Source organism: Thermobia domestica, chromosome 7, assembly GCF_964235325.1.
Source record: "Thermobia domestica chromosome 7, izTheDome1.hap1.1, whole genome shotgun sequence".
NCBI classification, from domain to species: domain Eukaryota; kingdom Metazoa; phylum Arthropoda; class Insecta; order Zygentoma; family Lepismatidae; genus Thermobia; species Thermobia domestica.
The window spans coordinates 38,145,754-38,217,842 of NC_137460.1; the positions used below are offsets into that span (position 1 = coordinate 38,145,754).

Below are 72,089 nucleotides of genomic sequence, written 5' to 3' on the forward strand. Positions count from 1 at the left end.
TGGCCCATACATGTAAGTGCATTCTTGAATTCTGGTTTCTAGAATAAATAGCTAGAGCGAATATCTCGGTTGATTTCGTTAATGGAGTCAATTCGGTAATGAATTAACGGATAACGGTGGCTATCTATGGCCCATACATGTAAGTGCATTTTTGAATTCCTGTTTCTGGAATAAATAGCTAGAGCGAATATCTCGGTTGATTTCGTTAATGGAGTCAATTCGGTAATGGATTAACGGTTAATGGTGGCTATATATGGCCCATACATGTAAGTGCATTTTTGAAGTCTGGTTTCTAGAATAAATAGCTAGAGCGAATATCTCGGTTGATTTCGTTAATGGAGTCAATTCGGTAATGGATTAACGGATAACGGTGGCTATCTATGACCCATACATGTAAGTGCATTTTTGAATTCCTGTTTCTGGAATAAATAGCTAGAGCGAATATCTCGGTTGATTTCGTTAATGGAGTCAATTCGGTAATGGATTAACGGTTAATGGTGGCTATATATGGCCCATACATGTAAGTGCATTTTTGAAGTCTGGTTTCTAGAATAAATAGCTAGAGCGAATATCTCGGTTGATTTCGTTAATGGAGTCAATTCGGTAATGGATTAACGGATAACGGTGGCTATCTATAGCCCATACATGTAAGTGCATTTTTGAATTCCTTTTTCTAGAATAAATAGCTAGAGCAATTATCTCGGTCGATTTCGTCAATGGGGTCAATTCGGTAATGGATTAACGGATAACGGTGGCTATCTATGGTCCATAAATGTAAGTGCATTTTTGAATTCCTGTTTCTGGAATAAATAGCTAGAGCAATTATCTCGGTCGATTTCGTCAATGGGGTCAATTCGGTAATGGATTAACGGATAACGGTGGCTATCTATGGTCCATAAATGTAAGTGCATTTTTGAATTCCTGTTTCTGGAATAAATAGCTAGAGCGATTGTGTCGTCGAAATTGGTTATTGGATTAGCAGCTTCGCATCACATTCATATTAGTGGTTTAATTTAAGCTGAAGCTACCAAGATCCGCATGGTTTCAGTAATTACTTGTTTACATCAGGAATGAAGTATAAAACATATGGGAAATTAATTTTACACAATAAACATAAAGTTGTTGCAGCTAGTGTTAAAAATTGAAGGCAAGCAACTGAGTAGGATGGACAACCAATAGCAAGCTGTTAATAAAGTAAAGCAGAGAGGAGCAATATCTAGAAATAATTTAAAAATACAGAAAATAAAGACAAACAAACTATTTGCTGAGCAAAACAATATATTCACTCAAAAACTACATACGTGTTACAGTTTCGCCACCTAACACTTTGGCTTCATCAGACACTATCGTCACAGAATATATCGAATATATTGTTTTGCTCAGCAAATAGTTGTTTGTGTTTAAGTATATACAAAGCAAAGCTTCTACTTATGGAAAATATTACAGAAAATAAAGCTAGTGAGAATATGTTTGAGGAGAAATCGTATATTTACCAATATGCTAGAATATAAGGTAAATGTGGAAAGAGAGAAAGAAAGAGACTCTAAATGAGGAATATTATATTGAATAATCTCTATTTCAAGATGAAGAGGTTAATGGATTATCCGTAATGCAGGAACACTTCTTATTTTGTAGCAACAGACCTTTCTCAGATGACTGAAAGACTATGTGTAGACTGATGATGACAATGCTTAGCAATAGACAGGAATCAAATCCATAGGCCATACACAGAGAAAAAATTATTTTCCGGACAGCGGGATATTGTACAAATATACGGTATCCTCTTGCTTACTATAGAAATCAGTACGGAGCATACGTTATCCGTATGCTACATAGGCACTGCCCTTAGATGTTACATCATGCCGTTGCAGGATGTCTGACGTCTAACAGTTTTCCGTATATCATATACATATACTCAGTGGCGGTCGGTGAATTGTGGTTTCGGGTGTTGCAAACAGAAGATGTAAAGTTGACTCATTCACTAATCAGCATAACTTTAGATGCAAATGCTATGTGACATGTTAAATCAAATAAAATTCTGTTTTAAAAAAACAAAAAATGGAGAACTTTTTATCCGAATAATCACCTTAATTAATTAGTAAGTTTATTATCCTCTCTTTGATTGGAGCAGATCTGTCTAATACAAGCTGGTTGAACTCTGGTATTCTTATTGTCAGGTCTTTTTCGATGGAAAGCATAACCAAAGGGTATAACCTTTCTTGGGACATTCAATTCCCTGAAAGTGTCAAGTCTTTTTCATGTGGAAAAAAACTTGCTGGGACATTCAATTCCTTGAAAGTGTCAATTCTTTCTCATGTGTGGTTTGCTGACGCCATAGGTACAGTTAATATTAATTTCAGAAGCTTTGTAGATTCACTAAATATTTTTTTCTAGATTACTGCGAACGATTCATTCTAGCAAACTCAGTCCCTGACAGAGAACCGAATTCCTCTTCAGCGTTGACTGAAGAGAGTTCGCAGCAGAGATTAGTGTTATAAAAAAATGTACATTAAACACACTTTATTCACAGTTTATCCAGGAAAATTTAAAATAAATTGAGGAAATGTATCTGGTGCAAACAACACTACCCATAAGATATCCTGTAAATTTAAACTGGATCTTTTTTTTCGGACACTCTACTGAATTGCCCTTTGCTTGTTTTGTCTAAGCCTTAATTACAAATTTTTCCTCAGTTGAAAGCTGGTCAATGTTTTTGGTAAGTTATTTACAGAAGTCATGGTATACAATTCATTCAGAATTTGTAGGTTATTTACAGAATTAAAGCACACACAATAAAATTAAACCTAATAATTAAAAACCAAAACAGCTGATACAAAAGATTTATTGGTATATGAATTCCGAATGTCACATATTCATACATCAACACACACACATATGCGTAAAAGAAAAAAAAAAAACTACATTCCAAACCATAGGTCTTGGTTGTTACGCAATGCACGATGAACACAATATACTTCCACATGAGGCGAAACAACGCTTACCAATGTGATATATTCTGGAAAGGAAACCTCGAAACCCGCCAGATGAAGGATCAGCATGTAACAGAAGCCAGAAATCAAAGAACATCAAAACAAACAGCACTGCCAGTTCTACACCCAGAAATGTTAACTGGGAGGGGTCCAAAGTATTTGAGGGAGGTCCAATACGTCTACATAATATGGAACCTGTCTTATACTGAACCCGAAAAGACGATAAGTAATTCTTACTTACTGTCATCATATTTTTAGAAAACATGATAGAACAATTATTTCTATAAGGAAAGAAAGAGTACATGATGAGGCATAAAATAAAATATTTAGCGTACATCAATCGCTTCTCTGTTAAACAAGTGTATTTCGTTAAGAAAGTCTACAAATGTTAGTCAAGTTTCGAAAATTTTGGAAGGTCTGGACCCGGTGGACCACCTCGTGGCTACGCCCCTGAGCATTGCTAACAAGTCCCAAATTCAATGTGGTGTTCCCCATCATACAGTTTTATGTGGAAATTATCAAGAGTATAAAATATACTTACGTATTTTATAAACAAAATATGTTTATACTAAAATACTATACCCAGAAGGGGGGGGGGAGCGATTCTGCATACTGACTTATTAATATTTGATTCACAAATTACTGTAGAAGAAGCCTTCATTATCAATATAAGCTAAGAATTAACTTGTAAATGCGGGTCTACTTTCATTTGTTTTCTCTACTAGATATTTTCTTTCTTATTTTGTAATTCTGCTATCACTTTTTTAAAATTGTCATTATATTGATTTCCTTCAGTATGGTCCCGTAATTTAAAAATATGAATGCATAAAAACAAATTCCACTTGTTAATTGCTAGTGAAAGAAAATTCAGAAATCTTATTCAGCGCGAAAAACCTTCTCGTTCACTGGAAACCGTGCTGTGTTGCAGAAGCACTGCAACGACCAGTCCCTTTAACTTCTGAGATAGGGGAAAGGAGACTTAACATTTGCTCCAATTGCCGCGCTGAAGGAATCTGGTCGTTGTATGCTCGCTGCAACACAATATAAATTAGAGACTCTGTGACGGATTATTTTTCGTTTTTCAAAACGGATTAACGGAACATGGAGTTACAGAAGTAAAAATATGTTATTTAAAGTGTGTATATGCGAGTATTAAAATGTATTTTTTCTGTTCTTTACTACTATTGATAATAATATTTTTTTCTTGAAATACTTTGGTCGTTGCGCAACGCTGTAACACTAACATTAGCCGCCACTGCATATACTTATGTTACCTTCGTCAGCTATATGTTATATACGTCCAGTTATATGTGAGATCCTGACCGTCTACATTGTTTCATACAGAAAGTACATATAGATGGAACACTTATACAGAAAGTATAATGAAACATGCGTTTTCAGCTATACGTCTGCTGTACGTTAAGTCCTAAAACTATAGGAATTACGCATGTAACCTATCTTTTTCAGTACGCCACCTACATTTTTTTTCTCAGTGTAGATATGCAGAGTTCATAGGTTGCAGAAGGTCTGTAGATGTGGTGGATGATTATATCGTAGCAATGTTCTGCTTACTACATACTGTACTATGTTTTAGTATGTTTACCGAATTGTAGTATTTTCTATTCAACTCCTTTTTTTTCAAAATGCAGTTTCATTCCCATCAATAGATGGGCGGGCCAGTAGGTTCTCACCTTCTCTTGGTCCAGTGACATCAATTTAAGTGTGGTAAGAAGGTATTAGGAGTGGGTATCAGAATTTTTTTATTTATTGATTTATTGTCATTAATACATACCGTAGGAATGTAGTGAGAGATGAGATGACGGTAGCAATGAAATGCTGTTCACACAACACAAGGTCATATGATGTTAGCTGAGACAAGTATGTTAATCTTGTGCTCTGGGAATACTCAGAGCGGGTTGAGACAATGGGAGCCCTGTTAGTGAGAACAAAGGGGTGCAATGATGAAATTATGCGCGATAGATGTGCAGATGGTGATGGTAAATGCGACGATGTTGGTTGTAGAGAGGAGTGACATGATCACGTTCATGGAGTGCAAGAAAATGATCGACTGGTGAATATACGTGAATATATATTCGAGGCTTCTGATCTAATAGCTCATGAAGTATCGGGTTAGCGGCATTCCCGGCGTAATTAAAATACCGCTAATTTTACAGTAATTGTGTGATATCTTCAAATAGATAAAAGATAATCGAAATGTGGAACAAGTGTGCCCTAGACAATATTATTTTACATGAGAAACCGTTATCACGACTCACTTACCTGCTTTCGATTTCGAGCCATTTTGAAAATCGGCGTTTATTTTCGCGTTTCTAAACAGCTGAAAACGGAAAGCCACAAGGTGACTTGTGATAACGGTACCTCACGCAAAATAATATTGTCTAGGGCGCTCTTGTTCCATATTTCAATTATCTTTTATCTATTTGAAGATATCACATAATTACTGTAAAATTAGCGGTATTTTAATTTCGCCGGGATGAAGACTCTTAATACGGTGTAGAATGTAGCGACAGAGTAGGCGGTAGAGATGCTGTAAAAGAGTAGGGATAGTTGTACGGCGATAGACTCCTTGTGTTGGAGTTCGTTCAAGTAGTGAGTAGGTAAGGCGCAATACATCTGTTATCTATCATACAACTTTGGCTGAGCAGTGACACGTCCTTAAGTAAGAGCAGGACGAAGAAAGACCTTGTACTATAAAGTATGAGTCTTGTACTAGGTCCCAGTTGCTTCCTCGTAAACCAAGCAACAAGTTGATTCTTCGGCATGCAGAGAGTGTCCAATATACAATGCAACCCGGAGTTTGGTATAGTAGAACTTTTGAACCTCAAGCGATACACAATTAATGGTTATACCAAAATAAAGCTTTGTTCATGCGTATATTTTTAAACTAGGAAGCAACGATTGAAACACACTAGGAACCACACAGTGTTGCCAGATGTAACCGAAGGTGTAAATCTTTTTTTTTTTTTTTTTTGGCAAAACATGTAAATTGACTCATAACTCATACGTATGGATGTACTGTCGTTAATTTTCATTTTGTTTAGTTGGAGTAGCCTAGAAAATATGAAGCAGAAAAAAGAATTTTTCATTTCCATCGATAACGAATCGAATGAGGCCTCTGCAAGGAGGAACTAGGGAAATCGTAGTTTTCATAAATTAACACTCTGAATTGGCAACATTGCTGATGTTTCAGTGCATCAAAAAGTGTGTTAAGGATCTGTGTACATTATGCAATTTCTGAAAACAATGAAAAGGAAACTTTGAAATTATCAGGATAAAACTTGTACTTACATGACATGGAAATGACACATTCTTTTTTCTGCCCCAACCCCATAGTTTCCAAGCTACTCCAACTAAACAAACTGAAAATTAACGACAGAATATCCATACGTATAAGTTGTGAGTCAATTTACATGTTTTTGCAAAATAAATACTATATATATATATATATATATATATATATATATATATATATATATATATATATATATATATATATATAAAATTTACACCATCAGCTACATATGGCAACACTGTGTGGTTCCTAGTGTACTTCAATCGTTGCTTCCTAGTTTAAAAATATGTGCATGAGCAAAGCTTCATTTTGGTATAACCATTAATTGTGTATCGCTTCAGGTTCAAAAGTTCTACTATCCCAAACTCCGGGTTGCATTGTATATTGAACACCCTGTATTAGCTTCTGCATTGAAGAAATGAGCTTTTCAACTGAAGTGTTTATCGAAGGTGACGCCAATATATTTAACAGGAGTGAGAGATGTAATCACTCAGAATTATGTGTTGGACAATATGTGGTGCGTTTGAGACCAAAGTCATTTGAGTTTTCTTTCAATCAAACCCTTGTAAATAAATATATTTATGTATTTCGTTTGTACAAAATTTCAGAGACTATTTAGTGGTTTCCGTGCAGATGGAGGAGGTAATACGGCTTTAAAAACTTTTTCTTCTGTAAGCTCGGAAAAGAATTCGAAAAATTTGAATTTATCACTTAACACAGCAGTAAATGTATCCCTATCTGCTTTTTCTTTTTTTTTTTTTTAAATAAAAAGCTGTTTTAATGTTCTCTCTGACTCATATATGAGTAAGAGGCACACTTGTCGCTGACTCAATACATTTTTGTCTGGCACTGCACATCGTCTGAACAACCAGTTACATCTGGAGCATTTTCATAACCATGAATAAGGACAGGATAGTTGGGTAGGACAGTTTTCTGTCCCATATAATATTCTTTTTTTTTTTTTAAGTTTTAAATTGGAGTCTACTGTAGACAGACTGACAGCACAAAGATTATTATAGAGATTTCGTGTTTGATGGACAGGAGAATGTGTGTGTGTTGTGTTGAAAGAAAGACGGAAGAAAAATCTCTCTTTTGAAATTCTTTTATGTAGACAGGCAACAGACACCATCTAATGGAATACTGTAGAGAGGTTTTAAAAGAAAAAAAATCTGGCTCTTCTGTCTCATTTCACAATCTTCTCTTTCTGGAACTTTTGATCCGTTAACTCCGCGATGAATGTAGAAGTAGGGGGGCCGCGGTGGCTCAGTGGTAGAGCGTTCACCTCTGGTGCTTGGGGTCCCGGGTTCGATCCCAGCCCCCGCCAAGTGAACTTTGTGGTGGACAAACACCGTGTGCGTGGGTTTTCTCGGGGTTCTCCCACTTTCTTCATTCCACCATTTCATTCATTACTCATCATCACCGTCTCCTTTAGCCTAACCGGCATAAACGTGGGACGTAAAACTCAAAGAATGTAGAAGTATTGGTAAAGAATACTGCATAAGGTATTATGACCTTAAGCATAGCATTGAAACAGACTGGAAAAGTCATATTATTCACTCAAGCAAACAAATATAATTATTATTACATAGGTTATCAAATTGCACTATTAAAATTCAAAAAATAAATTATTCGATTAATTTGTAGCATACCTATTGCTTTATTTTAAAATATTTTACTGTACTTTCCCTTTCCTATACTTATTCAGACAATTTTCGTAAATTTTCCTGTTATTACTTTAGAATGACGATAGAAGGAAAGTATGGTGATCGTGAAAGGAAATGGAATTCAAAATTTCAACGGATTTACATGTTTCATAGTTCAATATACATACACTGAATAAATTATTTCGTTTGTTCATCCTAATGTACACTTGACTAGAGGCCATACCAGTCAACGGATCTCAACCAAATTTTTAACTTAAGATTTTTCTCTCCCAAAATAGGGATATTTAATGAAGGTTGAAACTTCACGTTTTTAAAGATTTTTTTAAACTGGCTCTAACAATTTTTTTTTAAGGTTTCATACATCAATATTTTATTAACAACCTTATAGTGCTATAAGTCATTTCTTGGGGAAAATCCAGAAGGGACAGTTTATTCCAAGTGGGGTGAGATCTATCCGGAGGATTTTTTTTTTAAGAAACCGCACAGACAATTTTGTTCGTATCTCATAAATAAATGTTCCATTAACATAATCTGACACTATGGCATTATTCATTTGTCCTTTAAAAGATCCACAAGGGGTAGTTTATTTTGGAGCAAAGTTTTTTTCGGGCAATTTTCTCAAAAAACACTCAAGCTCCTTTCATCAGAATTTATTTCTTCCATTTGCAGTAAACCAGGCGAACAGATAAAAGAACAGACCGAGTAAACTTAAGGAATGACAAAAGTGCTGGTGTCAAGCAAAAACTAAAAACTAACATTGATTTTGTATGTATATCACTCACGGAAAAGAAACTTTTCGTGTTCTATCAACACTTCTTCTATACACCCTTCTCCCCCTTTTATACACCTTCTTTTAACATATGAAGGTATTGCTTTGATATTGGCCAGTTTGAAGTGACTTGTTTTAGGTACAGGATGAAAGAAATAGATTTTACTTTTTTATTTTTTTTATTTTTTTACAAGTAAGCTGCATCAGGTTCAGGTTGGTGTCTAGTCCATATAGTACGACAGTTTAATTTTTGTAATTGTCTGTCAGAACATGTTTCCGATAATACGCACCATCGATTTTCACTCGGCACAGCTTTAATATTTCTATGTAACAAAATCTAGCCGTATTCTTGAAAGCGTGTGGATAATGTTCGGTTCACTGAGAAACAATTACCCTTTTGCATCGACACTTCTTTACGGAGTTGCTCGGACTTTTCAACAATCAGTCCATATATCCACATCTTGTTTATGTTGACTACAAATTGCCACTGATCTTCCGCCAGGTAACGTTTAGAACTTCCACAGCGTTGGTTCGGAAGTTGGGACAGCATCGAATGGCCTCCACGTAACCTGATTTAACGCCAAGGCAAGGGCGCCCATCAGGGGGGCAAGATGGGGCACTCGCTTCCCCCCTAAGAGGTAATTGTACTTGGGAATATCGAAAACCCAATAGATTTTTTACGTCAGTTACAGCAAAATTTGAAACTATATTTGAAACGTCACTTGCACTTGGCCCCCGTTGGAAACCACAACATGGGCGTCCTTGCACCAAGGGACTTATTTTTCTTTTTGATGAAGTTAGGAACAAGGCTTACGAGAGACAATGAATTAAAAGTACATATCGCAGAAGCATTTATTTAAATTGACGCAGATAATGTTTTTTGTGTCGTTCTATGTCATAGATTATGGAAAAGTTTGAGGCATGTTGCAGTGTTGGAGGTTAATTTGTGTTGAGATCAAACTATGTTCAAAAGAAGTTAACTATTTAATAAATGTACATTATCCGGCAAAAATGTTACTACTGATAGGAAAGAGTTTGAAATAGATACACCTCCGACCTAGAAGTTTTAATACATATAAGCATTCTGTCATCCATTGAGTCCATGACCTTTGAACACACATTTTGCTGTATAAAGAGTTTCACCGCAGAAGTTCTTTGTTAAAGATCATGTATGACTCGCTATTTTGTTACATACACACCAGTGGTCGAAGTGGAAAAAAAGCATAGGCTTCCATGTTATTATTTCGATGTTGAATCCACATACCGGCTACCTAAATGTTGGAATACAGTGAGGGTATGTTGCCTGAAAGATTGCATTTTTATTTTCAATGACTGAAAACCACTGGAGAGTTTCTCTTTAGTTACAGGGGAGGGAACATAGAAAGACTTTGATTCCTCGCCGACAACTTTCTGAAGAAATATAGAAAATATCCCCTTATGTTGTATTATAGAGAATCAGGGGTGTAGCCAGCAGGTTTGTGTAGGAGGGGCCCGTCGTTTTTAGGGGGGGGGGCAGCTACAATATACAAAGCCAAAAACTGTTGCTGCTAGTGTTTTTGAGGCCCGAAAGAAAAGAAAATTTTGGTTTCCTTCTGGAAAACTAAAAACACTATTTTAGCTTATTATTATTATTATTATTATTATTATTATTATTATTATTATTATTATTATTATTATTATTATTATTATTATCCATAAATTATATTCAAGATAGTTTTTATTATGCTTAATCAAGAACTACTGCCCGGGACCAAACGCTATACTTTTGTGCATAACTATAAAGGTAACGAAGAAAGTTCTGTCCCTTTTCGTGGAATTCTGTGTTCAATTGGACCTCACACCGTGAGTTGAATGCGAGTGGACCTAAGGTAAACGTCAGTTGGTGTGTGTATATCCAACATACTACCTGGTTGTGGCAATTCAGATACACCGTTAACTTGCGTAAAGACAGAGGGAACATGGGACATCCACAGAGCGTCATAAGAGCATGCACGCTGAACGAGTTCAAATGGAGGTTAAACCCCGCTGTAGCGGGACAGCAGAAATGCCAGGCCTTTGGTGAGGGTGTCGTGACGACGCGGACAGTGCAGCGATGGTTAACAAGTTTAAGGACGATGACGAAACACCCGAAAACACCACGTGCCAGAAGACCAACACATGTACAAAGAGGAACTGGGACTACAATTCAGTGTGTGGAGAAACCATTCGGCAGCACATCCATCAACTTGGAAAGCACTACAATTTGGGTCGATGGGTGTCAGATGTTTTGACTCCGGTCCAGAAGGCAATGCGGCAGTCGACTGTGTTTATTTACTGTTTCAGAGCCATTTCTGGACAGGGCGTTGACATGTGATAAAAAGTGGGTCCTATACGAAGCTCCACGGCGCCGTCATCATGGTTAGCATCCCATGAACCGATTTCAAAACAGCCGAAATAAGTACTGTACCAGAAGAAGGTTTTTCTGTGTGTTTGGTGCATCGTGCATCGGGAACTGCTACCAGCTGGTCAGAGTATCAATGCAGCTGTGTACTGTCAGCAGTTGAGCTGTACTCAACAAAAACTCAAAACTCTGGAGCTATTACTTCTGAATTGCAAATGGGTCCTCGTTTACAGGACAACACTAAGTCCCATGTGGCTAGGATGACTCAGGACACCATTTTCAGACTTGGATGGGAAACAATATTGCAACCACTATATTCCCCGGGTATTGCACCGTCCGATTATCACCTGTTCTACTCTTTGGACAATCACCTTATAGGACGCCAGTTCAAATCCCTAGTAAAAGTCCAAAATGAACCTGATACCTTCTTCGTTTCACGGCCCACCGAGTTCTACCGCGATGGATTTCATGGCCTTCCAGAACGTTTTCAGAAGGTCATCGATGCTGATGGGGACTATTTTTGATCTTCCAGGTTAGGTGACATATCGATGTTCGAAGGTGGTGGGTGAAAAAGCAACAAAACTTTTCTTGGTTACCTTTATATTTAAATTTAAGACCTTGTATACAGAACCTATCTACACAAGATTGATTTTCTTTGAAATTTCACTTAATTTCTTTACAGTTTCCTGACAAAAATATGTATTCATTATTCGTGACTTAAAAGAAAACATAATTATTTTATTACACTGAGTAGAAATAAAAGAGAGGGCGAGTGAAATCCAAATTGAATAAAAACATTGTTTCTCACCAAATTTTCCATCCTCTATGTCTTTTATAACACTTGTTAAAGCATACAAAAATATACTGTACTTACAAATCAGTTTAGTACCTTTGTTTTATGCCTGTATTTATAGTACCTTGTTAAAACGTTTGTCTTCAAACTGTCAAATATAAATTGCAGTAGATTGTGTAATCTGCTGTCACAAAAAAGTATCCTATTTTTCGATTGGTATAAGGAAGAGATACTATACTATTTTTCGATCGGTATGGTAAAACAATATTTCTCCATACTATTTTACCATAAATTATTAATTGTCAATAAACATTGTTACTTTTAAATGAATGAAGCGAGATAATTTTACTATGATGTTTTAAAAGCTGGTCAGTTGGGGGGGCAGGAAACCATTTGGGGGGCCTGGCCCCGATGCCCCCCCCCCTTGGCTACACCCCTGTAGAGAATTATATACGAAAATGCTCAAAAATCGAAAACTCTCGGAACCCCACTCGACTAAGGGGTATTCCAAATTCCCGAAAGATCTGTCCCAACAGCAGACAACCCCTAAATTCTCCCATGCTCGAAACACGACATTTATATGAATTAAGACAAGACGACTCACACACATATAAACAATTCAATATGGCACACCAAAATATAAACTAGATTAACTTCTTTGAAGACAACTCATTTCAAAAACAAAACCTAGGAAAAATATAACAAAAATGTCGGTGTTGTCAACTTAGAAATTATTTCTACTTAAGAAATAAAAATTGTTTACGTGCAAATCTATTCGTCAATTACTGTGTATAAAATGGATTTAATAAAGGTATTTAGCGTCTACTCTCCATTGACGGTATGTCTTGATCACTGAAAAACCAGAGGCGGTATGCCTTCATAACTGAAGAGCCAGAGGCGGTATGGCATACCACCACATACCGCCTCACTTCGATCACACACACACGCTTCTTTACCATCCTCCATAACCAAAAATCCCATGGTCTGAGTTCTGATGATCTTGACGCCAATGATAGTAGACTACGCCGATCAATCTATAGACGGCCAAATGTCCTGTTCAGGTAACTATAAATATCCGCGTGGTAATGTGCGAGTGCATCGCCTTGTTAAAAGTAACCGCGTACGAGAATGGCTATTGCAAGGTTGTTTTCTATAGTAAGTTATATTAACTGCTAGTTAACAGAGTAGATTTTTTATCTGTACTACATAAGTAAACAAAGAATCTGTACCATTAAAATAAAAATTAAATCAACAAGAATCTATACCAGTAAAATAAAAACTAAATAAAAGAATCTGTACTAGAAAAATAAAAACTAAATCAACAAAGAATCTGTGCCAGTAAAATAAAAACTAAATAAACAAAGAATCTGTACCAGCAAAATAAAAACTAAATAAACAAAGAATCTGTACCAGCAAAATAAAAGCTAAATCAACAAAGAATCTGTACCAGCAAAACAAAAACTAAATAAACAAAGAATCTGTGCCAGCAAAATAAAAATTATCTCAATTATTATTGACGACGAACATCAATGTTTTTTCTCGAAAACTTTTCACGAGAATTTACCCTTGGCTGTAGCATTTTGTTCGGCTCGATGTGATTTATCTATTAATATATGTCTCATCTTTGTCGAATATTATAGTTAAAAACAAAAATTGGAATTTGAAAGTAAACCATGGATTTTGGGCCTTACTTCATTAACTATGCTGTGTATTTATGTCTTATCAGGCCCGTAGCCAGCCCAAAAATGTAGGGGGGGCGGCAGAATTTAGGGGGGGCCGACCCAACCATATTATAGTTCATCACCATATTATAGTTCATTTGCAAGCCTACCATGAAAATTTTGGGGGGCAATTGAAAATTTAGGGGAGGCCCGGCCCACCCTAGCCCCCCGTGGATACGGGCCTGTGTCTTATTGATGTCTTTTAAAAAAAACTTTGATGAGAGTCCGCTTCAGCATTACTTTTATCTTAATAAGTAGATGGTTATCTTATATCACCAACTTTTAGGTTTTTCTCCAAAACTCAGTTTTTCTCCAAAAAATCGCATGAGAATTTTACAGTTTTCTTTAGAGACAATAGCCATGGTGAATGGAACGAAGTGGTCGGTGTCAAATATAGAGGTAGGAGGGGAGGGAAAAAAAGGACAGGTGTCAAATATAGAGGTAGGAGTGGGGGAAAGGACAGATGACTAGCTTTCGATACCTGTGTATTATTATTAGAGATGATATGAAGTGTGAACGTAAAATAAAAGCAAGAATAGGAATGGCGAAAGAAGCCTTTAGGAGCAAGAAAGTACTATTTTGTGAGATGTTGAATAAAGAATTGATAAAAAGGCTTATGAAATGCTTCGTGCGGAGTATGGGTCAGAAACATGAACATTACACAAAAATGATGAAAAAACAACTGGAAGTTTTCTTAAGGTGGATCCCTAGGTGTTCTCGGTGCTATGCTAAACGTAACTTGAATAGTGCGGCGTTGCCAGATAATGCCAAGTGTAATACTGATGCCAGATAATAAAGGAAGTAATCATGAAATTCTGCTTGGATACTTACTGGAGAAATTAGTTTTCGACCCTTAGCACAATTCACAACTAAGTTCCGCTTCTCGAACTGTAATGCTACGATCCAGGAATTTTGGTATTGCGACAACCACAGTAAACGTACAAATTTGGCAACAACGCATTATGGCGTTCTGCGCAAATTTCTTCTCGAAACCTATTTCCTTAAATGTAAATTAATATTTAAATAAAATGTGAAACATAACACGAATAACGGTCAAACAAATTATCTATTTCATAATAAGATCGTTACTTTAAAGAACTTTTCACATACAAATAAACATTTCATGAAACTGAGCAGTTCTACTAAGATCTAACAGTAAGCGCGATCTTGTGTGCTCGTTGTAAAACCAATCAAATATTTTCTTTTATTTCTTATCTTTCTCGATATCAGGCGACACATCCAAATGAATTAGTGTCTTGTGGTGTAGCTGAAACATAACTCTATCTTACAGTACAATATTTATAATATGTAACGTTTCATTGCGCAGTAGTTAAGGGAACGAGCTAAAATATGTACTGGCCTCCGGGTGGTGATCCACCTTAATGTGGATGTGGAGAAGAATGGAGAGAATTAGCTGAGGCCAGCAGAAAACGAATGAGAGGGTGTAAGAAATGGTGGGGCAGAAAAGAAACAAGTTTAGATATTAATTTGAAGAGGACGAGAAACTGGTTGGAACTGACTAAGAAGGAACTGTGTCATGAGGGACGTGCTAGAGAGTATGGTGGCAGGAAAGAGAGGGAGGGCAAAGGAGACTACAATTAATGGGCGATATCGAAACAGAAAAATCGTACGTGAAAACGAAGAGGTTAGCGAAAGACCGTGTAGCATGGAAGTTTCTCAATTGCGGCTAGTGACCTGCTAATAATGGCAGAATACCTATGATGATGTTGATTGTTATCATTTTGTTTATTCTATGGATCTATAGATGGAAATCTATTTGTTTTATCTTTGAAATCCCCCCTTTTTAATCATAATATAGTGGGATAAATATCTCTAGTCATTTAAAACTGTTTCCAACTACTAAAAAATTGTACAACAAATTATAAATCTAGATCAGCGTTTCCCAACCGGTGTGCCGTGAATGGGCCGCTGGTGTGCAGCGAGGAATCGAAACAAAATTATTAATTTTATAAGAATCAAATTGCAAAACGTAGCGAAAAATGTATATTTATATTTCACATTACTATGAACCTCCACTATGAATCTACAATTTTAAGTTCGATACCGGTTTACTGTTCTGTACATTTCAAATGTTGAAAAAAGGATTTGTTATAATTGTTATGACCATTATAGCTTCTTTATTATTGCAGACTATTTCGTAACTTGAAAATTTAAAATATCATTCAATCCTTTTGACAGATTAACTACATTTGTGTTTTAAAAGTAAAAGAGATTTGTTTGTTCGTTCGTTATTTAGTGATCTTCCTTCTTAGTAAAAGGTTGGATACAGTTTTTAAAAAGAAAGCGTATTAAAAAAAAAACTGAGTCCAATATTTCATTGCAATTGTTTTCTATTTCTAATGAGAATGAAAAATAAGCATAATGATTTACCACGGGGAAAAAACAGTGATAGAGCTTTCTTCTCTGTGAGGAGATCAATAATCACAGAAAAAATACCACTGTGTTTTATATTTACAAATAATAATGTCTATAACTGTGCCGCGAGAATCCAAGTAACACCCGTAGTGTGCCGCAAGTTGAAAAAGGTTCGGAAACGCTGATCTAGATAAATCAAACGTAATAATATTAGCATATATTGACAGACATTTTTTTTTTTAAAAAAAAGATGTAAATTGAGTAACGTATTGCCAACTACAGGCGTCATTTCCAACGCGGGACACGGTTGTTAACAAGGATGTTATAAAATAGAGGATCTGCCCATACGTATCTTCGTAATATGAACTCAATGAAGCCAAAAAACAACCGAGCATCGTCTTAGCCGGCACGTCTGATTGGCTACTCTCGTTTCCGCCATGATTGTTGGCTCGAAACAGTGCAATCTTAGTGGCGCGGAGTGGGTAGAGTAGATGTGGCGAAACTGTGACGTATGGCTTCACGATTTGATTGTATGGACAGATCCTCTAATTTAAAACATCCTTGGTTGTTAAGAGTCTTAATCCCGGCGAAATTAAAATACCGCTAATTTTACAGTAATTATGTGATATCTTCAAATAGATAAAAGATAATTGAAATGTGGAACAAGAGCGCCCTAGACAATATTATTTTACATGAGAAACCGTTATCACGACTCACTTATCTGCTTTCGATTTCGAGCCATTTTGAAAATCGGCATTTATTTTCGCGTTTCTAAACATCTGAAAACGGAAAGCCACTAGGTGACTTGTGATAACGGTACCTCACGCAAAATAATATTGTCTAGGGCGCTCTTGTTCCATATTTCAATTATCTTTTATCTATTTGAAGATATCACATAATTACTGTAAAATTAGCGGTATTTTAATTTCGCCGGGATGAAGACTCTTAAACTGTTTTCATTCCTCCCCCCAAAATTTCCAAGTATCTTAGGTCAACTATGATCCAAAAGAGATTTAACGATGTGGCAGTTTGCTACGTTGACAAAACAATGCTAGACAAAGTAGATAGGAAAAAAGTAGCACAAAAATTTGTTTCCAATTGTTTAAAAAAAAGGAAGTTCGTTTTTGGCCCTATGATGAAGGTGGATAAGGTAAATAATAATAATAATAATAATAATAATAATAATAATAATAATAATAATAATAATAATAATAATAATAATAATAATAATAATAATAATAGGTTTCAATTAATTTTTAAACTGTACACCGTTGAGCTTCATTTACAATAGTTGTAGGCTTATAGGCCTAAAACCTGTTTTCAAAACTTCATAGTTTCTGAGTATTCACTTCACACTACCTTTTCTTATTATTTTATTCTTGACATACACTTGGTATCATTTACGTGTAACTAAAATTGTAAAACAAGGTTGAGTTTTATCGTTTGAATAAAGAAACTGTAAAGTGTGTATGCTTTTTAGTACCACATTTTAAAAAAAAATGGATTATCAAAGGTAAAAATAAAAGGTAAATGTTTTTTGCTTTTAAAGTGAAAATGTTTTAAAATGCAATATACGAAGATTATCTTTTAAAATTTTCCGAGGGAGGACACCACTCTTTTCTGGGAGTATTCCATACACCCCAGTCCCCCCCCCCCCGGTAGTCTGTTCTTCCAATGTGCTACTGACGCCAATGCTGTCAACGGTGTAATGGCACATCTTGATTTATTTTTGTAAGATCATTTTGTCTATACATAGTCAATCAAAGGAATGTATTTTATATGATACTAGCAGCGTTCACCCCACTTCGCTGCGGTCACCCCGGAACGCAATAAACTTTGTTACTTAGATAATTTTTACTTTTTCGCTTTCAAGTGATATGATAAAAACCATAGAAGATTGCAGTAAATGTTAACATTATATCGCCTGTCATTTATGTTAACCCGCCCCGCTTCGCTGCGGTCACCCCGGAACGCAATAAACTTTGTTACTTAGATAATTTTTACTTTTTCGCTTTCAAGTGATATGATAAAAACCATAGTAGATTCCAGTAAATGTTAACATTATATCGCCTGTCATTTATGTTAACCCGCCGAGTGACACGGTCATGCGGGTTGCATATAAATACGTTTATTTTTATACCTATGATGAACTAACAAAGGATTTGTACGTTATGGACACTTGAATGGTCAATTATCTCAAGACACTGGTAATTAAAAATTAAAGTGATATGATAAAAACCATCTAGGGTCCAAATCCTAATAACCCCCCAAAAATGAAAGAAATTGGTTCAGCCGTATTAGCGTGATGAGCTAACAAAGGATTTGTGCGTTCTCTTTTATATAATAGATATATATATAATCAAGATTGATTTCTTTGTTTCTCTCTTCTTGTATAATTTAACATGTCTTCAACATTGTCGCTTCTTTATTTTAGTATTTATTTTATATGTAATAAGTTTCATTTTCACTTTTCATGTTTTATTTTCTGTGTATTGTTCTGTATGTCTGTAACTCTTTAACGTTGCCTAAGTGTGTATATCCTTTTCATTCTTGTTGTAAAAAAAAAAATTAAAAAACTCTATTATGAGATCCAATTGTAAAAGAAAAAATGTAAATGGTTGAGTAGAAGAAAAAGTTCTGCGTTAACTCCGCCATTTTAAATAATAAATAAATAAATAAATAAAATTATGGAAGGAATATCATGTATTGACAAATTTATGTATTGAAACAACAATTTTTCATAGCTTCTCGTTTTTGACTCATTTATTATTTAAATATTAAGAGAATGAACCATTTGACTGAAGAATAGGTTCCAAACAAACAGATTGGCAAACAACTTGGCAACACTGCATCACAATAGAGCTAGCGAAAACTCCTGAACGCGTGCCTGAGATAAAAGACAGTCTGTGATGTGGACCATCGGCGAGGCGGAGAGGGTGAAACAAAATAAAACAAAAAAATATATATCACAGGTTTAAAAAATAGAGTAAAGAAAAAGAAGTAGGATAAAATAGCAAAGCTCCACAAACGAAAGACAAAACAAAACAACAAAAAAGAAGAGTTGTAAAAAAAAAGGCAAACAAGAGGACGTGAGGGGAGTTACGGAGGGGGCGGGATTCCAACTTTGGTGGTGTTAAGGGGGCTCAGTCACAAGGTGCTCAGTTGGGAATTAACATCTCTTCTCTTCTCAACCGGTGGCCAAGCAAGCAGCTAGGATAGCAGGTAGGCTCTCCATAATACGATAAAAAATAGCACATTACGCACGAGGACGCGGTATATGAAAAATACACAACACATTTTCGTTTTTTTTTTTCATCTCCCACACACAAAATGTTGTGGCAAAAAATGTAATCGTGTACGTTTACCTTTAAAATGACGAGTGTGGATTTTATCACAGAGGGCGCGCAAAAATAAAAAGCGCATGATCATTAATGATTTATATTCTCGACAGTGTGTTTATAAGTGTATATTACGCAAAAAGTGCAAATAACATTACTCAGTGAAAATTATTGTGATTTCGTTTCTCTACAGTGGCATTTCCAGAATTTTAGCTTTCGGTTGGAAATTTCGACCACAAATTATTCAATTGTGTTTCGATAGCCTTTTAAGGTCTTCGTACAGTCGGGTTAAAAAAAAAATAAAAAAACTAGAATTTTCTACAACAGATGAAGCTAGTGTAGTTGGTTCAATAAAAAATGTTTATGCTTCAGTTACTTTAAGTAAGGTTCTATTAGTTTAGATTAGTTCAGGATTACTTAGTTTAAGTTAGAAAAAAAAAGTGAACTACACTGGCCTCCAACTATAACACTAAACTCAAAAACTGATCATTACGTTTCTCTGAAAAGGTTTGTTCGTCTATTCACGTTTAAAAATTAAAACAAACAGATTAATCTTTTATTCCTTATAAAGATTATAATGACCCTAAAAATAAGTAGGTGGTCACTTAAAATAATAATAATAATAATAATAATAATAATAATAATAATAATAATAATGATAAATCCAACTGTATTTTAATTTACTTGTATCACTTTAACCTCGTTTTCCAGATTGAGGTTACATGACACGTGGACACGAACAGGGATGCATCCACGGGGTCCATCGGGTCCGGATCAGGCCGGTAGCCTGCCCAAAAATGTAGGGGAGGCCCGGCTGAAGTTAGGGTGGCACGATCCAACCACATTATAGTTCATCACCATATTATAGTTCATTTGCAACCCTACCGTGAAAATTTTAGGGGGGCCAGCAAAAATTTAGGCGGGGCTCGGCCCCCCTAGACCCCCATGGATACGGGCCTGGTCCGGATCCCCCCTAAACTTCCTAACTCAACATATATTTGTACACTTTCTTAATAAAACTATAATTCTTTAACAGAGAAATGATTGTCGTAGCATAAAAAAATGATCTTACACTTCATCTGTATACTGTTTCTCATATAAAAACAATATAGTTATATTATTTTTTTTTTCCTGAAAATATAGATGGAAGTATTTTACAATTACTTATTGTCTTTTCGGGTGCAGAATAATACCCTTCAATACTACATAGACGTAGTGGGTTGTAATATTGGACCCTTCGCCCCAAAGCTTGGACCCCCCCCCCAACAAAAATTTCTGGGTAGGCGCCTGGACCCGAGCTTCAACGTGAGATCCCAACTATCTAATATGCTCATCACAGCTAGAATCGAACACAGATTATCCGTAGCAAAGATGAAAATGGAAACTCCTCTTGCCCACGATAAAGCTCGTACATTACATTATTGTGTTTAGAGGAGTATTTTAAACATAATTTTCTTTTACAATGTTTTAAACAAACTAACTAACGAAATTTTATTATCATTAGCAGAAAAAACTTTAGATTTGATTATTTTTTTAACAGAAACTTTTTTATATAATATAAGAAAATATGTGTTATCATGTGGCTAAACAGTGTGCATGCTTCTAGATTCCTTTTTTTTAGTTTAACACTAGCAGCGTTCACCCCGCTTCGCTGGGGTCACCCCGGAACGCAATAAACTTTGTTACTTAGATAATTTTTACTTTTTCGCTTTCAAGTGATATGATAAAAACCATAGAAGATTGCAGTAAATGTTAACATTATATCGCCTGTCATTTATGTTAACCCGCCGAGTGACACGGTCATGTGGGTTGCATATAAATACGGTTAGATTTAGCTATGATGAGCTAACAAAGGATTTGTACGTTATGGACACTTGAATGGTCAATTATCTCAAGACACTGGTAATTGAAAATTAAAGTGATATGATAAAAACCATCTAGGGTCCAAATCTTAATAACCCCCCAAAAATGAAAGAAATTGGTTCAGCCGTATTAGCGTGATGAGCTAACAAAGGATTTGTACGTTCTCTTTTATATATATAGATAATACGACTATGGTCCAAGGCTCAGGGAAATAATAATGAAAATAATGAACGAAGTGGTCGAATGAGGAAAGTGGGGGAAATGGGAAAACTCCCGAGAAAACCCACACACATGATATTTGTCCACCACAAAGCCTACTTGGCGCAAACTATGATGGAACCGGGGACCCCTCTCACTCACCAGAAGTGGGAGCTCTGCCACTGAGTTACCATGATCTCTGGTCCTGGATTTGGTTCCCTGTGTAGGTACATCGCCCTTAACAAACCAAAATGTGCAGTGTTACTTGAATATAAAGGTTAAGAATTCCTTTGTTGAAGAGGGCCGCGGTGGCTCCGTGGTAGAGTGTTCACCTCTGGTGCTTGGGGTCCCGGGTTCGATCCCAGCCCCCGCCAAGTGAAATTTGTGGTGGACAAAAACCGTGTATGTGGGTTTTCTCGGGGTTCTCCCGCTTCCTCCCACTTTCTTCATTCCACCATTTCATTCATTACTCATCATCACCGTCCCCTTTAGCCTAACCGGCATAATAGTGGGACGTAAAACTCAAAGATTTAATTTCCTTTGTTGAATGCAAGAATAATGGCGTTGGATACGGATCTGCTGATGACGCATTACCCAGTGGAAGATACGTCAGTCATATTCCTTCATGGGTTATAGTATCAGGGGCGTACCCACGGGGATCCGAGGGTCCGGATTTTCTCCAAACTTCCTAACTTTGTACACCTTCTTAATAAAACTTCTACTTGTTTAAGATGGAAATGATTGAAATGATAGCTGTAGCATGAAAATTTGATCTAACAGTTCATCTATACTCTTTCTCTTATAAGGCAGACCCGCGTTTGATTCCTGACAGGAGCTCATGTGGTTCAGATTCCACGTTAATTAGTAAGTCCCGTCTCATATACCTTCGTTGCTGAGAAGAGTGTTAAAATCAAACAAATCATCTTTCTCTTATAACACTAAGAAAATAAATTGTAGGTGGCGTACTTAAAAAGATAGGTTACATGCGTAATTCCTGTAGTTTTTGGACTTAACGTACAGCAGACGTATAACTGAAAACGCATGTTTTATAATACTTTCTGTATAAGTGTTCCATCTATACGTACTTTCCGCATCACCGTGCTCGTGGGTTTTCTCGGGGTTCTCCCGTTTCCTCCCACTTTCTTCATTCCACCATTTCACTCATCTCTCATCATCACCGTCTCCTTTAGCTTAACCGGCATAACCGTGGGACGTAAAACTCAAAGATTTCATTTCATTTTTTTACTTTCCGCATGAAACAATGTAGGCGGTCAGGATCTCACATACAAATGGACGTATATAACATATTGCTGACGAAGGTAACATAGCCTAAGTATATGCATGTGATATACGGAAAACTGTTAGATGTCATGCATCCTGCAACGGTATCATGTAACATCTAAGGGCAGTGCCTATGTAGCATACGGACAACGTATGCTCCGTACTGATTTCTATAGTAAGCAAGAGAATACCTTATATTTGTACAATATTCCGCTGTCCGGAGAACGCATTTTTCTCTGTGTAGTTCTACTTTTTTCTGGAAATATAAGTGGAAATATTTTACAGTTACTTATCGTCCCTTTGGTTGCAGAATAATACCCGTTAACTGCTACGTGCGTACTGGATTCCCACCCATTCTCAAAGCTTGGACACCCCAGCAAAAATTTCTGGGTTCGTGCTTGCATAGTACCAAGAGGTGTATAAAGAGTATGATCTAGTTGATATAGTAATTGATATAATCTACCTTGCAAACCAAATTCTGTTGATTTTTTTTTTAATTAATAGTAACAAGTTAATAAGTATAATAAAGCACCTGCATATCGGTCTTAGCTGATGAGACCTGGAGGTTATGGACCGCAATATCATTAAGCAGTTATAATTTCAGAGGATAATCTGAGGAGAAATTCCTCTCCTTCCCCAGATAAACGAAATTCTCACGGGGCAAGAACTTTCGCAATATTATAATACTTTTCGTGTATTGAAAGTCCCCCTGGGGAAAATCTTCTAAAATCACCACTGCGATTAGATGCGGGAAGGCCCCGGCCTATAAATGTCCTATAAATTTTACGTTCTTTATTAAATAATAATGTGGCCGCGGTGGCTCAGTGGTAGAGCGTTCACCTCTGGTGCTTGGGGTCCCGGGTTCGATCCCAGCCTCCGCCAAGTGAGCTTTGTGGTGAACAAACACCGTATGTGGGGGTTTCCTCGGGGTTCTCCCGTTTCCTCCCACTTTCCTCATTCCACCATTTCATTCATTATTCATCATCACCGTCTCCTTTAGCCTCACCGGCTTAAGCGTGGGACGTAAAACTGAAATATTTCATTTCATTAAATAATAATATTTTATATGCTAGCAATTAGCATTAATAATAGGTTACAGAATTCAATTCTCGGAATGAAGCTGATGGGATTATAGTAAAGATCCCATCCCAGTATTTACCTTACACAACAATGAGAGGAGAAAAGAAAATAAGCATCATTGTTCTCTGTGGTATTTAAACCTATGACTTTCCGATTCCAGGACATCGTTTGGGAAGAACAGGGGAGCAATTGTCCCCTCTGAATTTGAGGTTCGTATATTTTAATATAATAATAAAAATAGGAAACTCTATGGATATCGGTGGATAATCTTGACTCCCTGCTTCCAGCAAAATCTGAAATGATGCTGTTCCGATTAGATTTCCCATCCAGCTATATTTGCTCAGAATCTGATGAATGTATATGAATGTCATCTTATCTTTGACCAGGAGGCAGGACTATGTATCTAGAGTCAAGAAGCACACTGAGAATGATTGATTGATTGGAAATGATTGATTTTTTAGACTGGAGACGCCGGTAAAAGTGAGGGGAACTCGGGGATGCCGTTCCCCTACTTCCAAAAAATATCTATACCGTCCCTCCACTTCCTAAAAAAATTACAATGGGCAAAGATAGGCACGAGAGACGTCGTGACCTCATATTTCTCCATACTTTTTCAGATCCATTTTTATTCCTGACTGGAGAGTCCTTTTTCTACATAGAGACTATGCGATGTATTGCTTAAAGTAGGGCCTCAAATGCCCTTCCCTTCAGTCGGAAGACCAGGGTTCGATTCCGGGCAGCAATGTTAAGCAGTAGGACCACCTCTCATATAGTTTCGATTCTGAGAGAGACACTAAACTCTTATCCAACCAAGCAATCCTTTCCCACTAGTCCAGTGGCTAGCGAGCTCTCCTGTGGTGCACAGGATCTGAGGTTTGCTGGAAGAACCTTGAAATTTGAACGCATTACAGTGGCTCGGATTCTGTAGGTCCACGTTTCATTGTAGCCTCGGTGCTGAAAAGAATGCTAACTCCAACCAACGTACCAACTACTTGAGGTTTTAAATCTGAGTTTGAGTAGCAGCACCGGGGATCGAACTTGGAACCACGTATACAGAAAGCATACATGTTTGCCATTTCATCACAAAGTGGTACAAATTAAGAATAATGTTGAGGATACTATGCATACTATAAAGAGGGGCCGCGGTGGCTCAGTAGTAGAGCGTTCACCTTTGGTGCATTGGCTCCCTGGATCGATCCCAGCTCGCGCCAAGTGAACTTTCTGGTGGACGAACACCGTGTGCGTGGGTCTTCTCGGGGTTCTCCTGTTTCCCCTTCCTTTATTAATTCCACTATTTCATTCACTTCTCATCATCACCGTCTCCTTTAGCCTAGCCGGCATAATCGTGGGACGTAAAACTGAAAGATTTCATTCTTGTCTTACAGTACAGAAATTTACTAATTTTGGCTTCATTACATATATATTCACTTACAAACATAAATTAATACTTTCCCACCAACCAACTCTGAACTCTTACTGTGTCAGATCCTTGGCAAAGGTAATATGTGAACCACAAAAGCGAAATATAAGTGTATGTTTATCGAATAACTGATAGAAGAGAATGACGAAGGAAAAATGAGAAGTAACCACAGACAACATATAAAGTCCGTTTGTCCTGGAATAGAAAAAATGAGCTTCTAAGCCAGATGTGAGAGCTTCATTACTGTGTCATTATGGAATTCGATATATAAAGCTGCAGATATGATCGGTAATAAAGCTATTTTAGTCTTAAGAGGCTTCATCCCGGCGAAATTAAAACACCGCTAATTTTACAGTAATTATGTGATAATCTTCAAATAGATAAAAGATAATCGAAATGTGGAACAAGAGCGCCCTAGACAATATTATTTTACATGAGATATCGTTATCACGACCCACTTATCTGCTTTCGATTTCTGGCCATTTTGAAAATCGGCATTTATTTTCGCGTTTCTAAACGGCTGGAAACGGAAAGCCACTAGGTGACTTGTGATAACGGTACCTCACGCAAAATAATATTGTCTAGGGGGCTCTTGTTCCATATTTCAATTATATTTTATCTATTTGAAGATATCACATAATTACTGTAAAATTAGCGGTATTTTAATTTCGCCGAGATGAAGACTCTTAAGACGTTAAAAAAAATATTTAGGATTAAGCTCCTACGTTATGTTTCAAGGCTAAGGAATATGATAATGATGTCAACGAACGAAAGGTGGAATGAAAATCTAGGCAGAAAACGAAAGAACCTTGAAAAAAAAACCCACGCATATGGTGTTTGCTCTCCAAAAAGCCAACTTTGCGGCACCACATTAGAGGTCAAGGGCGTCGATTTCTCTGTAAATTTGGGGGACCCCATTCAGATGCAGAAGATATATATATATATAGGTCTATGAGGTTTTTTGACAAATTACATTCAAATTATGCCAAATATTGTATGTTTATAGATACAATAGGGGCCCACATGACCTTTGGGGGGCCCGGGCCCCCCGGCCACCCAGGATCGGCGCCTTTGCTAGAGGTAAGTGCCGTATCACTGAGTCCAGGCGACTTTGCTTAGAAAAGAGTTCTCGAAAGAGTCTAAGAGGCATTATGTAAGGATACTTTTGAAAAGCTCTGAAGAACTCTCAGAAAATCCAGCGTTTAATTCAGAGCTCTTTCTCAGTAGAAATTTATTGAGTTGAACGACATTAGGAGGACGGCCATCTCTGGTTCTGAGATAGACCGAATAAACTTCAATTTTCTTAAACTAATTTAAAATAATAGGATTTTAAAAGAAATTGTAGATTTTTCACTTACAAAGTCGTTAGCGCGTGCTGGTGTCTATGGATGCGCACGAGACAAGATTTTTGGCTGTCTCGTCTCGAAAATGTGCTGTAAAAGTGATGTCTTGACTCGAAAAATGTATATTTTTCTATTGGAAGAGCCGTGTCTCGACTCGAATTTTGTCAGGAAAATCCTGTCTCGACTCGTCTCGTGCGCATCCCTACTGGTATCCTAATTACGTTTGATTTGGAATGAATCAGGCTTTCGAATGATACAATACAAGTGTGTCACGAGCCACACATTCGGAGTATTTTCCGGAGTTTTCCCTTTTTTGTTAAATTTGGGCACTCTTATCGGGACCCCCAGATTCAAATAGCTCCACGTAGAATTACGCACGAGACAAGACAACTCTCCTAATAGAAAAAAGATTCATTTTTTCGTGACAAAAACTACTTTCAAAACACATTTTTCAGGAGAAGACAGCCTCAATTCTCGTTTCGTACGCATCTATAACTGCAAGAACGGTACTCGAACAGTAAACTACATAAACTATGCCATATACAGGGTGTTACAAAAAAATTGTCACAATAATTTGGGAATGGGTTTCTCTCATCAAAATTTAGAAAAAAAAAGCTAATGTGGCCCTGTGGTCAGAAGTACATAGTTTTGTAGTTACAGGGTGCCGAAAGCGTGAAACAATGAACTGTAAAGGTCCATAGTTCCACTACTATAGGACCGATCGTAGTCGGGTCAAGGCATCACTGAGGAACTAGTATGTGAGCTATCCAAATATCCATCTTTTAGAACTTCCGGTACTTGCACAATCATTTTTAGAGAGGCTATTTGGGAGTACTTGATCACTCTCCACCTACCTCTCTAAAAATTGGTGTGCAAGTACTGGAGCACTCTTAAACATGGATATTTAGATAGTTGAATTTATTTTTTAAAAAAGTGTATTTCTCATACTCTGAGAGGGGGAATTGCCCCTGAGTTCCCAAAATGACGCCCGTGTATAGTTAAATGATAAAACCTGGTCATGTGCCGTCTATTGATACAAGGATTTTGAAGAAATTAAAAATCTATTTCTTCAGGGTATTCCAAGAAGACGTGTTTATAATTTTGAATAATTATAAATTATAAGTTTACTGTAAGATACGTCCGTCGAGCTCAACAAAATGAGATTTTGAAAGTAAATTCTAACGGAGTAGATCGAGAAGTCGAGAAAACGAATTCTTGTGCCGCTAAAAGGAATGTCGTTCGTTAGTGTCCAATGATAATTCTTCCTATTCTGCTGGAGCAAATGGTTTACTTATTTATAGAGTGTGTATGTAAAAAAATAATAAAAAACACAGTTAAGCATCAAACTGTATCTATTGTTTTCTTTTTATTTTCTAGTAACGGTAACACAGATACCTCTAAGTGACACATACTCCTAACAGTGACACACATTCCTCTAACAGTGACACATGTACTTCTAACAGTAACACATGCTTTTCTAAAGTGATACATATACTTCAAACAGTGACACATGCACTTATAACAGTGACACAAATATTCCTATCAGTGACACATATAATCCTAATAATGACACATATACTCTTAACAGTGATACACTTACTTCTAACAGTGACACTATACTCCTAACAGCGACACACGTTCTCCCGACAGTGACACAAATAGCCCTAACAGTGACACATATGCATCTAACAGTGACACATGTACTTCTCACAATGGCACTATACTCCTAACAGTGACGGATATAATTCTAACAATTACACTTATAATCTTAACAGTGATACACTTACTTCTAACAGTGACACTATACTCCTAACAGCGACACACGTTCTCCCGACAGTGACACAAATAGCCCTAACAGTGACACATATACACCTAACAGTGACACATGTACTTCTCACAATGGCACTATACTCCTAACAATGACATGTTCTCCTAACAGCACATGTACACCTAACAGTGACACAAATATTCCTAACAGTGACGGATATAATCCTAACAATGACACATATAATCTTAACAGTGATACATGTACTCCTAACAGTGACGCTATACACCTAACAGTGGCACATCCTGGCAGTGACGCTTATACTCTTAACAGTGACGAATGTACTCCAAATAGTGACACATATATCCTTAACAGTGACGCACATACTGCTTGTAAAGCATCGAAAGAGAGGTAGCTTCACATATTAGGGGTATAGAAGCAAAACCTGCTAAATCCATTTTTCAACTTTGTCATTTTTTTTAAGTGGCCACCACTTAATACAAATGAGTGAAATCTGCCACTAAAGAAAGACAATTGTTCCACAATTCTGAAACATAAGGGAGTCACTTTTGTTTCGTCTCCTGACAAAATTGAAAAATGGATTTAGCAGGTTTTGCTTCTATAGGCCTAACCCTGATATGTTGATATCTGTTCATAGCTATTTACGTGACATTTTGTGTTTAAATAAAAGTCTCAAAACAGCCAAATAATATAAACTTTTGATTTAATTTTACGTATGACTAAGATGTACGAGTTCAGAATTTTCCGAAGAGAAACTGATTGTCAGTTTCTTCTCAAACAGACTCTACGTTCCTCAATAATAAGGTTCATTATGTATTTCTATACGAGAATAACTAAACATGATATATAAAAATTTACAGTTATGCATATTACAATCTTTTGAATTAAATTTAATGTAATAGAATTGTTTTCTCCCTTTGATAATTATAAATCCCTTTTAAAAACAAGTTACTTATTTTAGGACACTTTATATACGTATGCACTTGCAACAACGTTATTTCTAAAAACAACTAAACACGATTACAAGCTAAAGAACGTATTCTTCTCTACAATTGCAAAATGAAAATACCATCAGCTGACTGTTACGCCCTCGACATAAATACACTCATAGCTTATACATATGATACGTGCCATGACCAAAACAAACTAAATAGCAATGAATATGTGCCAAAAGCCATATTTCACGTGTGGTTGAACCTTGGAATAGTTAACGAGCGAAGCGACATCAGCTGTTGGAATGTGAGTTCCCCGCAGGTTGCATACAACCCACCTCTTCTTCCCTTGGTTCTCCCACTTTCGTGTTTGTTTTGTATGATGATAAGTGTGTAATCTAGTGGAATGACTCAGAAAATTAAAATGTAAGATAGCAGTACAACCACAAAGATTGCAGTTAGATAGAATGTACTAGCATTGTTTTCTCATATTTTCAACAAAATGCTCTTCCCTTAAAATCTTAACGTCTGGTTACTCACTAAGACGTAAATGAGATTTCTGCCAATAGATATACTATTCATTTCACGTAAGTTGCTAGGCTATCAAAACAAACTCTCCTACGGTACCCTTCTTTGCCACTGTGGACGAGAAGAACAAGCTGCTGATCGTAGGAGAAAATTTTAAAGACATAGTATCGCGTCAATCTAAATTTCCTTGCAGCTAAATAAAAGAAATGTAAGTTTATTAGAGGTTAAATAAGACACAATCTGTTTTTCTTTCAATCATTTGAAGTTCGGCCGTTATCGTGTTGGCACTTAGATATTACCCATGCAGATTGTATTTGATTTGGAGTTGCAAAGTAAGATGAAATTATCGTGTGAATATAGAAAGTACGTTGTTAATTCACAATTCTGTCATCCTTCGCCAATTCAATATTATCTCATAATCCCCGACCACTAAATAAATGACAAATTAAATATATAATTACCTTGTAAGTGATGATTACTTATCTCTCTAATACAGATTTTTAAAATGTTAGGACGACTAATTCATTCTTTAGCAGACTTATTTAGATACATTCTATACCTCTGGGTTCGGGAGTTTGATGCAGGGCGTCTCTGGCGGGGGGGACGCGTCCCCTCAATATTTTGAAGTACAAAATATTCAATATTTTATTCTAATTTAATTTATTTACTAACAACAAAATATCATATAAATAATAATAATAATTATATTTATTTGGAATATAATATTCAGGCTGTGAAACGATTGTATTCAAGTTCTTGATACACCTTAGGGGGTCCGTGAAGGTAAGCAGAAAGGTAAGAAATGGAATCGAAGTTAATAAACAGGTTGGGCTAGGTAATACCATTTAAATAACTTTCTTTGATACCCCCCCCCCAAATTTTACATGCCAGAGACGCCAGTGGTTTGGTGGTAATAAAAGGAATACCAAGATTCATGTTTATCAATCCACTTGCGTGAGCGTGGTGGAGAGAACTTGTTTTGATCTCTAGTAAGGTTATCTGAAATGAATATTAGATTCAATGAAATATTTGATACACACAAAATTATATAACAACAAAAAATAAGTGAATGTGTTACTTATAATATTGCGTTGCTTATATTATTGCAAACAAATTCTATCCTATATAAAAGAGTGTAGAAATCCTCATTCTTGATCTTGTGTCTACGCTTGGGCTTTTAGTGTACGAGGAACTAGGTTCGATTCTTGGTGGCGAACTTCAAATGAATAATGTATCACAATTAGGATATCGGTCTCGTCTGGAGTCGAAAATTTGCCGACGTGGTCTTCGTTTCGTCTCGATAATCTCAAAATAAATTGTGTGGAATCTAAAAATGTGTAAGAAGCATTATCTTGCAGCCTGTTCTTTCCTCTTTTTATTCTTCACTGAAGAATTACTGTAGGCCCAGTACCCATACAGAGCTAGTGCTTTCTATGCGTGTATTCACCCATCCAATCTTCAGTGAGTATATCTACGCCTTGGATAAAACTCGAATAGTGGCTCAGATCCTACTTTAGGCAACAAATATTGTCTCACACAGCCTCAGCACCGGATGTACAATTAAATTCTAACCAATCAACTCTAGTGCTGTAGTCCATTTCGTTCCTGTTCAGTCCCGCAAACCAGATAAGGCACTCAATCTCTCACTTCACTACAAATATTGGAAATACATCTCAAACTACACTCCGCGTCGAAATAAGGAAAAAAAAAAGAAAGAAAACGTTTATAGCACTTTTATTGGTTAGTGGAACGATTTAAAAAGGGAAAAAATGTTACACATTTTAAATGTAAAGTGCTTCTTAATAGTTCTCACTAATTCTCTGGTTTATTTTGACGCTCTTTCTCTTTGAACTATAGTACAACCCCTCAAATCCGAACCCCGGAAATCCGAAAACCCGGCAAATCCGAACACGTTCTCAGGAGAAAAAAAAATAACTACAGCTGGAAAATGAAAAAAAAAAATAGATTTAATCACACAAATTTATTTTTAAGGTTTTAACATTTTTAGACTTAATGCATATTCAAAATCATTTTCTAATTATATTCTTAGAAGAAGACAGTTATAGATATGCGACAATCATTTTGGACATGAGTGTACACCCGCCAGTCAAGGTCACTGCCCTTTCGACCACTGGGTCACCCTGTATAACCTCAGTCGTTGTCTTACCGCCAATTCAGTGACGAAATAAGTGCGTAATATTATTTCACGGGTAGTCCGAACACCCCCGAAATCCGAACAGGCTTCAGCCCCAATTAGTTCGGATTTGAGGGGTTGTACTGTATCATATTTCGAAATTTCTGCTCCTATTCCAATCTTTAGTTGGTAAGCTAGAGTCTTGTTCGTTACCAGAATTAACCAGACAAATCGCCCCACCAACTAAGAACGGCCATGCACCACCTGCCACTGAATCAAGAAAGAGCTTTCAATCTGTCAATCCTTCCGGTGTCCGGGCCTGGTGAGGTTTCACGTATTGGGTCAAATGAAGCCGCAGGTTCCACTCCTAGTAGTGACCTTCCATCAATTATTTTAAAATATAAAATTGACAATCCTAGTTTTGAGAATCCTAAATTAAAATTGACAAAATCCTAATTTAAAAAAAATGAAGAGAATATAAGGCTTTTTTCAGCCTAGGGAGGGCGGTGAATGTGTCAGTTTAGGACTAAAGCCCTTTACGTTTATGATCTCATTATGAGGTCAAGCCGTCTAATCCCTCACATACAGCAGAGCCCCACCTGGACTGATGTGGGGGATTCTAAGTCCATTGAAAGGGTAGAAGACTATAGGTGTGCGACCGCGGATTCTCGGGCGGGGCCGACAATCTTTGGACGTTTCCCTACATCCTTCTAGCCTCGGACGGTAGCCTGCGCGGGTGTTGTGGGTTTTTCACCTGAGTCTTCACCGGTTGGTGGCTTCTTCTTCGCCATTTTGACCTGGTATTTTCACCTGCATGACAATCTCCTCTGAAAATCTCCCCAGACAGAGAGCTGGAACCTGGAAAATATGAAAAACATCCTACCTAACAGTGTGGGTGTGAAACTAACAATTGAGGGTTACCTAAGGAACTTAAAGTGACCAGTAACTTTAAAAAAAAACTAAAAACAATGGGTGCAAAAGGTATGATTGTATTAGTGCTAAGGTGAACTACAGTGCGTCCCACTAGCTTTCGAACCCGAAAAAAACTTATAATTTCCGAATAAATGTACATAAGAAAATGAAATTCACAATACACGTACCTTGTTTCATGCTAAACACGAGAAAGGGTTGAACAGAAGCGCACACGTCAAAACAAAGACGATAGGCAGCGCCAGGGGAAGTGCTGCTTGGCGTGGTGCGCGTGCGTTAGTGTGACTCGAGTCGCTGCATCGCGAGGATGGTTCTGTACACCGTACAGGAACGCGTGTTCATTGTTAAAAAATATTGGATATTGGGATTGTATCAGACCGTTCAACGTGAATTTTGCCGTGAACTTGGATGCCGTAAAGGACCATTGAAATCATCAATACATAATTTGGTGAACAAGTTCGAAACAACAGGAACGTTGCTTATGGGACATGGAGGCGCGCGTCCATGGATGTCCGAAGAGACAGTACAGAATGTGCGGCAACGTCTTTTGCAGTCCCCTAAGAAGAGCCTGCGTCGATTATCACAAGAAGTAGGGATGTCAAAGTCAACTGTGCAAAGAGCCGCCAAAAGAGCCAAGCTGTTTCCATATCGCGTTACAGTCGTCCAGGAGTTGAAGACTACAATTTGGGAAAAGCGTGTGATGCATTGTCGTTGGTTGCAAGCTTTGTTGCATGACAATCCAGGAATCCTAGACTATACTTGGTTCACAGATGAAGCTTGATTCCATCTCTCCGGTTATGTGAACTCGCAGAATACTCGGGTGTGGGCCGCCGAAAATCCGCATGTGTACCATGAGATTCCACTTCATCCCTTGAAGGAGGGAGTTTGGTGTGCAATTTCCCGACAGCGTATCATTGGACTCATCTTCTTTGAAGATACAGTAAACACACAAGTTTACTTACACATCTTCAGTGAATTTGTGAATCAGCTGGACGATCAAGAACTGCGTCGCGGTTATTTCCAACAAGACGGAGGAACATGCCATACTTTCAACGTGGCCATTGCAGAAATTGAGTCCTTTTTTGGTGACAGGATAATCTCCAAAGGATTGTGGCCGCCAGGATCCCTGGATCTGACACCACCTGATTTCTTCTTATGGAGTTTTCTTAAAGGTTGTGTCTACAGAAACAACCCACGATCACTGCAAGAGTTGCGAAACAACATTGAGAATGTGAATCATGATATCACACCGGAGACTCTACATCGGACTTTTCACAATATGGAACGCCGTGTACAAACATGTCTTGACGTCCAGGGAGGACACTTTCAGCACCTGCTGTGACAGTCATGTATTCAGCATGAAACAAGGTACGTGTATTGTGAATTTCATTTTCCTATGTATATTTATTCGGAAATTATAACGTTTTTTTCGGGTTCGAAAGCTAGTGGGATGCACTGTACGTTAGTCTATGAACTTAAGGGTAAGCCTCAACTAAGGGAAAATAACAAAATGAGTGCACCTAATTAATTATAAAAAATCGACCCCTGTTGATAGCAAGCATGTTAGGCACCCTATCACCAGGGGTTGCTACAAATTTTGTTAATCCCGTCTCAAAGGCGACACTTGGCAGAAGCCTATAGCCAGTGCTGTAGTCCTAATATTTTCAGAAGGTACACGCTGTTTTGTGATAATCTATGATTATCATAAAATCATAGAATAAATTTTTAATGAACAATTTAAAACGAATGTATTAATTAATTCAATTAAAATATAAAGGATACATTACTATTATATAGTCTAAAACAATTTCATGTATTTTCTCATGACATATAATTGTATACCCGGTAAGAATATTAAAAAAAGGTAATATAGTGCTGACTTTGTCACTGGAGTCATGGCCCGATTAAATAAATAAATAAACGAAATAAAAGTAGAAAGTATTGTACGTTTTGAAACAGAAGGTACACTCTAATGCCTAAGATTAAGCAGAGGGTATGCGGCGTGTACCGCCGTGCACCCTCGACTACAGTCCTGCCTATAGCACCCCTTGAGGTGGGTCCCAGCTCCGACGACGAGGACTTGGGGTATCACCGGAGCCACCGTGTTCATATCCAGGCAGGGTATTATTATGTAACGTTTACAGTGCATGTATAGGATTAATAAAAGTGTATAACATGATGTGTTCAGCTTTAATGATTAACAAAGCAAACAGGTTTTGGTTGTTCGAGAACGGTCAAATGGTTTTAAGCTTTTCAGATGAATTTTAAATCATTACCCTCTCAGGGGAATGCCGTTTTACTTGAAGATTCCCCATACTACCATACTTCCCCAAGCTTTGGTTTCCTGCAAGCCGCCCACCGAGTCATTCGAGGAACTTCGCCGAGGAGAGTTATTTTTCCTAATCTGATTATATTACCCTCAGTTTAATGGGATAGTTGGTACCATTACTTATACGAGCGGTTGTACTAAATTAACAAAAAATAAATAAATAAAATAAAATAAATAAATAAAAATAAATACATTTTTCCCTGGATAATTCCTTAACTGCGTTCAAAGGTATTGTTGAGGGATTCAAATCTTACGACTTTGGTTTTCAAAATTATTATTTTTTTTTCTAAATACGTCCTTACATGCTATTTGAGTAATTAAAATGACTCGAAATAGAATAAAATATATTGAAATCCAAGTCAAAATGGCGTGACTGTTCAAAAAGCTTTCGATATAGCACGTTATCACAGGTGTTTTGACTGTTTCTCCCGTCTATACATCTATGACTGTGGTCACTCAAGGGCAGTTGTTCCAGGATCGTACATGTAACCTAAAAACGTAGAAATTCTGGGTAAAAATAATAATTTTGGTAATTTTTTTGTCAATATTCAGGACGAGACGGAGACTTTCGGGACTGAGCGTAGTTTCGTCTCAGTATCGTCTCGAATTACAAATATCTGTCTCAGTCCTGGTCTTGTTTCAGTTTATAGAAGTCCGTCTCGATCTCGGTTTGATATCGAAATTTCGAGACGAGACAAGACAAGTCCATCTCAGTATTATCTCTAAATCATATACATTAGGCTACTGAATCTCTAAAATCATAAATGGTTATTTTTCCGTAAAACGGCGCACTCATCCATATAATTGAGTGGCTCGGTGAAAGACAATGATAACCACCACCTCCTGTGGAATTGAGTTATTGGGTGGAATGAGTTGGGATTGAACCACAGAACGCTATGTAGGTAGTTTAATTTCAGAAATATGCCTTCAGATGGCAGGGAAAGCTCTTTTTGGTATGTCATTGCATTCCATGAGAATGTTGAACTCTATTTTCCAGTTTACTCGAAAATTAGAAAAATGTAATTTATTGTTGTCTTGCCCCGAGCTGATCATTTAGTTATTACCAAAAAATAAGAATAGCAAGCCAGTTAAATATCATACATGAAGCTTGAAATGAGACAACAGCTAAATTTGTCTGCTATATTTTCAATATTCTCTGCACTTACATAAGTTGGACACATGCCTCTCTATTTCACAATACAGTACTGTCTAGAAGTATGTAAAATATGTGCTTCGCAAATGTTTATTAGAAATATCACATGTGCGTTTAATGCTATAAAGAATAATTTATGAACAGCTAAAAAGAAAGAATCTGCTTTAACAGCGATGCACCAGAATTTTAAGAGTGAACTGTTTCCTTTAAGTACGACGTCAGACATGCTAATAAGTTTATGAAAAAAAAAAAATAGAAAAACCGTAGTAGAGAAAGAAGATGAAGTTAGTATATATGTTATGGCATCATGAATGTGTGTAGAGGATGTGGTTCCGGTATTTTTAAAATAGACAGGTGACGACTCAGCAGCAAACTGAACCAGCCAATAATTTTAATTTATGTTGCACCCACTTTCCAAAGCAGGTGTGTGAGAAAAATGCCTTACTGTGTACCTCTCTGCCATCGAACTGGATTAACTTCAGAAAGTTTGTCTCTATGAATGACAGTCAAAACCTTTGATGTCCCCGCCCATTTCCCCGGCGTCATATCCCACCTACGCATCGTACTTATCACCCTTTACTAGAACGACGTCAGCATGTGACAACATAACATGTTCTTTTATAATTTAACATGAGATTGCAATTTGCTCGTTGTCTTATCTCAATTTATTTCAGTTTGAGGTAATTTGGTGTCTTACTTAATGGCTTCATTAGCGAAATATTTGTCTTATCTTGTGTTCTTACCGTCTTCCAAGGACAGAGCGGTATGCATTGTATGATCTGAAATACGAATGGACCTGATTCGATTCCCGAAAAAAAGTAATAACTGTAAGATATTTAGGGATGCGCACGAGACGAGTCGAGACAGGATTTTCCTGACAAAATTCGAGTCGAGACACGGCTCTTCCAATAGAGAAATATACATTTTTCGAGTCGATACATCACTTTTACAGGACATTTTCGATACGAGACAGCCACAAATCTTGTCTCGTGCGCATTCCTAAAGATATTCATATTTCAGCAAATTCAACAAAATGGAATATTGTGGTGCTACTTTCACAAGGGCACCTCAAAGATTTTTGTTTGCACAAACCCTGGCACTATTGTATCCAATTGTATCTTCTTGATGACTCAATTGACAAACTGAGCTCGGGGAACACGGTAGCTTAGTGGTAGAGTGCTTACCTCTCGTGCGTGGGGTCCTTGGTTCTATCTTCGGCAAAGTAAACTTGTGGTGGACAACATCGTGTCCGTGGATTTTCTCGGGATACTCCCGTTTCCTCCCACTTTCTCATTCCACCAATTCTTCAATTATCATTCACTTACTTTAATCATCGTCTCCCTTAGTCTAAAGAGCATAAGCGTGGGACGTTAAACTGAAATATTTCATTTTCATTTTTACGAACAGAGCTCCCTCGTGGCTATATGGTAATCGTACCCGTCATCAGCGCGCGAGATCCGAGTTCGATTCTAGCCAGGAGCTCATATAGTTCATGGATTCCAAGTTAAGCTGTAGGTCTACGTTTCGTTTGGTCTAGATGCTGAAAGGGACGCTACACCCTAATCTAACCAATCAATTAACCAACTATTTTATTTGATATTTCCTCTTTATTTGATATTTGATATTATGTTTCTAAACATAACCAGTTTCAGATTCATTTTTATTATCGGGAAGTTTTTTTTTTCCTGGGGGTTATGTTTAGAAAAGATTCTCTAGGAATAGGTCCACAGACCAGACTTCTTTGAGCAACATGTATTACACCTTCCTATAAACTAAACTTTCTACCTTCAGCCAACAAAGGTGTAGAGTCAACACGACAGATTTTTATTGCCTGATTTGTGGTTATCAAATCATATTATCTTACCATCTTTTATAGACCAGAATTCACTAATATGGACGGGTTAAAGTTAGAGAGGCAAAATTCGTATTTTCTTTGATTTCCAGAAATTAACGCAAAAGGTATTGGAATAAATTCGGGAACAAAACAGCTGTTTCCTTTAGCTAAACAATGTCCATTATTAGCAGTTAAATGAAGCTCTGACTTGCACTTTTTGTTCACAGATCGACTTTTCTAGTGTTACCCAGTTTCTATCCCTTTCTACTCTTATCTGGTTTCTGTCTAAGTTATCTTTTTGACAGTGAAGTTGGTTACACCACTGTAGCTTTATCTATCCACAGTGGAGTATTTACGATTTTGTTTCGGGGTGGGGTGGGGCATTGCTAACTTTAGTCCTGAAAATGTGAAAATTCTGCAAGATATTTCATTTACTTTAATATAATAAATAAAATTTCGGGCGGCTCAAGCCCGGAAGCCCCCTCCCTTAAATACGCCACTGCCTATCCATATGTGTAGTACCTCCATTTCGACAATGCAGGGTCAGCACTGAATAGGCAACCATAAATTTTTGTTGAGAGGGTCGCAAGCTTTAGGGGAATCCCAATACTACTGTACAGTCACGAACATTAATAAATGGAGGTTGGAGCCATAAGAAATAATGGCTTCAGCCTCCATTTATTAATGTTCGTGACTGTACAAGCTACTATGTCTATGTAGTATTGTATGGGCACTATTCTGCACCCGAAAAAACGATAAGTAATTGTAAAATACTTCTACTTTTATTTCCAGAAAAACAAAAGAGATAGAACTATAGTGCGTCCAGTAAGAGAACGTCTCTGACAGCTCACAGTGATATTGCCACTACTCGCGTGTCAAGGTTTTTTTCGGTGCAAGTGTATTGGAAATTTAATTAATGGTATAAGACAGAGTGATCGTGGTTGGTAACACTGGTATCAAAGTAGGGGCTGCAATGTCCCACCGCATGTGGTAAGAAACGTCAGAGACCATCTCTTGTTGGCCGTGCTATAGATTGTTTTTATAAGAGAAAGAATACAGATGAAGTGTAAAATCAAATTTTCATGTCACATCAATCGTTTCCTTGTTAAACAAGTATAGTTTTATTGAAAAAGTGTATAAATGTATATTGAGTTAGGAATTTTTTGCGGGGGGGAAGGGTCCGGACCTAGGGGTGCGCCCCTGGCGCTGAATATGCTGTGTCTCCAAAGATAATTGAACCATATTCAGGAATTCGACTACCACTCTGCTTCCTCTATGAAGTTATTTATTTATTAACTTTCAGATATTTCTGATATGTCTATAAATGGGGAATAGATTTTCGGAAGTTGCCCAGAGAGAATATATGTTTCAAACCGTTATTCCCAGCATACGCAAGAAGGAACTAAGACATTTTGGAAAATCATAGTTGGGAGTCGGGATTTAAACCTGAGATATCTCGTTGCAACAATAAAAATAAATAAATAAATAAAAAATAATAAATAAATAAATAAATAAAAATAAATAAATAAATGAAAAATAAAATTTCTTTATGTCCATCTGATATTCTGTTAAAAGTATCGACTACAACAACAATTTAGCGACTTGTCTTTAAAAAAACAGCCACTTTCTTAGAAAAATTCAGCAATAATCGTGATATCCTCGTAGTAGATGATATTGCAAGACTTCTTTTTAAAAACTTAGGTTAAGTTAGTTTCTTTAGGTAAACAAGTTTGGTAAGATAGGTTCATTACTTTTTATTAAGTTAGATTTACGTGTAGTTTGAGGAGGTATCTTTTGGCTAAAGTTTTGAGCAAACATTGCTAGGTGATAAATTAATACAAAAGCTATCTGGTTTTTAAAGGACCTTAATTTTATATAAATACCAAAGTATCATAGACTAAGTTTGAATCCTGCTTGCCTGGTTCATTTTTCATGTGCAAAGTTTTTTTTTTTTTTTTTAACCCTCACACGAATTTGTATTTAGTTCTTCGTTAGCCACGAGGCTGTATAGAGGAGATTTGAGATACTAAATGCTGAAGTGCATATAATCCTCTCTCTCTCAGGCATTTGAACCCAGCAACTCATCTACCAAGGGCTAGCCACTACACTGGCACGCAGAATATTATAGAAGCAGTATTTCGACTTCTTTTAACTGATTGATTAGCACACGAAGTTCCTGGGTTTGATTTTCGTTGGTAACAGAATTTCCTGTTGACCTAATGTTGCGAGGCAATGTAGAGCATTGTAAGATAAAACGCATAAACTCCGATTTAGGAAACTATACAAATATACAATAAATCAGGATGTAATATGCTGACCATAAATTTATGTCTACCATCTACTTTCTCGTAAGCCGCAGCTACAAGGAGATTAATTGTTGTTGGCAGGGTTTTTCTACCTTGACCCATTTCGCACCATAACACTTCGTTAATACTACTATGTCTGTAATTTCGGTTAAAATACATATTCACATGCTAATTCAATTAGTTTTTGACTACTATTGTCGTGAAGATGATTCAGTTAACAGATATCCAATCAAATTATGCCATTCTCGTTTCTTGTAAAGCTTCAACACATAGTTGCCAAGCATACGCAAATGGTTTGAATTGATATAATCAAGACAGGTGCTATTGTACTTGAGTTTTTCAGAAGTATAACCACGTGTAACTTCACGCATATCAAGAAAAGAGGCAATAACATGCGACAAACAGGTGTTACTTTATGCAGCAAATGGGTCAGGTTAAATCTAGCCAAACTGCTTATATTGAACTTAATAATAGATGAAAAATATTTCATTTACTTGATAATACAAAGCTACTATTTAATGAAACATGTTTCAGTTTACAATCGACATCTTGATTGATTTGTGTTTTTCTTTTGTTTCAGAGGAGCAAAATGGGTGAAGAAGCCGCACCTCCGGCCGAAGCTGCCCCCGCTGCTGCAGAACCACCCCCAGCCCAGAGCATTTCCAGCGGTGGTTTGACTCCCAACAGACCCCGTTATTTCACTCACTGGAAACGACCCACGTTCCTCCAATACAAATACCTCTACGATTACCGCGAAAACTACTACGATGACGTCATCAACTATCTCGACCAGCGTTCCAGAGGCTACAAACCAGACATCCCTCGTCCCCAAACCTGGGCTGAGCGTAGCTTGCGCACATACTCCGATCGCTACAAGAGACAAACAGATACTCTGACTAGCAGAGACGCTGAGCTTCTTCACAGCATCCGAGCCAGTGAGAACAACTACAGATATAACGTCAGGAGATACTCAGAAAAGAGATTTTCTTCTTTCATCCTCTAAAGAAACAGAAGATGTCAGAGTTTTCTTAAGATACTATGTTGCACCGCGTCAAAGCTCCCTCCTTTAGCATCAGACATCCCTTTTCATTTGCAAGAGGTTGGTGGTTGGCTGCGATGTAACAGAATAAACATTTCTTCACCTCAACAACAATGGTGATTTTTATTTCATAATTACAAAAAAGGAATCATTTCTAAAAGAAACAACCTTTTAAAATTGGATTTTAATTATATAAATGAACAAGAAATACTAAAATTTACAAAGTAATCTGTATTAAATCATGTTTTGATGACGAAAATGTCATAGTAACTATCTAAAAGGAAAATAAAGGTTATATATATAATATAACAAACAGAATATATGTTATAAAATAAACTTGTTATAGAAGGTTTTTTTTTTTCTTGATTTGTATTCTATCATTACTTAATTCAAATCATAATAGTGTTAATTGTTCATCATTATTTAAGATAATTCATTATTTCTCATTTTTACTTGTTAATTGTTGTTCTGTTCTTATTTCTTTTGTGATACTATTACTTTAGGAGGTAAGAAAACGTATAACGTTAGAAACAAAACTGCACGGGCGCATTCGTACAAGGTTTCTTAAGAGAGAATTTTCTCTTAGGTCACTCTCAATTTTGTAACGAATGTATTTCTGGCCATGTTGCAGTAAACTTTTTCTCTTGCTTAAAGAAGCAAGTAAAACACGAATATTGTAACCTTCTTTTCGTAAAAGTAAACGAATATTAACAAACGTGTCAGAAAACAATAAAAACTTAGTATTATACTTGTAAATATCAACTCCTTGACACGTTGAATAGCGATAAGTGCAAGGGTCCATTTATGCACAATTGGTACAAGGGTTTATTTAATCCAAAATTAGTACAAGATTTAATTACTCAAAAAGTGCAAGAATGTTTAGTGTTTTCTACCTATTAAAACCAATATAACAAAATTACTAACACACACTTATAAATTCACAACCTGTTTCTGCTAACATGATTATGAACTTCATTAACAGAAGAGGTACCGGTATTTTTTCTAAACCACACGTGTTTAGTGTTAGTATTAGATTACCTAAAGAAGGTTACGCTTTGCACTTTCTACTTTGAAATTTATCTAAACCTGTCTTGTCAGTGAAACCTATTTTATGTTGTTTTTTTCTGTCTCTTGATATTTTTGTTCATTTTTGGTTATATTTAATTTTGAAGTCTCGATACGAAACTGGCGTGGAATTTGTTGGGTTGAATCCTAGACAGCAATTTATTCCATCTAGTGTATCACTGCCTATTGTTGTACTGTGTACAAAACAAGTAAAGAAAAAATATGAATTTCTTTCTTTCTGTTACGCTTGTGTTTATTTTTAGTTTAACGCTATTGTTATTAAGTGGGCTTTTTACCCCCAAAATTTAAGATTCCGTGTTTTCTTTTGCTATATTAAGAGGCCCTATCACGGCGAAATTAAAATACCGCTAATTTTACAGTAATTATGTGATATCTTCAAATAGATAAAAGATAATCGAAAAGTGGAACAAGAGCTCACTAGACAATATTATTTTACATGAGATACTGTTATCACAACTCACTTATCTGCTTTCGATTTCCAGCTATTTAGAAAATCGGCATTTATTTTCGAGTTTATAAATGGCTGCAAACGAGCTACCTCATGCTGCAAACGAGCTGACATGATAACGGTACCTCATGCAAAATAATATTGTGTAGCGCGCTCTTATTCCTCTTTTCGATTATATTTTATCTTACTGTAAAATTATCGGTATTTTAATTTCGCGGTTATTAGGTCTTTTAATAACTGATTTTTCGGCGCATTATTCAGTACAGGCATTCAAATATGAAAGCATACGTCATGTTTCAGTTGCCTTAACAACGATTATGCTGTAAGTCTGAAACTAGGGGTTACCGTATTTCGTGAAGTGATATACAGGACATCTGACAAAAACAACTATTTACAAAATATGAACAAGTATAAAGGCTCTTTTCTGCACTGGTTTACAAAACTTCAAAATATTTTAAGGTCTATTACATTAAGCTTATATACTGTTAAGTATAATTTAACACTGGACAAACTCTTTCCTGTGCAGTACCATGGAGGAAAGATTAACGAAGATTTAAGCTATCATGATTTTATACTTTAACTTGAGGGGGCAGCATAGTCGAACCACTCGGACTGTCATCTACTGAGGCATGCATGAAGGAAAGAGATGCTAGTTTTTCTTTGTCCCAAAAGATATATCTATTCTTTTGTTTGTTGAGTCAATTGAATTTGTCCATGTGTTCGTTGATTCAAGTTTAAAACACGAACGTTAGTACTCAGAAGTGTGAAGAGAGTGCATTGTGTTGATTATAAGGTTTTTCATCTTTTGGCACGAGTCTAAGCATGTTTAATTTTCAACCAGCAACAACCGAATTATGTTGTACGAACCGTGAATTTACGAGTTGAATGAACATTAGTCAGGAAGTGCCTGTGACCTTTAAAATAGATGAAATCATAGTTCCCATTTAACAATTTAGTCTTAACTTTACGAGGTGTAAAACCATGTGTTTCAGGTATCTTGTGTTAAACAGTACAAAAGTTCACATCCTCTATTACCATTTATTTCATGCCATACACGACTGTCTTTAATAAAAATAAAATAAACTTCTGCCTCTATGGAAGCTGAAAATGTATCTTAATAGTATCGTGGCAAGGTCTAAGGATTCGTTTCCTTTATTTTTTTCTTTTTCGTTGAAATCAACTATAATTTGTCGGATGAAAATCAGACGTTTGCTATCTACTGACGAAAAAATAAGTATGGTGTCTCTAAGTGGTTCATACAACGCTCGTTAGATGTCACTAACATGCTTGATGCAGACTAGTGCTTAACATAGCTGTTAGTGGTGCTTGAATCTTCTGATTCTCTTTCCTCCATGGCAGTACTCGCAAAAGACGACCTTTCGAGGTGTGTTTGACTATTGCAGCAGGGGTAAAAGTGCGGGGGAACGCGGGAGGACGCCGTCCCCTACCTCCAAAAAATATGTACGGCGTCTCCCCAGTTTCTAAAAGATTACAATGGGCAAAGATAGGTAAGGGGACGGCTTGACGTCATGCCGCAACCTATCGTCCCCCTACCTTTTCAGATTCACTTTTACCCCTGTATTGCACACTTTCTTTCCAGTGTTTTCAACAGATGTCTTCAGAAAGTAACTAAATTGCACCTAGAATCTAGCTAAAAATAGCTAAACTTACTGATCTAAAATTACAGCTAATAGAATTTAACAATAAAATAAGCAATACACTTACTAACTTTAGTGTACTAACTTAAAATATACTATAATAGCCTTTCTGATATATTACCTGAAAAATCTACGCACATGGTGTTTGTCCACAACAAAACTTGCTTTGATCCCTCTACACTGAGCCACCGTGGCTTCTCTAACAATTTCAAATCAAACACCTTCGCCGTTCACATTTAAAATATTTCTAGCAGATTTTGCTCCCTCATTGACTAGAAATACTGAACTACGATAACTTTAATTCTTTTATTCGTCTCAAATTCTTATGATAATGTTGGCTATATTTAGGTGGTATTTATTGATCTAGGGCAAGAATAAAAATGCACAGCCCAAGGCAAAAACATTCTAAACAGATGATATACAACCTAGCTATGGATTGCCCATAAGATGCGATCTATGGCAGTCTCGTCTCGAAAATATGTCGTCAAAGTGCCTTTTCGTCAAAAAGTGTATGTTTTCTATTGTAAGACCTCTTTCTCGTCTCGTATTTCATCAAGAAAATCCTGACTCATCCTGTCTCGTAGGCAAAAGAATTTCCAGCAGCCAGATTTGCCATCAGACCGTGATACATAGATGAGAGTAATGCAAGTAAAATACCTACTCTGAAATGGCAATGTAAGTCCTGCTGCAAGCAGAAGGATTAGAAAAATTGACAAGCTACAATTGATTTAAATTCACACTTTTTCACATAAAAATTTTGATTGGAAAAAATATATTCAAGTACTGCTACGAAGAAATGGTTAGAAATGAGCAATTATGAATATGGAGTTGATAGCAATTATAGCAAATGGCTAAACCACGTTTCTTTCTAGCTAATCAACACATAAAAATGCCTAGATTTAGCCCCAAAATAGGAAAATTGGTAACACTATTTTTTTTTATTTATTTATTTATTTTTTGTAGTCGATAGATACAAATATCCACAAGACTCGATTAGGAATAAGCAATGGCGCCCATGTTGTGGTTTCTAAGGGGGGGGGGGCAAGGACAAGCGACGTTTCAAATATAGTTTCAAATTTTGCTGTAACTAATGTAAAAATTCTATTGAGTTTTCGATACTCTGAAGTACAATTTCCTTTAGGGGCGCCCCACCTTGCCCCCCTTGATGGGCGCCCTTGGGAATAAGAATTAGATTTCTGGGCTTTAAGCATGTATGGTCATGTTAGCTCGTCATGTATGAAGGATGACTTCCCTCGGCAATTACACTGCCTGGGGAATTAGGGAGAAAGAAAAGACTGGGGAATAGAAGCGTGGGACCATTATGTTAGGAATCTTCCCGGCATTTGCCTGGTATGAATGAGGAAAACCAAACTGAAAATGACTGGTCTGAAAAAGCTTTTTTACATTTTTCCGACCGAGTGCAAGTGCATACCAGCATTCGCAGGAATCGGACTGCAGCTGTTTATTGCAACTTTTGATTTTTCTCGAATAGATGGAAATTCCGTATAATTTCATTGTAGAAGAAAATACGTCTGGATGTCTTATTTTACTATTTAAAAAAAAAATAGAGGACGTATGATAACCTTGGATATTTAACGATGTCAGTCAGTGAAATTTAATACAGTCAAAATTACGATCACTCAAAGAAATTGTTTTGAATGTACAGGTAAGTACGAGTTTTTGTTCCTCATTGCTTCATAGCCTAAGAGCTCTCGAAGTCAGTGCGAATCTTTCAAAACTGTTTCACACATATTCATCTCGCGTTTTAAATCAACCCTCTTTTTTTTACAGCATTTAAGATACATGAGACTTTCAAGTACAATCTAATGTGGGATCCGAATCACATTACCCTCATCGGAAATTAAATCATACAGCAGTATTTTTTCTCACCAAAGGCAAACGCAAGTAGGATAATAATAGTACATTTTTTTCTTTCACAATATCATTGTCACATAAAGAAGTAAAGAGGGAAATTTTAGTTCAATAGTATAGCGTTTAATGGTTCTTGGTTCGACGCCAAGTCATATAGTATATAGTGGTTTACATTGGATATACTATAAGGGTTTTTTTTAAAGATTTTCCTCAGAGTAGCAAATGGTGAAACAAATTTGTTTGTAAGTTTAGTAGCAGTTAGTAAGTTTGTACATAATCTTTGTCAAGAAATTATTATTATTATTATTATTATTATTATTATTATTATTATTATTATTATTATGAATTGGTGAATCCGTAATGCCGTCAAGAAGCGACAAATTAATATTACACTGCTCATGAAGCGAACCTGCATTTTTATGATAAAAACACAATTATTTAATTGAGTGTAACTCATACTACAACTAAATGCTACTCGAACCTAGTGCATTTCCACATTTAAAATAAATAAATAAATATTAGAACACTTGCACTATTTAGATCGAAAACGAAGAACAATTAGAAAAATAATGTTTCTAAGCCACTGCTGTGAAGTTGCTAGATGTGTCATTTATGAACTCCTTACCAGATCTTGTAACAACTGTGAAAAGATAGAAGGGCAGAATAGGGAGCACTACTAGATTTCAGTAATTGGTAAGTGATCTATTTAGTTTTCGAAAAGTAAGCTAGGTTTAGCAGTTTATTTCCAGATAAAGTCAAATGTCAAAGTGCACATGATCTCTTTTCCCGTCATTTCTACTTCCAGTTTCCAGTAGTTTGTCATGTGGTCCGTAGTGAATTGGTTTGCGTTATTGAAAACCTAAAATGCACCTAAAGGAGAAGTCAAGAGTTCGAGGAAACATTTATCATTGAATTTTAACACTATACAGCCATTCCATTCTTACGAACGGGACATTCTGGCCTAATTCCGCGAGGCATTTAATAAAAATTGTCGATAGTTGTCAAAATGTAGTTCCGATAACTCAGAGTAATCACCAAAGGCATTTTGCAGCTACAGCCTTATTACTATTAATAACGGAAATATTTTGCATTTATAATGATCAGTTTTAATCTTACGGACGGGACAATTTTTGACATACGTTTCCTTACACACTGATTTCAGCTTAATTTTCTGCGAATTGTAAAATCGCAATAGGCTAGTTGTTTGTTACGATTTGTGGAGCAGGTTTCTCTACATACTGGCCTACGTTTAACTAATAAAACTACTTTCACTAAATGTTCTTTTTAAAAATAAATAAACTAATCTTACGGACGGGACAAAAGAATTAAATGCATACGGTCTCCTTTAGCGTGCTCTTTATTGCATTTAACTTAACTGTTAACCCAAAAGTAAGTAAACTAAACCTATACTTAATATTTCCAAAATTAAATGACAGAATTACTGAATTACAGAATGACATTATACAGTCGAAACGTCTTACAGAAATTGCGTCATATCATTTACATGTGATATTGCACTTGCATTAACACTGTAACTTCTAATAATAACTTCTAATGTCACCTTGCTTACCCATTTGGTGCCATAATTTTCCTACTGCATATATTTGATTGCATCTTACATATTTTTTTATACATGGAACACATATTCGAAAAAAAGAAAAGAGTTCGCTTGGATGTACCGGGGTACGTCCGGTACAGTCTGTTCTATATATAGGACATTGGCCAGTTAGGTTGATAATTTTTAAAAAGTAAAAATTATACCTGATTTCGACTCACAGTCAGTTTTATTAAACTACTGTTTCTGCAAGACTACATACCGGTACATTGTGTTCTAAACTCAATACACAGCATTTTTACATTAGCGGTGATAATAAACATCAACGCATGACACTGCGGAAAAACCAGCATTACATTGATGGTAGGTACTATGTTACCGGTTTCTTCGGTTTTGCATCTTCGTTGCTTTCTTTTGTGATTTCGTACTAACGTATGTATTTGCTTACTTTTCGTGTCTGGACACTTTCTACAGAGTCCCTGTGTCCCTGGGTGAATTGTTGTTAGTGGAGACGACAAGAGTAATGGGATAGTAATATTTCTGTGAAATTCCAGAAGATTCAGATTGACTAAGCTGGTTCCAATACCATTTCTTCTCTTAGATCTGGATTGAATATGTAGCATCATGGCTCCGTAGTAGAGCGCTTACCTCTGGTGTTTGCGGTCCCTGATTCGAACCCTGGCCAAGTAAGTTTGTGGTGGATAACACCGTGCCTGTGGGTTTTCTTGTGGTACTCCCGTTTCCTCCCACTTTCTCATTTCGCCAGTTCTTCCATCGTTACTCGCTTACCTTAATCATCCGGATCCTTAAGCTAAAGGACATTATCGTGGGACGTTAATCTCAGATATTTTATTTGATTTTGAATATAAGCTCATCAGTTTATCAATTAAATTTACGCCATTCTTGAATCTGTTATGTGATGCAATGCATGATTTCACTTTGATGCTTTATTTATTTATTTATTTATTTATTTGTAAATCGCTTTTATAAATCAATGCACTCAGTTTTTATTGGAGTCTACTCCAACTTTGATATTACATTTTACATTTGATATTATAGATTTTCCACACATTCCGCAACTAGCATATACATGCTGAAGATCCATCCAGGGCCGGATTTAGGAAGGGGGGGGTGCAAAGGTGCACTGCCCCTTCGTTGTAAATATACGCTATCTAAAATGAGAAGCTGGCAGTGAAAATAGCAACACTTTCCGAAACTTTCTACCATCATGTTTCCGTTTAGGGCGTAGAAGAAAGTAGAGCTTTGCGAAAGCAATAGTTTAAGTGGTTTTTCTAAAGGTTGAAGGATAAGAATTCACCAAGCATAACAATATAACATTTGTCAAGTACGAAAAAAAAAAAAAGAAGCCAGGAGGAGAGAACATTTTTTTTCCCCCTGCATAACACTTGCGACTCTGTTTAAAACTTTCCTCCGTTCTATGCATTAGTGTTGTCAGGGGTAAAGAATATTGTCACATGTCACTTTGAAGAGTTTCAGTGTGATTGGTTATTTTGGTTGTTATTGGTGCACTTCCCCCTCAGACAACCCTGGATCCGGCCCTGGGTCCATGTGTTGCTAATTCACGTAAATTTATCCATGTTGTATTTTAGATTAAAAAACAACCATGTATTTTATAATTACTGCATACATAAAGTTTATTTCCTATATGTAGTAAAAATTGAAATATCTTTAAAAACCGAAAGGTCAAATGTCCAGTATCCTGTAAATAGGACACTAGATAAACAAGGCCTTGCTATCAAAATATTCTACATTATGGATTTGATCAATAATTCAATCAGAAAGAATAATATTTGAAGAATATAAAGTGCACGTTTGTCTTAGATTTCATCGTTCTTTCCATATTAGAAATCAAATGGGATTATACGGAAAAACAACATATTTTCATTATTGAGGAATATTGTAAAAATAATTAAGGTTTGGCAGCTACAGTTTTCATACAATATATGGTCGAAATAGTGATTTAACTTGATCATCTGTGAAGGTTTTTTTTTTTTTTTTTTTTTTTTTTTTTTTTTTTTTTTTTTTTTTGTTAAGGAAGACTGGATCAATTTGTGATCTTAAACACTCTGGCCTTCGTTCATCACGTCGTTCAACACAAAACATCGAAGCAGTTCATGAAAATGTTGCTGAGAGTCCAGGAACATCAATTCGGGTTCAGGGTCAAGAATTGGACATTTGAACAAGTTCTCTACAGCGTGCTCGCTATCGCGACATGTAGTAGAGGCAATATACGGTTTGACCCGGAAATAATTGCAACACAAATGGTTTCTTCGTCTATCACTTCCAAATAGCGTTGCTAATAATATATTCAAAATCCGCTTTCGTAATGCTTGGGGAAAGTCCGCCATCTTGGATTCAATATGGCGGCCACACCGAGACATCGACTCACACTTAAATGACAATATCTACTCACAGATTTAAGCTGAAAACTTCGTTCCTGCGCCATTTTCAAGATAACAGCATACCTTAAGGGATGCAAGTTTGCATGCCTCTATGTGCCACCGCCATATTGAAAAATGGCGGCGATTATTAAAAATATAGTTTCTTTTTAAATTGGCAATAATGTTTTATTGGCAGATAATTCAGAAACTAACAGAGATATGCAGAAATTTCTTGAAATAAACGTAAAAGCTCATGATCTTAGCTTTCCAACGAGGGTACTTATGTTCGTTTATCTTACAAAGTAACGGAGCTAGTCGAATTTATGTGGCACTGGGTGTGCGATTTTCGATAATATGATTTTTTTCTCAGGTTCCTGCTAGAAGCTAAGTAGACGCAGTATACGGATTGACCAGTAAATAATTGCAACACAAATAATTTTTGAACCAGGATGTGTAACAAGATGTATTTAGCTACATATTAAAAATCTTCTACTCACCTCCTTGGGGAAAGTCCTCCGAAATTTCGTTGAAATATGAGTTCTGAGATTTCGTTCAGATGTCGGTACAGACCGAGATAATCCATCATTGAAATGAAAGAAGATGTGAAAAATTGCTCAAAATTACGATATTTCTTCAGTCCTTGTTATGGTTAACGCTACATGTCTATTTGAAAGGCAAGAATTAAAACAGTGTAGCAACCTCTTCACTGAAAAAATTGTCCTCATCTTTACAAAGTTTACACCGTTTTCCACATTATCATAAGTTTCTCCCAGGCAATTGTCACTGATTTATATTAGTAATAGATCACGTTTCTGGCATGAATACTTCATGTCTCTATTGTTTTCATGTATGTGTATATATAATGGATAACAATTAAAACAGTGTAGCTATCTAATCATTAAAATGAATGATCATCTTCATAAAATTCTAGAATTTCTTTACACATTGCACAAGTTTCTCTCACATAATGCCCACATTCAATGTACAAACTATATCTACTTTGCACCGCATACGTGTATGTTCATGCCTTACATGCATATTCAATACATAAAAACTACATTAATAACTAAAACTAATAATTTTCATTTTCAAAAACTTCAGTTTTGTCTCACATTATCAAAATATTTAACCAGAAACTGGTCACAAATTGATGTACAAAACTGTTCATACTCCTTGCATCAACACACCATACTGACATAGTTTTCTGCGGATATGTATATTTAGTAAATGGCAAATAAGCAGCACACCAACCAGCATAGAGATATTTCATTGAAGAGGATGAGTAGAGCTAAAAAAAAAAAAAAAAAAAATACTTGATTTCTTAACATTATGTCAGCCGTTCCGAACTGAAGAGGAACTTATTAATATTACGAACGGTTTAACTGCCCAAGATTGTGTCAATGTTGATAAAGCAAAATGTGTTGGACAAAATATTTTACTGAAAATGAAGGAAAATTCGTCAGACTCATTCATATTTTGGAAGAAGGATAAAGCCATTACAATGGCAGACAAGAAATCCATACATACGATTACCGGATCAATCAGTATGGAACATAACAAGCTTTTCCAAAGATTAGCAATTGTTGCTATGAGAAGAAACATGAATCTAGAAGACGTTTTCTCCTATGAGCTTTGTTCTGTTCCAAGAACTTTATTGGAAGATTATGAGAATCTACGACCAGCAAATAAATCAGCACTGGCTAATGCTTTATGGAAAATGACAAGTTCACCTTCAAATACACCAACGTCTTGTAAATATGTGATTGACGGTGGGTGGTTGCTCCACCAGGTCAATTGGCCAGTGAATCATACATTCAAAACAGTATTTGAGTCCTACGTTTCTTACATGAAGACACACTTCAGTGACGCTTCAGTTATTTTCGATGGTTACATTAGTGGTCCATCGATAAAGAATTGCACACACCTAAGGAGAACTAGAGGTTTGAGCGCTCCTGAAGTGCTCCTTTCTCCAGAAATGAAACTTTCTATGAAAAGGGAGAGACTAATTCGAAAATTGGGTTTGGAGCTTTCTGCTGTTGGATTTCAAGTTTTGTATTCAGACAGGGATGCTGACACACTGATAGTCAACACAGCTATTCAAGAATCACGAAACCAAGATACTTGTGTTGTTGGAAATTATACTGATCTGCTCATTCTTCTCCTAAGTCTATCACCGTCAAACACGAATGCTTTGTTTTATAAAACAGAAACTAGGCTTTGGGACATTAAGTCTACAAAAACAGACCTTGGCGAACTCTGTAACAATCTTCTATGTATCCATTATTTCTTGGTTGTGATACAACATCACGATTTTTTGGAAAAGGAAAACAAGTGGCATTACAACTAGCTAATTCCGATGAGGCCTTTCAGAAATCCATCTCTATTTTTAATTCTAAAAATGCCTTTAAAGAAGAAATTATTCGTGCTGGAGAACAGGCAACAACAAGGCTGTACGAATGCAAGGAAGATGAATTTCTTGTTGCTTTAAGAATAAGAATGTTTTCTAACAAAATCAGTACAGCAACAGATTTTGTACGACCAGAAAACCTTCCCCCTACTCCTGATGCACTTAAATATCATTCTCTGCGTGTTTACTACCAAATCATGGAAAGGAAGAGTCTATCCTCCCAAATGCGACCAGAAGATTGGGGATGGCGACTACATAAGGGAATGTATTTTCCAATGATGATGGACAGGAAACCTGCTCCTGAGAATATGATGGAAATCATTCATTGTAATTGTCATGGAAATTGTATAAGCATGAAGTGTTCTTGCAAGAAGTATGGTCTGTTTTGTACATCATTTTGTGGACAGTGTCTGCGACAAACTTGTGATAATGTAGAAAGGGAATCAGAACATTCTGACAATGAAGACGACTTGTTTTAGTAATTAGGTTGGTATGCTGCTTATTTGCCATTTACTAAATATACATATCCGCAGGAAACTATGTCAGTATGGTGTGTTGATGCCAGGAGTATGGACAGTTTTGTACATCAATTTGTGACCAGTTTCTGGTTAAATATTTTGATAATGTGAGACAAAACTGAAGTTTTTGAAAATGAAAATTATTAGTTTTAGTTATTAATGTAGTTTTTATGTATTGAATATGCATGTAAGGCATGAACATACACGTATGCGGTGCAAAGTAGATATAGTTTGTACATTGAATGTGGGCATTATGTGAGAGAAACTTGTGCAATGTGTAAAGAAATTCTAGAATTTTATGAAGATGATCATTCATTTTAATGATTAGATAGCTACACTGTTTTAATTGTTATCCATTATATATACACATACATGAAAACAATAGAGACATGAAGTATTCATGCCAGAAACGTGATCTATTACTAATATAAATTAGTGACAATTGCCTGGGAGAAACTTATGATAATGTGGAAAACGGTGTAAACTTTGTAAAGATGAGGACAATTTTTTCAGTGAAGAGGTTGCTACACTGTTTTAATTCTTGCCTTTCAAATAGACATGTAGCGTTAACCATAACAAGGACTGAAGAAATATCGTAATTTTGAGCAATTTTTCACATCTTCTTTCATTTCAATGATGGATTATCTCGGTCTGTACCGACATCTGAACGAAATCTCAGAACTCATATTTCAACGAAATTTCGGAGGACTTTCCCCAAGGAGGTGAGTAGAAGATTTTTAATATGTAGCTAAATACACCTTGTTACACATCCTGGTTCAAAAATTATTTGTGTTGCAATTATTTACTGGTCAATCCGTATACTGCGTCTACTTAGCTTCTAGCAGGAACCTGAGAAAAAAATCATATTATCGAAAATCGCACACCCAGTGCCACATAAATTCGACTAGCTCCGTTACTTTGTAAGATAAACGAACATAAGTACCCTCGTTGGAAAGCTAAGATCATGAGCTTTTACGTTTATTTCAAGAAATTTCTGCATATCTCTGTTAGTTTCTGAATTATCTGCCAATAAAACATTATTGCCAATTTAAAAAGAAACTATATTTTTAATAATCGCCGCCATTTTTCAATATGGCGGTGGCACATAGAGGCATGCAAACTTGCATCCCTTAAGGTATGCTATTATCTTGAAAATGGCGCAGGAACGAAGTTTTCAGCTTAAATCTGTGAGTAGATATTGTCATTTAAGTGTGAGTCGATGTCTCGGTGTGGCAGCCATATTGAATCCAAGATGGCGGACTTTCCCCAAGCATTACGAAAGCGGATTTTGAATATATTATTAGCAACGCTATTTGGAAGTGATAGACAAAAAAACAATTTGTGTTGCAATTATTTCCGGGTTAGGCCATTTTTTCTCGTTTGTTTCTTTTACTAATGATAAACCAGTTGTTTGTGCCCAAATAGCAGGATATGATATGGATGTGGACCAGGGTGCGAAATCCCGGAGGGGACGGGAGGGATTTCCCCCCACCAAAAATGTTATACTTAAGTTTCCCCACCACCACCAAAATATGTTAGGGGGGACTCCGTAATATGAAAATATGAGTAGGTCTATAATGAAAATTTTCAAACAAACAATAAATTTGAATGCATGCCTGTTTTTCAAAAACGTAATTTAGTTGTAAAGGTATCAGGTATTTAACTTGGTCGGCTGTTTCGTTGTGACGAGATGGAGACCTTTATTCTCTAGCGCAGCGTTTCCTAACCTTTTTCAACTTGCGGCGCACTACGGGTGTTACTTGCATTCTCGCGGCACACTTATAGATATTATTTGTAAATATAAAACACAGTGGTATTTTTTCTGTGATTATTGATCTCCTTCTCACAAGAAGAAAGCTCGAACACTGGTTTTTCCCCGTGGTAAATCATTATGCTTATTTTTCATTCTAATTTAAAAATGAAAAACAATTGCAATGAAATATTGGACTCAAGTTTTTAAAAATACGCTTTCTTTTTAAAAACTATATCCAACCTTTTACTAAGAAGGAAGATCACTAAATAACGAACGAAGAAACAAATCTCATTTACTTTTAAAACACAAATGTAGGTAATTTGTCGAAAGGATTGAATGATATTTTAAATTTTCAAGTTACGAAATAGTCTGCAACGATAAAGAAGCAATAATGGTCATAACAATAACAACAAATACTTTTTTCAACATTAGAAATGTACAGAACGGTAACACTGTATGAAACTTAAAATTATAGATTCATAGTAATGTGAATTACAAATATATATTTTTTCCCTACGTTTTACAATTTGATTCCTCTAAAATTAATAATTTTGTTTCGATTCCTTGCGGCACACCAGTGTGCCGCGGCACACCGGTTGGGAAACGCTACTCTAGCGTACCAGTTGCGTGCAAAATTGGTAAAATTTCTTAAACAGTTGACGAATCTACAAACAGGTTTGCGGATAAGCACTTGCTTTTATATGTAACATATGTGGACGAAGAAAATAACCATTGTTGTTATTATAAATTAGTGCCTGTAGAAAATGCCGATGCAAAATTCCTTGAAGAGAAAATTATTCAAAGGTTTTCCGAAGATGGCATATTTTTAGTCTTAAAGAAAAGCTTGTTAGATTTGGTTCGGACGGGGATGTAGTGTTTACTGGGAGAAACAAGGTATTGCTGCCCAAATTAGAAGAAATGTCGACCAGTGCCTAACTACCGTACACTACATGGCACATCGAATGGATCTCGTATCTGAAAGAGTTTTTGATGTTGTGAATTCTGTTCACAACTTCGAATATTTGTTAGGCGAACTTCATACAGCTGCAAAACTTAAAAGTATCGCGGCAGTCACAGATGCCGCAGGACTGCTAAAAATCAAAAGATTGTTTCACATACGTTGGATTTCAAATGAGGAGTATGTATTATTTGCAGTCTTTACATATTTTTCTTGTATAATGCAATTCCTACTTTTGGAGTATGAAAATGCTGACCATTTCAACAGAGATAGTTTTAAACTGAGTGGTATTAAAAAAAGAAAAAAAAATCTGTTGGAGAAAAAGAACATTCTATTGCTCGGTTTTCTTCTGGATATTGCGTCCATTCTGTCTAATATTAGTAAAATGATGCAAAAGGAGCCAGTTTCGTACAATGAAATACTGAAAAAAAAATGCGTATGAAAGATGATGTCTACCAAAGTCTTTGTATTAGTGCACTGCAGACAAGCGTCTGATACAAAGAGTGATGATAGTGAGTTTGATCAAATAAGGGGGCAGGTAATCCAGGGTTTAGTAGAAGAAGTGGAAAGGTTTCCTTCTAATGATGTCCTAAAGTGCTTTTCAGTGTTTGAAAATAAAGATCGTAATAACATGAGTGGTTTATACGGTAACGTAGACGTATATAAACAAGCTCAATTGTTTGGATTAAATCCTGATACTGCAGTGTTAGAATGGCTTGGTTTGATTTAGTTTAACGTCCCACGCGTATGCCTGCTAGGCTAAAGGAGACGTGGACCTACTGATTATAATGGAATCCGACCACTTTGGTCGTTCAACTGTACAACATCGGGAATCGAACCAGGGACCACGTTAACCGAAGTCAAGCGTGCTAGCCACTAGACCAAACGGGGGTTCTACAGCGTCAGAATGGAGAGAGTACAAGTCAAGTTCTAAGTCGGTAAATGATTTTCTAGTTCTTAAAGACTTAACGAGGAAAGTTAGTTCTGTGCCATTATCAACTGCTGTCTGTGAACGTGGATTCAGTGTTGTTCATATTAAAAGTTTCGAAAAGAAACCGTATGTTGGCGAGTACCTTTCAATCTTTATTAACAATTAAACTCAGTGGATCTCCTTTAAAATTATGGGATGCTGTTACTGCTGCTCATACGTGGGTGTCTTCTGACCATCACATGTTCAACTCTCGTTACACACGGAAAGAAAGTGAAGTTTAATCTTTTTTCTCTCTCTCTAAGGTAAGATACGTTATTGCAAACTATATTTTACGTCTATAAATACAGTAACACAATCATACACTACTCGTATTATTGTGGCTCTCTCCGCTGGTCTACTGGCTAGCATTCGCGCACCATCTTCGGTGCACGGGGTCCCGGGTTCGATTCCCGGTGGAAGCGCCTTACAAAAATTTGAACGATTACCGTGGTTCGGATTCCACCTTAAACTGTAAGTCCACATCTCATAGCTTCGCTGCTGAAAAGAGACACTAAATTTAAATAAGCAAATCAATCGTATTGTTGTATTTGTGCTTTCATTTTCTAAGGTTTAACGTCCTACGAATATTCAGTAAAACTAAGGAAGACGGTCATGATGAGATAGATAGTAATGGTGGATTAAGATAGTGGAAGGAGGCGGGAGGACCCCGAGAAAACCCCCACACAATTGTTTGTATACCACAAGCAGAATTTGGCGCGAGCTAGGATCCAGCCAGGGATTCCACGCACCTGAGGTGAGCGCTCAACCACTGAGGTAGCACGGCTTTTTGTTGTCTATCAAGTATTTGTATTGAAATCATATCTGTTATTTATAATAATATATTCTTGCTAATAATACAATATAAATATATAGTATTATTTAGACTTACATAAGTGACCGGATATCTGAGCGACCAAACTGAAATACTAAATACTTAGCGAAGAAACGGGAATTTCATAAATAATAAAAACTATGCTCTGACTCTACTGCTCATGGGGATCTATGACTGGCCAGGTGAAGCGCTTCAAGTTAGTAGTTTTAATGCTTGCTTAGGACATCGGTTCTCAGGGACTATTATTTCTGATTTATAGATCTCTACCTCATTTTCGTGAATGCAGTCTTCAATATGATGGTAAACACAAGGGTACTGTGGTCCCACGGGACTCATACCCTGGACCATACGCACCGAAGTGTATATTAAAATGCAGAAGATATGTTATCAATTTTGATTAAATGAATAAATAACATTAAAGTATTTTTAAATAATAATGTCGACTAGTTTGAACATTAATTATTATTATTATTATTATTATTATTATTATTATTATTATTATTATTATTATTATTATTATTATTATTATTATTATTATTATTATTACTACTACTACTACTACTACTACTACTACTACTACTAATAATAATAATAATAATAATAATAATAATAATAATAATAATAATAATAATAATAATAATAATAATAATAATAATAATAATAATAATACATTAAAATTTCAACTTTTTGGAGGCTCCACGAAGCATTAGTGTGGATCGCTGAACTTCTTCCCCCCCACCATTTTCAAATGATTTCGCACCCTGATGTGGACGACATAATGGTTTCAACAAGAGGGTGCCACATGCCATACTGCCCAAGAAAAGAAGAATTCAATAACTGCGTGATTCATTTCTTGGTCGTGTAATTTTCCGTTTTGGTGATCAGAATTGGCCGGCCAGATCATGCGATTTAACGCGTTGAACTTTTTTTTGTTGTTGTTGTTGTTAAATCTAAGGTTTATGACAATAAGCCCGCGACCACCCACGTCTTGAAAAAGGAAATTGAGCACTGTATCAGCAGAATTCGACTATATTTATGCAAAACAGTTATGCAGAATTTCAACAAAAAGTGCGTATGTGTCACCAAAACTGTGTGGAGGTCATTTACTTGATATGCTATTCCGTACATAACCCTATATTGTGCATACTTTATGAATCGATAAAAAAATACAATTTTTAATTATATACCTGTGTTTTCTATCAAAATTATTTCTTGCGTGAATTTTGGGATACCCTTTACAATTATTATTAGATTTGTTGGTACTTACTAATTGTGAGCTAGTAAACAGAGTTGAATGTTTAGGTCAGGATGTTAGTTAGTTAGTGCTACAAATCAAGAAAATGTTTGTGTCAGCTAAAAAAGAAAGAAAAAAATGTTAGAAGCGGAAGACATCAAAGTAGATGAACTTTTACGAAGTTTCAAACTTGCAAACTGAAAGAAGTATCTTTTGCTACACATTACACATATAAAAAACACACGCATAGGCCTATATACAGTACAGTGTAGGAGTAGATAACTGTGCTTCGTTGTAATCATATAGCTGTTCTGTTGCATATAAATCTTCAGGTAGTCAGGGCGCTGAAGATACATTAGCTGCCTCATTAGTAACTCCCACAAATACACTTTTTTAATTTTTTTAAAAAATGCTGACATACCTTCATGGGACGCTGACACGAGCTGTTCTTAATTTTATCGAGGTTTCCGTTTTTATTAGTATCTGACCTTTTAATGGCTATAACAAGTGGTCTTAAGGATGGAGCCTTATTCTGTGCCAACGTGTGAGTATCATTTCAGACCAGAATTTTTCGAAGTTATTAACGAATCGTGTTCCTTTCTTGCTGTGGACAGTTTTCGATTTAAGAACTTATCGTGTTGGAGACTCTAAGCGTAAGTACGAATTACATTTAGTATTCTTCGGGATGAGTTTGAAAAGGCTATATCTGAGATTAGGAATGGAAAGGCAACAGGAATAGATAACATACCAATTGAATTCATTAAAAATATAGGAGACAAGGGAAAGAAAGAATTGTGGCGACTATGCAATGAAATATATGAAACAGGAGAATGGCCAAGAGACTTTCTGAAAACGATCATGATACCGATGGCTAAGAAATCGAACCCAAAGAGATGTGAGGATTATAGAACTATTAGTCTCATATCTCATGCAGCTAAAATTCTGCTCCGAATACTGAACAGAAGGTTATATGGAAGAACAAATAAAGATGTTGAGGAAGAGCAGTTCGGGTTCAGAAGAGGCAAGGGCACTAGAGATGCTATTGGATTATTAAGGGTGATCGGTAAAAGATTTATAGAAAAAGGGAAAGAGGTGTATGTTGTATTTATTGATCTAGAAAAGGCTTTTGATCGCGTGAATTGGGAATTGTTGTTGGGAGTTCTAACAAAGATAGGGTTGGAATGGAAAGATAGAAGACTCATAAGAAACTTATACATGAACCAACAAGTAAGTGTTAGGATAGGGGAAGAACTGACGGAAGACAGTGCAATTGGAAGGGGAGTTCGACAAGGATGCTGCCTATCGCCAACACTATTTAATGTCTATCTAGAAGAGATAGTGAAAAAGAGCCTACATGATGATGATGGCATTTCGGTAGGAGGTAGAATGATTAGATGCATAAGATTTGCAGATGGCCCTTGTTGCAGAATCTGAAAAGAAAATCAATAAAATGTTAGAAAAAATGAGAAGGGGCTGTGAAGAATATGGGATGAAAATAAATGTTAGAAAGACAAAAGCCATGGTGATTGGAACGAAGGGGTCTGTGTCAAATATAAAAGTAGGAGGGGAGAAAATAGAACAAGTGAATAGTTTTCGATACCTGGGTAGTGTTCTTAGTAATGACATGAAATGCGAACGTGAAATAAAAGCAAGGATAGGAATGGCGAAAGAAGCCTTTAAAAGAAAGAGAAGTCTGTTCTGTGGGACCTTGAACAAAGAGTTGAGAAAAAGACTCATAAAATGCTTCGTGTGGAGTGTTGTGCTGTATGGGGCGGAAACGTGGACATTGCGTAAGGGTGACGAAAATCGACTGGAAGCCTTCGAAATGTGGGTGTGGAGAAGAATGGAAAGAGTTAGTTGGGTCGAGAGGAAAACGAATGAGAGAGTGTTAGAAATGGTGGGTGAGAAAAGAACACTTTTAGATATTATTAGGAAGAGGAAGAGAAACTGGTTGGGACATTGCCTAAGAAGAGATTGTATCATGAGGGACGTCCTAGAGGGTATGGTGGCGGGAAAGAGAGGGAGGGGCCGAAGGAGACTACAATTAATGGATGATATTAAAACAGAAAGATCATACGCGAAGACGAAAAGGTTAGCGGAGGATCGTGGAGCATGGAAGCTTCTCAGCTGCGGCAAGTGACCTGCCAATAAAGGCAGAATACCTATGATGATAGTGTTTTTACTAGTGTAACCTATTGGGAAAGGACATTGTTTCCACCAATTGAAGGGTTGGATGCAAGAACCAGGCAAGTCTATTTTTTTAGAGAATTTGAGATTTTCACATGTTCCAGTACGAAAAGATTATCCTACATTGTGTGGAAGAATCATGGGATCCAAAGATTATATTATGTGTTATAATGCAAAGGATGTACCCACATGATTCTTGCACACTGCACATGAGTGTTCCTTCTACATCTACATTGAAGAAATCTCCCGCGCTTCATTGGTTTACACGGGGAAAAATGTTTGATACTTTTTTTAACACACCTCGTATGTATGATCACGATTATATCGTGATTAGTTGGTTGTGTTTCGATGCAATTATCACTAATGGAATAATAAGGAAGGTTCTTATGTGTAAAATATTTGAAAAAATAAATAATTAATTAGTAATTTAAGTAATTCCTACAACGCCTAATGAAAAAAAAAAAACTAAAATAAGCGGCAAACAGTTAATCGAACAAAGTAAGACGGGTTGCCAAAGGATTAAGAACATCTTTGTTGCCTGTTTTCTTCAAATGATTTAACACTGTTTGGTTATGGATATCTAGGTCATAATTGGCGATGTCATAACTGCTTACAAGTCGGTCTTTTTTGACTCTTGCCAAAATATCATCCACTCTTTTTGCGATTGGGTCATACACTGCGAGAAGTATCTTCAACGTAGAAAGCGGAAAAAATAAACAAACTTTTAATAAAATTGATTTCGAAAGCGTTGTACAAAGTAGAAACAAAAAGCTTTTAAAAGAAAAAATAACCGACTTCAAAAGCACTATACAAAGTAGAAAACAAAAAGTTTTTTAAAAAGAAATAACCGACTTCAAAAGCATTGTACAAAGTAGAAAACAAAAAGTTTTAAAAGAAGAAATAACCGACTTCAAAAGCGTTATACGAAGTAGAAAACAAAAAAGTTTTTAAAAGAAAAAAAATTACCGAATTAAAAAAAACACTAGAAAGGAGAAAACATATATTTAAGAAATGAATCAAATTTTTTAAAAAAGCACTATAAAGCATAAGGTAACATGAACAAAGCACATAGAGCAAAAAAATAATTTATTACTATTTTTTATGAAGTTGTACCAAGCCAAATATATTAAATTACCCTCGAAAAAATGTATATTATTCATTAATTTGTACGACTTGTCACGACTTCAAAATATTTTTGTAGATAATAGTAATAAATTATTTTCTCCTTTCAAGCGTTTTATTATTGTTATTTTCTGCTTTTAAGTGCTTTTTAAAAGTGAATTTTAAGGTTTTTATAAAGTGTTTATTTTCTACTTTTCTCCTATTTATCATAATTGATATCTTCATCTGTGCTAATAAAATCATGTACTGGGACTTATAAAATTGTACTGTTAGTATTCCTGCATCGATACCCGACCAAGTAAGTTTGTGGTGGACAACATCGTGTCCGTGGGTTTTCTCCGGGTACTCCCGTTTTCTCCCACATTTCATTCCACCAATTCTTCCATCATCATTCACTTGCATTATTCATACGTCTCCCTTAGCATAACTCGAATAATCGTGAGATGTTAAACTTAAAGATATCATTTCATTTCCATATCTGTACACGAACGAAAGGTGATAAATTGTATGTTCGGAAATCGGTCATAACTCCTACAGAAAAGGACAAATTCACCAAATGCACGAACAGTCATTAAGTCATAGCCGCTACACGCAGAGTACACGCCATCTTTAGTGATTATCGAGGTTTGGACCAGTAAAGATTGATATCACACCAATGTAGGACATTTTATTCCTTGATGTTACAGAAAAAAAAGTCCTTGGTAAAAAAAAAAACTCAAGTTAGGGTAGTCAATTCAAAGAGTTGAACCCAAGATTTCGTGGCAGTGATACAAGAGTATTACGCGTTCACATACGCGTAAGAACTTAACTCGGCATTTCTTTAGAGTTTGATATAACTACATGGTTAATGTAGGCGTGTTTGGCGTGGGAGTCCCGGGATCAATACCCGACGGGAGCTCATGTGCTTCAGATACTACTTTAAACTGTATCCAGTGAGTTTAACACTGGATACAGTTAACGCTGGACTCCAATTGACCCCATCAACCATCGACATTTCTTTTCTGAGAATACAGTGAAAGAAGACTCATCTCCCTTACAAAGGTCTCTGCTTTGATTCTAACCGACACGAACTTGTGTTGCTGTTGGGTTAGAGTCCCTTTCCAAAGCATTGCTAGAGACGTGACCTACGGCTGAAATGGAATCCGTACTACATGAGATACCATCAGGAATCAGAACCGGGTCTTCCACGCTGAAAGACCATACGCTAACATACGAGCTTGTGAAGACAACTTTGTGTGTGTATATTTTCTCGTGTTCTTCTCTTCCTTCTTATTATATTCATAACATTATTTTTTTTCACAATCATTTACTTACTATTTACCATTCGTATCCTTTAGGGGCCACGGTGGCTCAGTGGTAGAGCGTTCACCTCAAGTGTGTGGGGTCCTTGGTTCAATCCCAGCTCGCGCGAAGTTAGCTTTGTGGTGGATGAGAACCGTGTGAATGAGTTTTCTCAGGGTTCTCTCCTTCCCTCCTACTTTCTCCATTCCATCATTTCATTCATTTCTTATCATCACCGTCTCCTTTAGGCTCGCCGACATAAACGTGGGACGTAAAACAAATATTTCATTTCATTTCTTTCGTATCTTTAGTCTACTAACAAGCTATAACAGTGAAATATTAAAATAATTATTATCATTTAATACTCCTTACGAAAATACAATAAATTTTTATTCGCTATGCAACAAGAGATACGAAACTACAAAGGCAACTCTTATATTGTTCCGGGAGCTTTGTGTAACAAATCTTAAAAGGGCGAAGGTGTGTTTTCACTGGCATAGCACAGCAGAAGGTGTGTATGTGTGTGACGTTTTTTTATTTTTTTTATTCAATTTTTTTGACTGTCACTTGCAGAGATGTACTGTGCCAAAATGGTGATGTAGTACTCCAGACAATTTGCCAAGGAGCTCTGGGACCCGTAACATCTTTCACTTGAACGCCAAGATCATGAAGAAAGAAAGAAAGACAAAAAAATAAGAGTCTAAACACATGAGTAGTGTACTAAATATTCTAAGCTAGAAAACCTCCCCAGGGTGTTTTATAAACAGACAACAAATTCAGATGGAAAAGAAGAATTTTAGAGCTATTTGGCGCCCATTATATAAGACAATTCATACTAGATGTTAATTTCAAAAAGAGAAACATTCCTTTAGTATTCACTCATACGGATCTCGTCACTATTTAAGTATCCTCTCATAATTGCAACATCATTTGCCAAAATTTAATTTTGACGTAAGAAAGAATAGTACTGCTTATAGATTATACCTAGGTACTTATAATCATATACACAACATGGTATTCCCTATTCTTGACATATAAAGTTTATTAATAAATTTATTCTCCTTTCATGTCTTATTTTCACAACCTTTTATCACATTTATAAAACAATTTCTTTCTAAACTAATCTTCTAAGAAATATCTTTTCCTCTTCAAACTATCTGCAGAAGTGTTCTTCTCTTCGTCCAACACTTATTCTTAACTTCTATCATATCTTCCATCAAATACCTAAAACACAATTTCTTCTCAAATAATGTTCTAACCAGTTTCTTTTCCTCTATTTTTTAACTATCTGCAGAATTGTTCCTCTCCCCACCAACACCTCCTCTTAACCTCTACCATATTTTCTATCACATTTCTAGTAACACAAATTACTCTCAAATAATGTTCTTCTAATCAGTTTATTTTCCTAACTAGATATTTATCTATATCTTCAGTTCTGTTCTTCTCCCTTCCGACACTTGCTCGTAACTTCTATCATACCTTCTGTCACATTCCAAGTAACACAATTTCTTCTCAAATAATGTTCTAACCAGTTTCTTTTCTTCTTTTTAACTATCTGCAGAATTCTTCCTCTCCTCACCAACACTTGATCTGAATTTCCACCATATCTTCTACCATATCTCTAGTAACACGAATTCCTCCCTAATAATGTTCTAACTAGTTTCTTTTCCTCTATTTTTTAACTATCTCCAATTTTGTTCTTCTTTCCTAGGAAACATAATTTCTTCTCAATGTTGTAATCAGTTTCTTTTCCTCTTTTCAAACATCTCTAGTACTATTTTTCCCTCTTCCAACACCTAGTCTTAACTACTACCATACCTTGTATCACATCCTTAACATATAATTTCATCTCAAATAATGTATTAACCAATTTCTTTTCCTTTTTTTAATTATCTGCAGAATTGTTCTCCCCATCAACAGTTACTCTTAATTTCTACTTTCTATCACTTTCCTAAAACAAAATTTCTTCTCAGATAATGTCCTACCTGTTTCTTTTCCTATTATTTTTAGCTATTTCCAGATTATTATCTTCTAACACTTACTTTTAACTTCTACTACAGGTTCTATTACATTCGTAACGAGACTTTTTCTCCTCAGATAATATTCTAAATACTTTCTTTTCCTTTTTTCCTTAACTATCTCCAATATTTTGTCATTGAAAACTAAAGAGAAGAAAATTCCATACAGCTTCAGAAACTGTTTGCAAAAATTAGTACATTTGGTAAGTTTTCTTCCCTTCGTGTGTAAAAGATGAATGAAATTTTATTATTTTGCTTTACCAAAACTCCTTTATACTTTTATCTTGTTCGTTCCTGTGTCCTTTCGTCCGGAAGACAAAAAAAAATCATAAATCACTACATATATTACCATCAATGTTGGTCAGCATGTAGAAAGTGACTGTTGAGAATCGTTGGAGGTAGGCGTGCACCCAGAAACGTTTACTGGAAGGTATTTTTTGAGGTAGTTCAATAAGTCTTTGTAATTTTGAACCTGTCTTATTCCGCACTCAAAAAAAAAAAAAAAAGATAAGTAATTGTTAATTAATGTCACGTATATTTTTTTTAGAAAAAAATATAGAACTAGTAGATTTTTTAAAGAAAAGAAAGCGTGCAGATGAGGCGTAATATCAAATCTTTAGCCTATATCAGTCATTTCTCTGTTAAACAAGTACAGTAGAAACCCAATTAACCGTCACTCTTTTAACCGCCACTCTCTGTTATCCGTCACTGCTCCGGACAGTACTGTACTTTAAATGTGCCGTAATTGACGCCGTGCGCCGTGCAGAGCACGGAATAAAGTGTAAGCGATATGGACTGAAATAGTCATGCTAGTTTCCACACAAAAACTTGGTACAGTACTGAAACCCTTATGGAGAAAAGCATGGACATGTATTATTCACTTGTATAAGGTTATTTATTTCTTCCAGAACTTTTTAAATCTACTTACTGTAGAAGTTTATAACGATATTTCTGTTATCCGTCTATTCGCTTAACCGTCATGGTCCCGGTCCCGAGGGTGACGGTTAATCGAGTTTCTACTGTATAGTCCTGTTAAAGAAGTTTTAAAGAAGAAATACAAATTGCTCAGCAAAACAACGTTTATTTAACATTAACGCATTTATTATCTTTATTTCTAGTTTAAGTTATTTGAGATAACAAAGCTATTGTGAATCAGTTAGTGAAGAAAGTGTACTAATGTCCGGAAAGAACAATTTGTTATTTAAGGATATATGATTAGGGAGATCGTTAATGAATTAAAGGAAAATAACGGACCTAGATTGGAGCCCTATGGAACTCCATAGTATGCAGTATAATCTAATCAGTTGACTTAAACATTTCGTTAATAACGTTTTGCTTACGATTGTTTAAATATGATGAGACGAACTTGATCAAGGAAGACGAGAAATTATAGTTAAATAGTTTATGTAATAATACTTTATGATTGACTCAATCAAATGCCTTTTCAAAATCTATACCTTTACATCAATCTGACACCCAACATTTAACGAATTTGCTATAAAGTCTGTAAGAATTGCAAGGTTTGTTCTTGTAGATTTGTATGGAATAAAATCATGTTGATACGATGAGATTACTAGTTGTATAAGGTCAGTCACCCTTCGGTACAGGATTTGTTCAAATATCTTTGCAGATGTAGGTAAAATTGATATGAGTCAGTAGTTGTTTATTTCATTTTTATTATTGGTCTCTTTTTTTGGAAGGGGGGGAGGGAGTCTGGACCCGGTGGACCTCCACTAGATGGAGGTGATATTCAATGTGAAACTGGTAAAAATCAACCATTTCCGGTTTTTATTTTGGTTTCAGGAGTAAAAAGGAAAAAAATAGCCAGAAACTGTTTCCTGTAATAATTAATCGTTCAAAAAATACATTTCATCTTCATCCTTAAGAGGTCTCATCACGACATAATTAAAATACCGCTAATTTTAAAGTAATTATGTGATATCATCAAATAGATAAAAATAATCGAAAAATGGTACAAGAGCTCCCTAGACAATATTATAAGGGGAGATCAACTGAAACCTGTTCAGTGGTCGTAATTCATGAAATAAATTTTATTTTGAGCGGAAATTTGTTCACTATCTAGAGGCGTCTATGGTTAGCGTCAGTAAAAACATTGTTCAGAAGTCACCATGAGCGTTGAGACACTTGTCCCACTTTGTCACTAACTTATAAATGCCATCCATGTAAAATTTGGGCATCTATCAAACCAATCACACACAGCGTCCTGAACCTCAGCGTCAGACTGAAATCTCTGATCTTTCAATGCGTTCTTTAGAGGCCCAAAGATGTGAAAGTCACAAGGCCAAAGGTCAGGATTGTAGGGCGGGTGTCGCAACATTTCCCACTTGAATCGTTGAAACAAATCCTGCATTTGGTTTGCAACGTATGGATCCGCATTGCCATGCAACACAATGACTCCAGCGGTCAATAAACCAGGCCTTCGGTTTTTGATGGCTCTCCGTAACTGTGTCAAGGTCTGACAGTAGCGTGATGGACTGTCCTGGTTCCTTGAAGTCGAGCAATAATGGTTCATGGCAATCTAAGAACTCAGACACCTTAACTTTCCACGCAGACGGTAGCGTCTTGAACTTTTTGGGAGGTGGAGATGAAAGGGGTTTCCACTGCATACTGGAAGACTTTGAACTCTGTTCAAAAGGATGGCACCAAGTTTCATCCTCAGCAACAATGCGCAGAAAGAAGTCGTTACCTTCCCAATGGTAGCATGACAAATGTTCAATGGCGCAACCCATACGCTCCAACTTTTGGTCTTCCGTCAACACCCTGGGCATCCACTGCGTGCACACTTTATGATACCCCAAATCTTTCACAATTCTCTGAGCAGTACCATAACTCATGTTTAACCCGTTCGCTATGGATTGAATACTAATGCATCTATCCGCAGCTATAGCCGCATTCACCTTTTCACGCGTGTCCTCTGTGGCAACAACATGGGCTTGACCAGGACGGGGATAATCAGTGGTTTGTTCAAGCCCCTTCCGAAACATTCTGGACCAGTCTGCCACTGTTGCTTTGGAGACGCATGCATCACCATACACGTCTTTCATACGCCGAAACATTTCAGCTGGTCGACAACCTTCGGCACTCAGAAACTGGATGACGGACTCAGGAACTGTTTGGACGGATTGGGGATCTTGAACGCCATCGTTCACTCGTTATACCTGCAAAACGGAAACACGTATCAACAACATTCCTACACCCAACACACAGGGACATTAGCCATTACACACTATTAAACAAACAATATCCTCCTACACACTATACCAATAATACATGGAACGAGTGGGTTTCAGTTGATCGCCCCTTATATTTTACATGAGATACCATTATCACTTCTCACTTATCTGCTTTCGATTTCCAGCCATTTAGAAAATCGGCATTTATTTTCGCGTTTCTAAATGGCTGCAAACTAGGTGACTCGTGATAACGGTACCTCATGCGAAATAATATTGTCTAGCGCGCTCTTGTTCCACATTTCGATTATATTTTATCTATTTGAAGATATCACATAATTACTGTAAAATTAGCGGTATTTTAATTACGCAGTAATTAGGCCTCTTAACTCTCTACTAAAACCAGAGTAACTCAGGAATCTACAATTCTGGTCTCTACAATGATCTACAAAGAACAAATATGATTAAAAAAAAAAAAGATAGCTAGAAGCTGTTTATTTATGAACTATTTAGTGTTCTAAGAATAAGTGACGTCTTTTTTTTTATCTCCTAATCCGGAAGTGGCAGAAACCAATTACTTCTCGATATATACTTTCGGTATACGAGAAAGAGTCAGAAACTAAGGTTACAAGGCCGATATTTCGAGAGTTTCGTCTGAATGAGGGGTGTGTGATAGTAATTTTAATACATGAAGTTGGGAACTCTGCAGAGTTTCAGCCACCCGCTACCAGTGAAGCCATATCTAGCATCTTGGTGCTATATCTAGCATAGTGCACATGCATTTACCATCTAGCATCTTGACTTTAGCATCTTGGCCAAATCTAGCACCACTTCATTTCTCCCGCTGATGAACAGAAAAAGAACGAAAAGTTAGATGGTTCAAGAACCGTCGGGAATTATTATTCTTAGTTGAAGCGATGGTTGGAACAATGAGACCAGTCAGTATTTCTGCGGTTGTAATTTATTGTTGCATTCAGAGAAATGTTCTAAAATAGCAAAACGTGACTCTACAAAACATATTTACTTACCCATAATTTTATTACTGTCAACTGAAACCTGAATGTTTTGTTATCTGGGATGTTTCTGTCCCTTTCAATTTACAACTTAAGAGGGGAGGGATTTAAGCGTCAGGGGACAGCTAGTAATGCACTAAAAGAAATGCTTCAGGGCTGTGTCGGAAGCGGCATGTTGTGTATATGTTTCTTAAAATGTTATCCATTCATAAAATATAAATTCGACCTTCCTCCCCTATGACGTGCCATTTATCAATTTATTTTATTATTATTCCTGACAGCGTCATATTAGCTTTGTACAATCCGCGGCAAAAAACCTGCAACATGAGGATGTAAGTTTATTGTGAAACTACGCCTAACAGCACAAGCAATCAACATAACTTTTAAGTGGAACGAATCACACCAGAATAAACCTCGGCCTCCTCCCGTGCACACTTATCTTGGAGCAAAATATTTCGTCATTTCACAATAAACTTATATGGTCATGTTGCAGGTTTTTTGCCGCGGGTTGTACATGAATACAGTTGAAACATTTCATTAAAATAATGAAGATAAGTAGGTACGGGTCTTTAAAATTAGTTAGGAAAGATAATTTGAAAATCTGGCATAATTTACAAAAAATCTAGCATAATTCAGACTCGTGTTTGGCATTATCGCGAGTCTCGAGTGTGACAACCCTGCCCGCTACCTACGGGGCTAGTTGTAGGTAAACACAAATGGCGATTCGTTTGGAAAACTGGTCTCGCGAAGAAGTCTGCTCAGTTATTCGATTTCTGTGGGCGAAACATGTAACCGCGACTGAAATTCACCGGCAACTGGTAGAGGTTTACGGAGAGACTGTAACGTTTCGTTAGCATGTCGCAGAATGGTGTTGAAAGTTTGCGGATGGTAGAGAAAAACGTCACCGACGAGGAGCGTAGTGGCCGATTCAGCACGGCATCAACCGATTTGAACACAGCTCGCGTGCGGGAGCTGATTTAGGACCTCACTCCAAGCGACTTTCACTTGTTCTCGCACTTGAAGGAGCACCTAGGAGGACGTCGCTTCGCTTCAGACGAGGAGGTGAAACGCTTCGTGACATGTCTGAACACGCAAGGACAGGATTTTTACCAGGAGGGAATCTTCAAACTCATCCCACGATGAGATAAGTGCTTCAACTGATATGGAGACTTTGTCGAAAAATAACCTAATGTATGTGCTGTCTGTTGGTTGTATGAAATAATATATACACGTTAAACAGCAGGCTTTGTAACCTTACTTTTTGGTCATTCCTTGTAGAATAAAAACGGTGACAGACAACGAACAGAGGTTTTCTGAAATCAATTAAGCGTCTCAAGTATATGTACTCCATCTCTTAATGTCTACTAAAACTAGAAGTAGCAGAATATCAACCACTTTCAATGTTAACGTTGATACTACAGAGTAAAAGAACGATAATAGATAGCGAGAACCGGTTCTCTGCAATCAATTAGGCCTAAGTGTCCCAAAAATCTTCATTCTAATCTTCCTACTAATGCCAGAAGAGGTACAAATCTACTACCATTTACAGTTTCGATATTAATTAGGGAAACTTCACGCCATACAAAACCAAACTTCTGTTTATGGTGTACGCATGACACTATTTTTACAACAGTATGTTGTATACTTGTATTCTTTATTGTATACTTATATTCTCTTTTATCTTCGAGTAATATTTGGTTTATAAATATGTACAAGTCAGTTTATTTTATAGAAGAAGAAAAAGATAAAATAATATAAAATTATTATATATATATTTTAATGTATATAATTGAATATTTATATGTAACTAAGAACGACGAACTGAAGGTTGTCATAGAAACAAACAAAAACAAAAAAGGAAAAACAAACAAGCTATAATGTAATATAATGTAATGGACTCGCTGTTATGTTGAATGTGAGTTTAACATTTTATGAAGCTCCAAAAGATAATAAAAGGTTTAACAAAGCAATTTAAAGTCGGTCAATTTTATTATTTACGAACCAATGAGTTTGTTGTGTGAGTGTGTTGATAGAGATATATTTGTTATACTTTGTTCATTTATGTGAATTTACCTCAAGAGCCG

At 36.3% G+C, this 72,089-nt stretch overlaps 2 protein-coding genes across 2 annotated transcripts; one reads left to right on the forward strand and one right to left on the reverse strand.

Moving 5' to 3' along the window:
• Positions 1 to 19,090: 19,090 nt before the first annotated feature.
• fln (flightin) lies at positions 19,091 to 42,809 on the forward strand. Its single transcript, XM_081764493.1, has 2 exons — positions 19,091 to 19,228; positions 41,042 to 42,809. The coding sequence occupies exon 2, from the start codon at positions 41,051 to 41,053 to the stop codon at positions 41,462 to 41,464; it is 414 nt and encodes a 137-aa protein (XP_081620619.1). The 5' UTR covers positions 19,091 to 19,228; positions 41,042 to 41,050; the 3' UTR covers positions 41,465 to 42,809.
• A 25,301-nt stretch (positions 42,810 to 68,110) lies between these two features.
• On the reverse strand, positions 68,111 to 68,878 carry LOC145689152 (histone-lysine N-methyltransferase SETMAR-like). Its single transcript, XM_081763284.1, has one exon. The coding sequence runs from the start codon at positions 68,876 to 68,878 to the stop codon at positions 68,111 to 68,113; it is 768 nt and encodes a 255-aa protein (XP_081619410.1).
• Between the last annotated feature and the right edge of the window lie 3,211 nt (positions 68,879 to 72,089).

What these genes read in the sequence shown, in the direction of transcription:
- LOC145689152 (XM_081763284.1), bottom strand. Translation starts at nt 68,878, where the DNA reads ATGTTTCGGCGTATGAAAGACGTGTATGGTGATGCATGCGTCTCCAAA.
- fln (XM_081764493.1), top strand. Translation starts at nt 41,051, where the DNA reads ATGGGTGAAGAAGCCGCACCTCCGGCCGAAGCTGCCCCCGCTGCTGCA.